The sequence below is a fragment of the Aquarana catesbeiana genome, linkage group LG12, assembly GCF_042186555.1.
Source record: "Aquarana catesbeiana isolate 2022-GZ linkage group LG12, ASM4218655v1, whole genome shotgun sequence".
NCBI lineage: Eukaryota > Metazoa > Chordata > Amphibia > Anura > Ranidae > Aquarana > Aquarana catesbeiana.
The window spans coordinates 138,423,522-138,495,610 of record NC_133335.1 but is presented as its reverse complement, the minus strand read 5'-3'; the positions used below and the strand labels follow the sequence as shown (position 1 = coordinate 138,495,610).

Below are 72,089 nucleotides of genomic sequence, written 5' to 3'. Positions count from 1 at the left end.
TTGATGAACAATCTTTTTAATACCTGCACAATCACATGTGCATTTACCAAAGGTTTTTCTGACAAACCAACATGTTTGTTGTATACCAATTTTTGTGGTGTCATTATCCAAAATCAAAATGTGCATTTTATAGAAAACAGGCCTGTGTAAAACCAACAAGAAAGACACAAATCTTGATCTTACAAAGTTCACATTTGGTAGAACTTGAAGGCAATATCAGACATGAGTATTTAGGAACTGTGTTTGATATTGCGTTCAGATGGGGGGAAATCACCCCTGGAAAAGCCAAATTTGGAAGATGCACACAAATTTCACAATGTCAACATGTGCTATCTGCCATCACGGGGGATCAAGGGACGTGTTTTGGGGGAGAAAGCCCTTCCTCACCGCTACTTTATAATTGAGGAAGGGGTTGCACCCCCAAAACGCGTCCATTGATCTCCCGTGATGGCAGATAGCACATGTTGACACATTGTGTGCATCCTCCAAATTTGGCTTTGGGAAAAATCACAAAAACATTTCGCACATTGTAGCAGACAAAAGAAGAAAGTGATTTGGAGGGGTTTTAAACTCGCCCCAAAACATCAATGATGTTTTTATATTTTGGAATAACATCATTGATGTTTTGCTTGATGTTTTCCAATTGTAAATTACACCCCATGATCTCCCCGATCACGATCTGGGCACTTTCTGATGTAAAAGGATCTTCATCCACAACCTCACGATCACCTAAAAAGAGAGGAAACCCAAAATAAATTAGGTCTAAAAAAAATGCCGCCATCCATCTCTTATCTGAGCCTGTGGTCGCAGACACTCACCTGTTGTGGTGACTAGTTCCACCACGTCTTCTTCCTCCTGCTCATCTTGTGTTGGGTGGATTTCCCCTTCTTCCAGAGGGGGGGGGCTCTGGTCTCCTCGGATGAGGGGTGTCCTCCGAGTCTTTTCTCCCCTATGTAAAACAAAAATGGTATAATTAGCACACACATATTTAATGTCAGAACTATAAAGATGAAACATTGCTTGGAAGTGGGGTACAATTGTCTATTTTAGCCGAGTTCCAAGATGTAGCTTTTTTAGTGTCCTTTGTCAACCTGCAATACTTTACCTGTTTGGTACAAGCTTCACAGATGTAGCCCCCCCCTATAGTATACACTGGAGCACCTGTGTGGCCCCCCTAATAAAAATGGTGTTCTTGTGTCCCACACTAGTGCTCCAGTGTCCAGATATGAAAACAGCTGCTCAGTGTCCTCTCCTTACACAGAATCTAGTTTGCATTTCATTCTAGTAACAAAGCCATCTACACAACCAAATTCTTTGAAGACAAGTATAGGGCCTCAAAATGGTGGCCAAATGCATATGGCCTAAACAATGGTATTTTATAGTCCGAAATAAAAATGTGTGATCCGAACGAATAATGTGCCCATGAACATGAAAGTTGCCATTTTAAACTGTACAACAGTTCCTAAAAGCACATGGAGCAGCACGAACGTAATAAACACAAAAAGAATAGGAACACAGCACAACTACTTACTTTTTTGCAGCACTCTCCGGATCTTTCTGTACTGCTCATGTTCTCGTAATTTCAGGTCCGACCACCGCTTCCTGAGCTGATCTTTCGATCGTCGTACCCTGAATTTCCGGTGCAGACTCCTGACCACTTTCGCCATGATCTTGGCCTTTCGGACATTGGGGTTGGGGTAAGGCCCATACTTTCCATCATAGTCGGCCTTCTTCAGGATGTCCACCATCTCCAACATCTCCCCAAAGGACATATTTGAGTCCTTTAATCTCCTTCTGGATTGGGACGTTTCAGGCTCCGGCCTTTCCTCCCCCTCCTCCTCGTTGCTGTACTTAGCACGATCCTGCTGTCTATCCGCCATGTGCTCTTCCTCCACTGCGACGAACGAAAAGGGGCGGGGAATAGAATAGAAAGAACGTCAGGAGCGGGCGGAGTTATACGCATGTGCAGTGTGTATAAATCGTAACGCGTGCGTCTTACGTACGATCTGTGAGCGGAGGAAGGAGCATCGGAGACGCCGATCGTGCTAACGAAGGTAGGATCTAAACTTGGGCCTATACTGCTTCGAAATGGAAGCCTATATTGTAACAAGATTAGGGGAGTTTGGACTGACATTAGGGTTTGTCTTGTGTTGTGTCTTGCAGAGAAAATGGATGGGTTCAACGACCACAATTTCCTGCCCCTGTTTATTGACAAGTACAGGGAGCTGCCCTGTCTGTGGCAAGTGAGACACCCCCACTATAACCATAAACAAAAGAGGCAGGCAGCGCTGGAGAAACTGCTGGAGTTGGTGAAGCCGGTGGTCCCCACAGCAACCATCCCTTATTTAAAAGCTAAAATTGGTGGCCTGAGGAGCATATATCTTAGGGAGCGCAAGAAGGTCACAGATTCCCAGAGATCCGGAGCTGCAGCAGATGATGTTTATGTCCCCAGGCTGTGGTACTATGAGAGACTGAGATTTCTGTCAGACCACACTGAAGTCAGGGAATCCCTCTCTACTCTTCCTTCCACGCTTCCTTCCATCCCAGCTGAGGCTTCCGATATCCAACCTGGGCCTTCCAGCCAGGAAGAAGTGGAGGAGCCCAGCTGGAGTCAGGTATAGCATTCTTCTACAGATTTCTGGTCAATAAATAAATGATGTTTACTAGATGTTATTATTGATCATTAATTGCTGATTAAAAAAAGTGTTTTACATATCAATAGACAGTAGTGGGCACCCAAAATTGGGACAAGAATGCAAAATGCTGGGCTCAGAAGGATAGTCTGTTATATTTGTTAACATTGAATTTGCAGCAGTCAGGAGTTGAAAATTGTGTGTGATTGATGTAAAAAAAACTAAAACTATGTCCCTTTTTCATACACAGGAAGACCTCAGCCAGGAGGAGGTTGTGGAATGTGGCAGTCAGGAGGAGGCAGGGATTATTAGTGTCAGCCAGGAGGAGGCGGGGATTAGTGGCAGCCAGGAGGAGGCGGGGCTAAGTGTCAGCCAAGAGAAGCCTGGGACAAGTCGCAGCCTGACTGAGTCTCAGGTTCCTCCCCTCCGCCTTCCATACAAAAGGGCCAGGAAGGCCACTCCCAGTCCTGTGCAGGATTCAGCATGCAGGCTGATCCAGGAGGCTTCGGCGTCCCTCAGAGCCTTCCCCAGTCCTGAAGAGGCCTTTGCCTGCATGGCTGCCACCAAATTGCTGGGCATGCAGGAGGGCCAACGCAAGATCTCTGAGGACCTGATTTATAAAGTCCTACGTAAGGGGGAGAGTGGGGAACTGACACACAAGACGGATGTCATTGAGATCGACGATCCTCCTCCTCCTCCTCCTCCTGCTGCCACAACTCCACCACCACAGCCAAAGCCTGTAAGGAAGCGTGGAAGGAAGACCAAAGAGTGATGACCCTGGGTTCAGTCTGGTCTGACAGAAGATGCAGTCTCTCGTATGACCACAGCCTGGGGACACAGATGTCATCTGCTGCTTTCCGGATCTCTGGGACTTCTGGACCAGACTGCCCTCCCTTAGATATGGACTCCTCAGGCCACCAATTTTGCTTTTAAATAATTGATGTCTGCCCTGGGGGTCCAAGGCTTCACCCACTTCTGCAGTTTCTCCAGCGTTGCCTCCCTCTTTGTTTAGTTGTGACCCCTTAATAAAATTTTTTAGGTAAACTCTACTCTCCTGTGTGTGTTTTCATCCAAAAAGGACAGTTTGTTGGTGACGATTCAGGTACATTTCTAAAGTACAATGTTAAATTAACAAGGGACAACAACACCAAACAATCTCCTACAGATTAAATAGAACAACATATCAATGGTGTTGTGGGAACTGTAGTGATTTAGTATATAATTAATATTATATTGGGTTATTATAGATGATTAATAAGTAAGTATTATTATATAATGATGATGATGTAAGTACTCTTCCGCAGCAACCCAATTCTTCCAGAGAGATGCACTTTATTGACTTCCAACACAGAACAAAGTCCAAAGTCCACAGATGACAAAGAAATCCGACAGAGGAGATATAATTCAGAAACCCATCTCCTAGGCCTGTGCGTTCCCAGCCATGCACAGACAAGCCCCACTCATACACATACAAGCCTCACTCACTTACAAAACCTATAGACTGAATGCCGTGTTATATTCACCAGGCATTGAATGGCTGAGCAATTTGATTGGCCTTTCAATTTAGCTTTAGTCTTTCAAACAGACAACAACCCCCAGCCGTGAACAGTTGCAGTTATAAACCGCCCCAATTTGCACTCCCGCATATCAACATCAACAAGTCCTCTTTAGATATATGTAATTAGATTAGATTAACATACCACCTGAATACCCTTTGAAATGTTCAAATAGACTTGCATATGATTAACACATCAAAGAGTCTTCAGCTTGTTCCCTTGCTATGTTAAAATTCAGTTGGACAAATCAACCATTCGGTCAACATTGACTGCATGTGTACATACATACAACAATGTCCCACATAAATCGGTGAACATATTACAACAGGAACTTGTCACAAAAAACACACAAACATTTTCGGGAGTACAAATCAAAATCACCAAAAAAAAAAATTAAAAAAGAGAAACACAAAAAAAGATTCTACATTAAAGTAAAAAAAAAAAAAATTATGTTGTCAGATGTGAGAAATCAAAATATATTGAGGGAATCCCAATAAATAGTAACGAAAGAAGTTTGTGAGAAGTGTGTGTGAATATGAGCATCAAAACTACTTCATTCTTGTCACATTATAAAGAAGAAGAGAGTGCGCTGTATTAAACCATTTTGAACATTGCAGCGTGACGAAAGTGCTGTATCCATTGCGAACGCTAAGTTTACCAAAACGAGCTGTCCCGTGTCGGAATTTCTTCTGAGCATGCGTGGCACTCTGTGCGTCGGAACAGGCCACACACAGTCGGAATTGACGCGATCGGATTTTGTTGTCGGAAAATTTTATTTCCTGCTGTCCAACTTTGTATGTCGGAAAATCCGATGGAAAATGTCCGATGGAGCCCACACACGGTCGGAATTTCCGACAACACGCTCCGATCGGACAATGTCCATCGGAAAATCCGACCGTGTGTACGGGGCATTAGGATAAAAAATTTATTTTATTGATATACTTAAAAAAGACGTGAAAGCGTCTATAACATACAGGATAAAAAATCATTCCACAATAAATACTGAATCGAAACAGAGAATATGTATAGGGTGACAAAAAGTAGATGTACTCTCACAGGGGTAATGTACCCCGATACCCGGCGCGTTTCCGGTATTCTGGTACCTTTATCAGGGGTTTGAGAGTTGTGGATATTTTGTGCATATATGGATTCCAAAAGGAATGACTCAGTGTTCAGATAGCACCCATAGCCCCTGGGGTTAAATAACGTATTTTCGTAAGTGCCAGACCAGGGCTATATAAGAATAGTGCGTTATTGAGTTACCGATATCAGAAGGTGTAATGGGTGAGCCAACTAGGGAACAAAGCCTTCAAATGAACCAATTGCATGCCGGCTATATGTCGGAAGGCTCAAGTCCAAGGGCAATCCCATAGTGGTAGGCTCCTATTTAAGACCCTTCGAATATGCGGGTCCAGTGAGGGGTGCCTTCCCCTGTCAGTGCTAACCACTGACAGGGGAAGGCATATCAATAAAATTTATTTTTTTATCCTAAGAGTTGGTGGCCTGTTAAAGTCCCAAATAAAGGGGGATTTCTTTTTCTATGGTTCATTCTGTTAGGGATGAGACCACCACACTCTACATTTGTTATGATGGAAGCCCCTAGTCTTGTCTATTAGATGTGGACAAGAAGGCAGCTTTATCCACTCTGGCAACTGCAGGGGACTGCACACTTGTCTCTGCTTGTGTGGCAGAGGATGAGGAGGATGAGGAAGTTTTAGTAAGCCAGTCCACCACCTCCTCTGCATGCTGTGGCTGGATAGAATGGGCAAACTCACTAAACAGAGGAAATGATGCCCTGCCTGAGGACTGACCACCACGTCCACCTTTGCCTGTGGACACATTTGTTGCTGGTCCCCTTACAGTGCCAAGGGAACGTCTGCCTCTCCTTGTTGTTCTCCTAGACCTTATTGGGAGGGAGGGGGCGGTGCTTATAAGCAAATGTAAAGGAGAGGCTGAAATCTGTACGTAGATGCACCTTAATAAATGTAAAGAGGTGTTTGGTGCCCTTTAATTTGATTACTCACACTACACAGACACACTCCACGGATACAATATAATATACTGCAATATAATGCGCCAAACGTACAGTGATGCACAGAAGTAAATATCGTTAAACTGGCAGTAACGCACAAAACTATATGGTGTTAAACTTGTAGTAACGCACACAGAACTATATGGCGTTAAACTGGCATTAACACACACAAAACAATATGGCGTTAAACTGGCAGTAACACACACAAAACGATATGGCGTTAAACTGGCAGTAATGCACGCAAAACTATATAGCGTAAATAGGCAGTAACACACGCAAAACTATATGGCTTTAAGATGGCAGTAACGCACGCAAAACTATATGGCATTAAACTGGTAGTAACACACACAATACGATATGGCGTTAAACTGGCAGTAACACACGCAAAACTATATGGCGTTAAACTGGCAGTAACGCACGCAAAACGATATGGCGTTAAACTGGCAGTAACGCACAAAACTATATGGCGTTAAACTTGTAGTAATGCACACAGAACTATATGGAGTTAAACTGGCAGTAACGCATGCAAAACTATATGGCGTTAAACAGGCAATAACGCACGGAAAACAATATGGCCGTAAACTGGCAGTAACGTGCGCAAAACGATAAGGCATTAAACTGGCAATAACGCACGCAAAACTATATGGCGTTAAACAGGCAGTAACGTACGCAAAACTATATGGCGTTAAACTGGCAGTAACGCACACAAAACTATATGGCGTTAAACTGGCAGTAACGCAAGCAATACAATATGGCGTTAAACTGGCAGTAAAGAGAAAATAGATAGGGGTGAGTGGCGCTACCTAAGCCAGGGTACCTATTTGGGTTTCTAAATCCGTGCACGTGTCTACAGGCCGGTACAGGCCATTAGGCCAAAAAGTTATAAGTAATAAGTAAGTATATCAACCTGTGCAAATTAATAAACCGTGCTAGTATATGCAGGCCATTACAAATCTCTTGTATATAGCTGTATTGTGACTGAACCATCCAAATCAATGTACATAAATAAATAAAATAAATGAAATATACCCCCACCTGTTGCATAGAGAGGAATCTGAATAATATAAATGCCCTCTGCATGTGGTATGGTGACCAATCTATATGGGCCACTAACTATGACAATACGTGCAGATAGTGCCCACCACGTAAAAAATAACAGGTGTAACACATAAATCCAAAGTCCATGTTAGACCACACTCCCATCCATTATAAATTGAACGGATAGGAAATAAAACTTGAAATCAGTTCATTAGGTGTTGAAAAAATAAAATTAAAAATGTGAAATTCTGGGGTACTAGATAAAGTTCCAACATAAGCAAAGTTCTTGAGAATAGTGACTTTCGTGAAAAAACAGCTGATATCCAGTGACTTGCGGTGCTCCCCCTCAAGGGTCCCCACTCACCAGCTCCTTACACCCCTGCAGTGGTAGTAAGCATGTAGTGCCAGGCAGTAGAATGGCGCCTTGGATTCCAGTAAAGCTGTCCCCGGGTGCTTTCGCTCCAGATATGATGTCAGTGATCTAAGCCATCCTCATGGGAAAGAAACAGGGCTCCCATAGTGTGATACGTTTTAAAATTACTTTATTAAAAAAACTGCAAACAAAACAGCAGGCTAAAAATCCAGACTCCTTATTGTAAAGGGGCCAGATAATCACACTAGATATGAGAGATTGTTCACGGAGGGAGCTAGTGGATCCAGAAACCATCAGCTGGGCAGCGTGCGCCTCAGCTGCGTTCCACACACTCTCCGACTTCCGCGTGTGACGTAAGTTCGTAGCTCCGCCTTACGCGTTTCGTCATCAACGTTGTCAAAGGCCAACAGTTAAACTGGCAGTAATGCATGCAAAACTATATGGCGTTAAACTGGCAGTAACGCACGCAATATGATATGGCGTTAAACTGGTAGTAACGCAATCAAATAGACCATCACTACACTGAAGATATCTGAACTGTCCCTACTCTATGTATATATAAAATGTAGCGCATAAACGTGGTAAATATTCTTCACAAACACCTCAATTGTGTAGACCAAATGTAGTGGAATACCAAAAAATGGAAGTGAGGGTAAGGGTGAAGTCCATATGAGTGAACTTAAAACACAAAAAAGTCTCTAAACAAATGTGCACATGAAAAATCGCTGGTTGTGAGAATGTTCGTAATGTGGACTGAAGACTGGGTTGGTCAACACATGGATGTGGCTTCCCCCTATGACTGCATCAAATCACAACAGTGGTAGGCGTAAACTCTTACCAGATCCTGTGGACTCCCCTGTCATATGACATGGAGTCATGTAGGCATTTCGCCACTCTGGGCATGTAAATCGATATCCAGATCGTCAAAGGTCACAGATGTCAATTCCCCAAGTCCTCAAGGGGTCATCAGACAAATCTTTGTAATGGGTATGGACGAAGTCCTGGCGACTGGAGTGTGTAATAGGTGGCAACGATGGGGTATTTTATTTCTCTCCCGATGATATGTAAAAAGAAAAGAAGAGCTTCCCCATAGTGCAGATAAAAACGGTGGTATCTTTTTATTGTAATAAAACAAGATACATAAAAACAAAGTGATCACTATATAAAAAATTTTGGGGCAACTTGAGAGAAGGTAAAGAAGCCCGACATGTTTCGACCCATAGGTCTTCTACTGGGGCAGTGCCTCAATTCCCTTTTTTGGTATTCCACTACATTTGGTCTACACAATTGAGGTGTTTGTGAAGAATATTTACCATGTTTATGCGCTACATTTTATATATACATTCTGTATTTTTGTTTGTCACATTGTATGTAGCTGCTCCATGCATTAGATTAGCGCAGTGTTTCTCTGTTTTTTCACTGTCCCTACTCTAGCTATATACTAATGTCAAGATTACTGACAGGGCCTCACTATACTACACTGAAACTATCTGAGCTGTACCTACTCTAGCTGCACACTATGAAAAGCTGAATGATGGTCCTCCTCACTACACTCACACTATCCCTAGACTGACACTAAACTAATATTCTACACTGACAATTGAAGCAAAGTAGCACAGTATAGCACACTAACTAATAGTACTGAACAGAGCCCTGTTCTATCACCGAACGTCCGAACAATGAAAGTTAGGCCCGAACGTATGCTCGGGCCGAACCATTCGCCCATCCCTATTAAGCATCTTCTGTTTGCTTTTGGACCACAATTGCAACCTGTCCCACTCCTCTCTCCATAGGACACACTGGTTAGTCTGCTCCCCCCACTATTATGTCACACTATGGGGTTGATTTACTAAAGGCCAATAGACTGTGCACCTTGGAAAGTGCAATTGCACTCTGCAAGTGCAGCTGCTCCAGAGCTTAGTAAATGAGGTAAAGCTTCACTTTGCAAAGAATACCCAATCACATGCAAGGAAAATAAAAAAAAACAGCATTTTTGCTTGCACATGATTGGTTGATGAAAGTCAGTAGAGCTTCTGCTCATTTACTAAGCTCTGGAGCAACTGCTCTTGCAGTGTGCAACTGCACTTTCCAAAGTGCACAGTCTTTTTGCCTTTAGTAAATCAACCCCCATGTCACACTGTGCTTAACTAGTTCCCACATGGCCTATAACAAAATGAAGGCCTGGCAGGCCTTTGTCGATCCAAGTGGACATCATAGGACGTCCTCCCGGATTGCGCGTGGCCATGCTGTGGCACGATCTGTCACCGTCTGTGTCCATCTGACACAGTAGTAGGTATGATTGTGTCTATCGAACACAGACAATGACTTATCAGTGTACCGGCTCGCTGCCAATACCATGTGACCTCTGTGAACAATCACAGCAGGTCACATGACATTTGTAAACAATAGATGGCTTCCTTTCATGCCATCCATTGTGTAAAATTGTGTTGTTTAAATGGAAGCAAAAAGCAATAAAATACTTGGGAATCTTTTTAACAAAAGATCTGAAATTACTACAGGGGATGAACTACGAGAAAGCAATTCAAAATGCTATTAAACTTCTACAGAAATACGATAAAATGATATACTCATGGACGGAAAGAGTCAATATCGTAAAAATAGATATTTTGCCAAAGCTCTTATATACTTTCCAAACGATACCACTTGAACCCCCAAAGAAACAGATGAAGGAGCTAAGAAAAGCAATAGTTGAATTCATATGGGCGCATAAAACTCCCCGGATAAAAAGAGAAAATCGAATTAGGAACAAAAGAAACGGAGGGCTGGCGTTACCAGACTGTGCAAAATATCTGCAGGCAGCATCACTGACCAGCATAATAGACTGGTATCATAACAAAGAAAATAAGCAATGGGTCGATATGGAGGAGGAAATAATAGGGCCCCAGTTAAAAGTCCTTCCATGGATAGAACCCCATTTAAGACCAAAAAGAAGCGAGTTGACACTATTTGTAAGTGCCACGTTAAAGGTATGGGACGGTATGATGAAAAAGGGGAAACTCTCTACAATAGGCCCCATGACTCCTGTTTTATAACCCCGAATTCCCTCTAGCAATGATGAGTAAACATTTTTTAAAATGGAATAGGTCGGAAAATACAAGATTGGTTCAAATCTTGGAGAATGGGAAAATGCCCACATTGAGGGAAATGGGAGAGGGAAACGAAAAAAAATGGTTGCAATACCAACAATTACAGGCATTTATTGAACCTAAAATAATTAGGTTAAATAGACCACTGACCAAGTTTGAAAAACTATTGCTGGGAGAACAGGTTCCAATAAAGAAATTGTCGAAAATATATGGCAAACTTATTCCGAGTAGTCCCCTCAAAGCGTTAACAAGCGTAAAGAAATGGGAAGAAATAATGGGAAGATCTTTATTGGAGGAAGAATGGGAAAGAGTTTTTGAAACGATACACAGAGGGTCCATCGCAAATAAATATCAAGAGAGAAATTATAAAATCATGATGAGGTGGTATAGGTGCCCAGATACCTTAAATTTAATCAACAAAGGAAACACAGATTTATGTTGGAGATGCAAAGTTGAAAAGGGAACAATGGAACATATATGGTACGGATGTCATCTGGTGAAAGGATTCTGGAATAAGATATATGAGATCTATCATAAGGTATCAGGAGTGGAACTGACCCCGAGTATGGAAATTTAATTATTGTCTCTGATGCCTAAATCAATAAAATCAATTAAAAAAGATATTATTCACCATATGACATCAGCAGCGAGAACAATAATAGCAAAAAACTGGAAGAAAACAAAGAGTCCAGCTTTAGCAGATTGGATAAGTGAGATGAACGAAATACAATACATGGAGGCATAGGTGTGCGCAGCCTACTGGATTAGGGTGTGCACCCCAAAACTCAAACACACGTGTGTGGATGGATATATATATATATATATATATATATATATATATATATACACACACTTACTTTTTTGCTGATAAGTCAACCAGGGAGGGTTCATATCGAGTTGCCTTTTTATTTTTGCTCCATCGTGTGTCTGGCTGCCAGTGCCTGCCCTGCTCAGTGCTGTCTCTCACTGCTCACGTCACCTCACTGAGCAGTGTTGCCAACCTACCAGATTGAAATTTACTGGCACAACACCCAAAATTTACTGGCATTTTACAAAATTACAGTTAAGTGCACATTTCAGTATTTAGGCTACAAACAAGTACACTATGCAAATAGCAATGCGATTTAAGGTACATATTTACCTTACCTTACACATTCTGTTATTTTCGATATAATAGTCCATCGGTTTCTGTTCCCCATCACCTCCTGCCCCCACCACCATCACCTCCTGCCAGCTCTTGTCACCACTACCTCTTGCCCCCCATCATCCCCTGCCCCCATTACCTCCTGCCAGCTCTTGCCACCATCACCTCCTGCACCCACCGCCACCACCACCTCCTGCCACCACCATCACCTCCTGTCAGCTCTTGCCACCATCACCTCCTGCACCCAACGCCATCACCAGCTCCTGCCACCACCACCATCACCTCCTGTCAGCTCTTGCCACCATTACCTCCTGCCCCACCACCACCTCCTGCCCCAAACACCATTGCTACCTCCTGCCACAAACACCTCCTGCCACAATAAGCTCCTGTCAGCTCTTGCCACCACCACCCCCTGCCCCAAACACCACCATCACCAGCCACCACCAGCTCCTACCCCAAACACCACCACCACCTTCTGCCACAATCACCTCCTGCCACCACCAGCTCCTGCCCCAATCAACTCCTGTCAGCTCTTGCCATCACTACCTCCTGCCCCACCATCTTCTGCCACAAACACCACCACCTTCTGCCACAATCACCTCCAGCTACCACCAGCTCCTGCCATCACCAGCTCCTGCCCCAAATACCACCTCCTGCCACAATCAGCTCCTGTCAGCTTTTGCCACCATCACCTCCTGCCCCACCACCACCTTCTTCTGCCACCACCAGCTCCTTCTGCGACCACCTCCACCACCATCACCCCCTGTCACCACCACCTCCTTCCCCAAACACCTCCTGGCCCAAAACACCACCACCTGCCACCACCAGCTTCTGCCCCAAACACCATCACCTCCTGCCCCACCACCTCCTGCCCCAAACACCACCACCACCTCCTGCCACCACCAGCTCCTGCCCCAAACACCACCACCACCTCCTGCACCCACCACCTTCTGCCACAATCACCTCCTGCCCCAAACAGCTCCTGTCAGCTTTTGCCACCATCACCTCCTGCCCCACCACCACCTCCTTCTGCCACCACCAGCTCCTTCTGCGACCACCTCCACCACCATCACCCCCTGTCACCACCACCTCCTTCCCCAAACACCACCACCTGCCACCACCAGCTTCTGCCCCAAACACCATCACCTCCTGCCCCAAATACCTCCTGCCCCAAACACCACCACCACCTCCTGCACCCACCACCACCAGCCACCATCACCTCCTGCCCCAAACACCACCACCACCTCCTGCACCCACCAGCTCTTGCCATCACCAGCTCCTGCCCCAAATACCACCTCCTGCCACAATCAACTCCTGTCAGCTTTTGCCACCATCACCTCCTGCCCCACCACCACCTCCTTCTGCCACCACCAGCTCCTTCTGCCACCACCTCCACCACCATCACCCCCTGTCACCACCACCTCCTTCCCCAAACACCTCCTGGCCCAAACACCACCACCACCAGCTTCTGCCCCAAACACCATCACCTCCTGCACCTGCCACCACCAACTCCTGCCCCAAACACCACCACCACCTCCTGCACCCACCACCACCACCTTCTGCCACAATCACCTCCTGCCCCAAACACCTCCTGCCACAATCAGCTCCTGTCAGCTCTTGCCACCACTACCTCCTGCCCCACCACCTCCTGCCACCACCACCCCCTGCCCCAAACACCACCACCACCTCCTGCACCCACCACCTTCTGCCACCACCAGCTCCTGCCATCACCAGCTCCTGCCCCAAATACCACCTCCTGCACCCACCACCTCCTGCCACAATCAGCTCCTGTCAGCTCTTGCCACCATCACCTCCTGCCCCATCAACCACCTCCATCTGCCACCACCAGCTCCTTCTGCCACCACCTCCACCACCATCACCTCTTGTCACCACCACCTCCTTCCCCAAACACCTCCTGGCCAAAACACCACCACCACCTGCCACCACTAGCTCCTGCCCCAAACACCATCACCTCCTGCCACCACCAGCTCCTGCCACAATAACCTCCTGCCTTTATTACCTTACCAAGGAAGTCTGAGAATGCAGGCTTGCCCTGAGCTGGTCCACCTGTGCTGCGGATGTTGCCTGGGCAGCTGCTGTGCTGCAGATGTTGCCTGGGCAGCTGCTGTGCTGGGCTGTGCTATCACTGAGTTGTCTGACAGGCATGGCTCCTCCATTCCGCCTGCTCAGCTCCTGCCTCATGGTGACTATTTTTAAAGGCTGGCGCGCCGAGCGGGATGCGCCGTGACATCACTCGCATCGTAGCACGCTGCACAGCCTCTGTCAAATCCGCCCCCCCAGAAGGTCCCGCCCGCCGGCGCTGGCCGAATACAGGATCGGATTAGGATCAGTTTGGGAGTTGGGCAGCTCGCCGGAACTGTGCATGCGCAGTTCATAGCCGACCAGGTCACGGCTATTTTTACGGGCACCTTTGCCTGGACCAATGAGAGCTCAGCACAGGGATTAGGGTGTGCCTGGGCACACCCGGCACACCCCGTGGGCACGCCTATGCATGGAGGAACGAATTAGAGAGGAAGGGAATATAATAAACCAACTACCTGAGAATTGGAAAGAATGGGAGAAGTTTCGGTCATCGCGAGAGGTACTAGAATTTATATAAGGAAGGAGGAAAGAGGTTATAGGGACCACTTAAGGGAGGGGGGGGGGGTAGGAGGGGGGGAGGGGAGGGGAAAGGGGAAGGGAAATAAGAATAATTTTTTTTTTTTTTTTTTTTTTTTCGGTATGAATGAGGTAAGCATGGGAAGAAAGGTAAAAGGGGGGCTGGTAAGGTTAAATGGTATTCTTTTAGGGGTATAGTAAGAATAGGATAAGATGGATTGAAGAATGAAGGCGCTTACAGCCTGTTAAAGAATAAAATCTTTTATGTAAAAGAAATAAGAAGAACATGCTGTAAATCGCTTGGTTTAAATGTAAAGATATTTATGATTGTTTTAAATGAAATGGAAAACTTAATAAAGAGAGATTGAAAACAAATTGTGTTGTTAGCTGTGATTGCTCAAGGTGATCACATGGTACAGACAGGGCTAATCACAGCCCATCTGTACCATGTGATTAGCTCTGGCTAATCACAACAAAATAAACTGACTGAATCAGTTTCATTAATTAAAATGCTTGCTTATAGCAATAAAATTCCTTGCTGTAAGAAATCATAATGTTTTAAAAAAAAGTACTATGATAACATTATATTGCACTGGTCACAGTGTGTTAAAAAAAGAAATTGTAAAAATAAGAAATAGATTTTATAAAAAATAATAAAAAAAAAAAAAAAAAAATTAAAATTTTTTTTTTTCGTACTGTCACCAGTCAGTGTCCCTGATCACTGCCACACCAGTTATATGATGACGCTGTACTACATTGGTGACAGTATGTAAAAAAATATTGTGACATTTCTTAATTTTCCAAAATATTATGACAAAAAAATTACAACTTCAAGAAACTTGCCATGCCTCTTAATAAATACCTTGGGCTGTCTAGTTTCCAAAAAGGGGTCATTTGGGGGATATTTGTACTGTCCTGACATTTTTGGGCCTCAAGAAATGAAAGCTGTCAGTACAGGATTGATCAATTTTCATATATATATAATAGTTTGTGGACTCTATGACTTTCCTTTAGACTAAATAATATACTGTATACTGACTTGGGTTATTTTCACCAAAGAAATGTAGCAGATTACATTTTGGCCTAAATTTATGAAGAAATATTATTTATTTGAAAAAGTTTATAACAGAAACAAAGAAAAACACGTTTTTGTTTTTTTTAATATTTCAGTCTTTTTTTGTTTATCTAGTATAAAAAATACCACCAAAAGAAAGCTCTAGTTGTGTGAACAAAATGATAAAAAATGTGTTTGGGTACAGTGTTGCATGGCCACGCAATTGTCATTCTTATGCCGCGTACACACGATCGGATTTTCCAACAACAAATGTTGGATGTGAGCTTGTTGGCGGAAAGTCCGACCGCGTGTCTGCTCCATCGGACATTTGTTGGCGGACTTTCCGCCAACAAATGTTGGCTAGCAGGTTCTCAAATTTTCTGCCAACAAATGTTTGTTGTCGGACTTTCCAATCGTGTGTACACAAGTCCGTCGCACAAAAGTCCATGCATGTTCGGAATCAAGTACGAGCCGGAATTGTTCGGTCTTGTAAAACTAGCATTCGTAATGGAGACAGCACGTACGTCTTGTACGTCACTACGTTCGTAATTGTTGGCCAACATTTGTGTGACCGTGTGTATGCAACACAATTTAGAGCCAACATCCTTTGAACAAAAATCCATGGTTTTGTTGTCGGAAAGTCTGATCCTGTGTACGGGGCAAAAGTGCGACAGTGCTGATAGCTGAAAATTGGCCTGGGCAGGAAAGGGGTAAAAGCGCCCTGTATTGATGTGGTTAAAGGCACAGTGTGATCCTGGAATAACACAGACTGTGCAGAGGAAAAACAAATTAGGAAGAGAGAAAAGAAAAGCAGGAGAGGTGACAGGACAAACTGCGACAGAGACACAAAATAGTTAAACTTACAAGGATAGTGTCTTATCTCCCTGAAATTCTCTCCTTTCTCCCTCTTCAGCAGCTTGTGAACTTCAGCACTGTAAAACTATGTCAGCCTTCCTCTCTAATGCCGCGTATACACGAGCGGACTTTCCGGCAGACTTGATCCGGCGGACCGGACTCCGTCGGACAATTCGATCATGTGTGGGCTCCAGCTGACTTTTTTTTCCCAAAAGTCAGACGGACCTAGAAATAAAACATGTTTCAAATCTTTCTGACGGACTCGGATCCGGTCAAAAAATCTGCTCGTCTGTATGATAGTCCGACGGACTAAAACCGACGCTAGGGCAGCTATTGGCTACTGGCTATCAACTTCCTTATTTTAGTCTGGTCGTACGTCATCACGCACGAATCCGTCGGACTTTATTGTGATCGTGTGTAGGCAAGTCCGTTCGTTAGGAAAGTCCATCGGAAGTCCGCCGAAAGTCCGTCGAATGGACCGTCGGACCAGTCCGGTCGAAAAGTCCGCTCGTGTTTACGCGGCATGACAGAGCCAAGACAAACAGTACAATCAAGGCTGGAAATGTACATATTTTATTTGAAGAAAGTGACATACTGTATATACCTTTGTTTTTGAGACCAAGGAGAGAGAAAGAAGTTCCAATAGGTGACTTCTCTATGCTTCAACAAAACAGGGGCTACATACATGTGGAACGTATGTTCTTTTGTTTAAGAACATGAATTGTTACCAAACTGTTATGAGTACATTTTTGCTTTAAGTGATGTTATCGATTGTGATATCACTCGATTTTTAAAAGGAAAAACAGTTTTAGGCATTACACCAGGGAACTTTCAAGGGTAATGTTGCAGGGTTGCAGGCCTTATTAAAAAAAATGTTCCTTAAAAAAACATGGAACCTGACATTTCTGATTTTTTATTCTGCAAATGTTAGCTTGCATTTGTACCATGCTGGTCCTCAAATTTCAGTTCTTTTGGGTCACTAACCAAGATCAAGTATGCAGATACTTTACTCTGACTTTCATAATTTTAATATTTGTTCCAGGTCAGTGACTCAGAAAATACAGAAGCCAGTTGATCAGCAATAAAGCCAGGCAAAGAGAATTTTCAGGTCAGAAATTACAGCCCTTTCCTGTATTTCTTTTAGGAAAGACTTACTTTAAAGCCCAAATTCAGCCTAGTCTCATACATGAAAGAAACAGTATACAGCACAGCCTAAATGTAAAAAAGCAGCACTTGCTGTACTTATCTGATCTCCTTCTCAGTCCCCTGTAGACTCACCGATTCAGCAATGCTGAATCATTGTCATTCATCCCACTTCCTGTGAGCCCAGGGTGCCAAGGCTCCACTCTCATCCTAGACTCATGTGAAGATGCTGCCAAGAGTGTAAAGAAAGGCCTGGAGCATTACCTGAAAGGTAATTTAGCGCAAGGCCAGCATGACAGGGGTAAATGGGGCTTGTATGTGATAGGAAGGGGGTGGCAACTGTTAGTTAGAATGCAGACCTGAGAGGGAGGAGTGGTGAGAAAGTTTCTAGAAAAGGAAGGGGAGGCGTCAATTGGCACGAGGATAGAGGGTAAGGAACTTCTCCTTCCCTGCTGCTTCATCCTGTATAGCATAGACTGAAATGGGGGACGTGGAACAGCTGATGGAGCAGCTGCGGGCCACCGCGGCGGTGCACGGCACCAACTGGCTGAACACTCAGGTTAGGAATCTGTTAATGGGAGCCGGGGCGGGGGGTAATACATCCGCACCCCCCACAGTGACTCGGCCTCGGAGGTCTAGGTCTCCGGAGCGCCTCAGCCTGTAAGTATCTCCCAGGGTCCGGCGCTGCATTAGGAGCCCTACAGAGACGCCCTCCAGGGACCCTCCTGCACCCGCACGAAAGCGCCAGGCACACGGGGCGTCGGTGAAGGCCGGGAGTAATTCTCAGCTCAGGCGGGACTCACGGGATGGGGGAAGGACGCAGGATACGACCCATCCTTCATCGAGTGAACAGACTCACTCTGCGGCACCTGGTACTGGCCCTGGGGCCACCCGGGTGGCTCAGCAGGGGAGAGAAGGGTCCTCGGGAACCGGCCTGATGCCTGGAGCAGCTGGTGTCCCCTCCGCGGGGGAGATGTCAGGAGAGAGGGGGCTGGATGGCGGCGCTGCGATTAGAGGTGTTCGTGGTCGGACGGCGAGAAGTGCAGGGAGAGCGGCTTCATCCCGCCCAGGCGGGGTGACTGCCCAGTGGTAAATGCAGAGGAACAGCCCGGCCCGTCCTGGAAGATGGCGAGCAGTGATGTCACGGCGGCCGTACTGGCGCCCATCGGCATTCAGGTGTCACAAGCCGGGGCTGCACGGATTATCGCGGTGACGCTACCTTATCCGAGGGTGAGCTGGAAGATGAGAGCGGTGACAAGTCGGTGTTGCCAGCAACGGTGGAGAGCATGATGACAGCTCGTGGAGGTCCTAATCCGCGGCAGCCTGGTAACCGGCCCTTAGGCCAACCTTCTTTTTCTTCTGTGTGTGTGCCTGTGGTTGAGGGAACGGGATCTGGGGGTGTGTCGCATGGTGTGTCTGCGTTAGGGACGGGTGCTGGGGGTAGCACGCAGGAACTGACACAGCTGCTGGCGGGTTTGAAAGAGGTGTTAGGGAGGTTGGCCCCATTGCCGGGGGCTGGGTCGCCCACGGCGGCTTGGGTTCCTAATCATGACACGGGTGTGTCGGGGCCTGTGACAGTTGCCAACGGCACATTAACAGGGTCAGCGGCTGGTGGGTTGCAAACACCCCTGGGGGCGCCGGCTGCCTCAGGGGCAGGGGGAGTGCAAGTGGCAGTGGCAGGGGAGGTCAGTGTGGCGGACAGCAGACAAGGTAACACAGGGGAGAAGGAGGTAGATCGGGTACGCTTGGCGGACTTGGACAAATGTGAGGTATATGTCTGTTTTGAAGGGCCACTCGGAGCGCACCTCAAGCAGGAGGTGCATGAGAAAATCTGGCGTGGTGAGTATGTGGAGATTTTTTTCCCTCCTTCTGCTGGAAAAATTGAACCTGGACAGAGGTAAGTTGGATGATAGCAAGAAAGAGGAGGAAGAGAAGCGGAGGTATAGAGTCATTCCTAGGTCGTTTGCCAATTGGCTGCAAGCGTTTGTTATTCTAGCTAGCGTTATAGAGGAAAAGGCGCCGGAGAATTGCTCCACTCTCTTTTGCTATTTAGATGCGATCGGAGAGGAGTATCGTGTTTATGGAGGCTTGGCCTGGCTCAGGTATGACGAGCAGTTCCGGCAGCGCAAAGCAATACGTCCATCTTTGCGTTGGGATCACAAAGACATAAAGCTGGGACTTCGTTTTTTCAGTCGGGGGCCAGCGGATCTTCTTCCTCTGGACAGTCGGCCGGAAAACGTAAGGGGTGTTGTTGGGCATTCAATGAAGGGAGTTGCAAGTTCAGAGCGAATTGCAAGTTCAAACACGAGTGCTCCGGCTGCGGGGGCTCCCATTCAAACAATAGATGTACACAAAGAGGCAAGGGGAACTTGCGGGTAAAAGGGAGGACTCCGGCGAGTATAACAAGGATGTGTCCATTTCTAGGTAGGTATCCAAAGCGGGAGGCAGTGGCACTGCTGGCTGCGGGATTCTCAGAGGGTTTTCGGATTCCGTGTAGGCTCACCCACCCCCCTCCGCCTACGGACAATTTGAAGTCAGCGCTGGCTTGCCCGAAAGTGGTGTCCCAAAAGTTGGCAAAAGTGGTCGAGCTGGGCCGCATGGCGGGTCCGTTAGCTTCTTTGCCCCTGGAAATCTAGTGGTTTCTCCATTGGGGGTGGTCCCCAAGAAGGAACCCAACAAGTTTAGATTGATCCATCATTTGTCCTATCCCAGGGGGGGGGGGTTCTGTGAACGAGTCAATAGACCCGGACCTATGCTCAGTGTCATATACGCCATTTGACGCTGCGGTACGGTGGGTCCGGGTCTATGGGCGGGGGGCTTTATTGGCAAAAACAGATATTGAATCTGCTTTTCGTTTGTTACCAGTGCATCCTGATAGTTTTCACTTGCTGGGTTGTAAGTGGAAGGGGTACTACTTCATTGATCAATGTTTGCCCATGGGATGCTCTATTTCGTGTTCTTTGTTTGAAACTTTTAGTTCGTTTTTTGAGTGGGTGGTCAGAGAGGTGTCTGGGCTTCCCTCGGTCATCCACTACTTGGACGATTTTTTGTGCATTGGGCCGGCCGAGTCTAATCAGTGTAGGATTTTGTTGGCTACGATGCAGCACATGGCGGAACGTTTTGGCGTTCCGCTGGCGGCGGACAAGACGGAGGGACCAGCTACAGTCCTCTGTTTTCTCGGTATTCTGATTGATACTGAGGCTATGGAGTGCCGCCTCCCGGAAGACAAGTTGACGGACTTGCGGGCGGCAGTGGTGTCAGCATGGAGAGCGGGAAAGTTGACATTGCGTTGGCTTCAGTCGCTTCTGGGAAAGCTGAACTTTGCCTGTTGGATTATGCCGATGGGTAGAGTTTTTAACCGCCAGCTGGCGGCGGCTACAGCGGGGGTTCGAGCTCCGGGGTATCACATTTGCTTGACCTGGGAACATAAGGCGGACCTGGGTGTTTGGGAATCCTTTTTGGATTCTTATAATGGCAGGTCAGTGTGGATGTCAGAAGCTATGTCCAGTTTTGATTTAAAGCTGTTTACCGATGCCGCGGGATCGGCGGGCTATGGAGCATATTTCAGGGGGCAGTGGAGAGTGGGCCCGCTGCCGTTAGAATGGCAGGAGGCTGGGTTTACTAGGAATTTGGCTCTTTTGGAAATGTTCCCGCTCGTTCTTGCAGTAGAGCTCTGGGGTTCTCAGTTTGGCAATAAGAAGATTCATTTTAACTGTGATAATATGGCTGTTGTGCAGGCTATCAATAGCGTGTCAGCTTCGTAGCCACTGTTAGTGCATCTGTTGAGGCATTTGGTGTTGGCATGTTTGCGTTGCAATGCGTTTATATATGCGGTACATGTCCCAGGGTGCACTAATTCATTGGCTGATGCTCTTTCTCGGTTTCAGTGGGGCAAGTTCCAATTGTTGGCTCTGGGAGCGGCGCAATTGGGAGTTCCTTGTCCAGCTCAGCTGTGGTGGATTGCCTTAGAGTGCCGGCAACGCTGATTCGGCGGACGGTGAGTGAGGCTACTTGGGCGATGTATTCGAAAACATGAGAGGAATGGTACGGTCTGGTAAGGAGATTTGCTGGTTGCTGATGTGGAGATTGGGTTTCTGGTGTTGTACTTTATAGGTCTGAATGTAGAGTTGGGAGTTTCAGTGTCAGTGTTGAATAGCAAACTGGCGGGGTTGGCGTTTTTGTTTAAGTTGATGGGTCAGAGGGATTTCACCAAAGATTTTTTGGTGCGGCAGGCGGTAAAGGGATACCGCAGGGGGCGGCGGCCGGTGGATGGGCTCCGTCTGGCGTCTTTTGAGTTGTTAGGCTCTTTGTTCAGGGTGCTGCCGGAAGTGTGTTTGTTGGGATATGAGGCCCTTTTGTTTCAGACCGCTTTTTCTTTGGCATTTTTTGGCGCATTGCGGATTGGGTAATTAGTTTCCTCGTCCAGAAAGGGGTCGGATGGCTTGCAGTTGGCTGGTGTCCATTGCAGCAGTAATTCAGTGGTTTTTTGGATTCGTAGCTCCAAGACCCACCAAGTGGGGAGGGGAGCGAGGGTTGAGTTGTATGGCATAACCGGGTCACCGGCCTGTCCGGTGCAGGTGGTATCACGTTTTTTGGAATCACACCCAGCCAAGGTTTGACCCCTGCTTTTGCATGCGGATGGTTCGGCCTTGTCTAAGTACCAATTTACAGCTGTGTTTCGGAGGTGTTTGGGGGTGTTGGGATTTTGTCCATCACATTTTTGCTTCACCTTCATTTCATATTGGGGCCGCAACAGAGGGGTTTGAGTGAGGGGGCTTTGCAAATTGAGAGGTGGGAATCGCAGCGGTACCGCTTATATGTGCGTCCTCAATTGCTTTGAGTGCTGGTTATGTGATGTGGGGGAATTTTCTGTAAATGTAAGTTGTACTGTTTGTCCCCTCTGTTATCTTAAGGGGGGAGGGCGGTATGGTTTGTCCTGCTGCTATGTGTATGGTGTTGTTTTTCTTTCGGAATAGGCCCCCTGCTTAATATAATGAATGGGCCACTCTTATGTCCACTGTGGAGCGAGAAGAGCGGATGTACGGCCTGACAGTCGGCAATTGGGCATTCCCAGGGAAGAAGCAGTGGTCCGTTGGATCGGGATGCCAGGTTTATTGTGGAGCAGAATAGTTCCTGAGTTTGATCGTTATGCCAGGCTGGATAGGCCACCCGATGTGTTAGTGGTACATGCAGGGGGGAACGATTTAGGGTTGCGGTCCATGAGGGAGTTAATAAGAGACATAAAGTTTGACTTCCTGCAACTTCGGGTTGATTACCCTGACCTGACAATCGTATGGTCTGATATGGTAGCACGTACTCAATGGAGGTGGGCCAGGTCAGTAGTTGGCATTAATAGGGACAGGCTAAGGTAAACAGGGCGGTGTCCAGATTTTTGATGCGCAATGAGGGTTTGGCGGTACGACACCATGAGTTGGAGGCTGAAACTTGGAGATACCTATGTGGGGATGGTGTTCATTTGAACACCGTCGGGATCGATATGTCGTGTCTGGGTTTGGAGGAGGGGATACAGAGGGCCCTGCGGGTGTGGAGGTCCACTCAAACCTAAGGTGTCAGGTTTGAGTGGTGTGGCGGGGTGCAAGGTCCTGTTTCAGCAAAAAAGGCATGGTGTAGGGACCCGTAAGAGTTACGGCTCCCAGTTGGTATATGGGTACCTGCCAGTCGTCTCCGAGTTGGGCTTCCACGACTGGAGGCCTAAAAAATGACTAGCAGGTACAGTTATGGGTTATGCCTATGGGGGACCTTGTGCTACATTTTGTGATAAAACTGGAGATATATTAAAAAAAGTTTATTTTGTTATTATGTTAATTATGTTAATTATTTATATTTTGGTTAATAAAATGGCTTCTATGGCCAATTTCCCCATTCCAGTGTTGAGTGGTTATTAGGGAGGAGTGGGGGTCAATGGGATAGCAGGCCACAAGCCATAGTTAATGCCATAGTCAAGAAAGGCCTGGAGCATTACCTGAAAGGTAATTTAGCGCAAGGCCCGCATGACAGGGGTTAAAGGGGCTTGTATGGGATAGGAAGGGGGTGGCAACTGTTAGTTGGAGTGCAGACAAGAGGGGGAGGAGCGGAGAGAAATTTTCTAGGAAAGGAATGGGAGGCGTTGATTGGCACGAGGATAGAGGGTAAGGAACTTCCCACCCGCCCGCCCTTCAATTTAGCTGGTACGGTGGAGATTTGCAGCAACCTAGGTGGTGGTTTGCGGCAATTGGCGGGGTGCAAGGTCCTGTTTCAGCTAAAAAGGCATGGTGTAGGGACCCTTATAGTTACGGCTCCCAGTTGGTATATGGGTACCTGCTAGTCGTCTCCGAGTTGGGGTTTCCACAACTGGAGGCCTAAAAAATGACTAGCAGGTACAGTTATGGGTTATGCCTATGGGGGACCTTGTGCTACATTTTGTGATAAAACTGGAGATATATTAAAAAAGGTTTATTTTGTTATTATGTTAATTATGTTAATTATTTATATTTTGGTTAATAAAATGACTGCTGTGGCCAATTTACCCCATTCCAGTGTTGAATGGTTATTAGGAGGAGCGGGGGTCAATGGGATAGCAGGCCACAAGCCATAGTTAATACCATAGTCATGACGTACCACCCCTCAGCATTTTAGGATCTGTCCACCACCAGAGGAAGAAAAAAAAGGACCTGTGACTTCACTGCACTGGGCTGAAAGTGGTTCTAAAGGTCAAAGGTTTTTTTTTTTTTTTTTTTTTACCTTTATGCATTGTCAGAGAAATGGCTGTGGGAGAAATAGCAATAATGCCAATAACAGAGATGGGCGCCACCAGTGCAAAGCTGCACGCATGCGGAGGATAGGCAAATCGGCACCCGCAGGTGCGCGACGGCGGAAATCAGCGCGTGTATAACGTGACAGATGGGATCCCTTGCTGGCCTATAAAAGGCTGCTGCTGTTTCCTCCAAATTGCCGGATTGTCGTCAGCTTCCCTGTGCCCCTGAACCTCTGTATCGATTCCTTGGACTTCCCGTTGTGACCCGGCTTGATCTCTTCTTCTGGCTTGTTCTACTGGCCTTCCTCCTGCTTGATTACTAGTGTATGACCCCGGCTTGCCTCATGGACTCTCTCCTATCTGTTACCAGACTGATCATCTGTGTGTGACACCCGGCCTGGCTTTTACTGCTGTTCCTGTATGCATGGACTGCCTTAGCACAGCTGGAGTTCCTAGAGACTTCTACCTCTCCATCCAGTCTGCAACCTTAGGCAGTCTCCGAGTGATCATCTGCTCAAGCCATCCATACCCATGCTTCTTTGGGCACTATATCTCCTGTACCACCCTCAGTGGTATACTGTACTTAGCCGCAAGGAGAGCCTCTCTTAGCACCTTGGCCTCTGGTCAGGAATGCGACATGCATTCTATGCATGAAGGTAAAAAACCTTCAGTGTGTAGCTTCCCTCTCAGCACCCCCCCCCCCCATTTTCCCCTGAGCCCAATCCGGATCCAGTTAAGTGCACAAGTGCAGAAGCTCTCCTGGGTCTCTCCCTTCTCGTTGGATCCCACTGCTGTCAATCACAGACAGTGAGGAGGGAGCGCAGGGCAGGGCTAAGCCATGCTGTTTGTGTCTCATAGACAGACAGAGGTGCCTGGGAAGCGAGCATGAGTGCCCCCCAGAGCAAAGCAGCTTGCTATGGGGGCACTTAGCAGGGGGGAGGGGCCAGGAACACCAACAAGGGACCTGGGAACAGGAGGATCAGGGCTGCTCTGACAAAACCATTGCACATCACAAAAACCTGACAGAGATTCTAATCGTTTTAAAATTTGTGGCCTGTTGGATTTTATATTTTATATTTTGGAGAATGAAACAGGAGGCACTAGAACTCACAAAAGTGGGTGGGAGCATCCAAATTTCTCAGTTGGGTGCATAGAGTCAGAAATGATGCAGAGTGATCTCACTATTGTCCAAGTGTCCAAGGTTTATAAGAAAATAGGAGCTGAATTAGTATATTAGGTGCCACCTCTGTCTACATAAAATACCACTTTGGGGGGTTAATTTTTTTGTGTCAGATCCTAGTTGCTTTTTAGTTGCTTTTTATCCCAGTTGTACAGCAAAATAATTTTTTCATTACTTGCACTCCAGATACAGAAATTTGTCATGTTAAAATGTTAGCCAGCTTTGGTATGTGTCTGTTTACCTTACAATAACCCTCTAACTGCTTTGCATACCAAAATTATGTTTAACTTCTTTTCTCCAAGACTTTAGAGGTTTTTAATTTTTAGATTGTAACAATTTCTTTTACATAAGCAGATAACTAGGCAAAAACATTTTAGAAAGCTCCTATGAAATGCACACTATTTTTTAAAGCAAATATTTATCCTAAATTGCATTCACCAATTTATGTATTTGTTGGGTCTAATAAATAATAAGGAAAACGTCTGCCCAGAATGGCAAGGTTGGGGATATGACAAACAATAATGATGAGTTGTATACAGAAGGGAAAATATTACAATACTTTGGCACAAGGGTAGGGCTTCTAATTTTTGGCAGCTGTTCTTGGTGTAAGTGCTCTTTCAGATAAATGTTTGGGTCCTAAATATATCAAAAAGATACCAAATGGACTTGCCTATCTCTTCTTCTTCTAAACATTCAAATGCCAGTCCTTAGATTAAACTTCATTCTGAATTAGTAAATATTATTAAAGGATAAGTTCACCTTTTTTAAAATGATTAAATGCACATCTTTTTGCAGGTAAAAAAATGTGCATTTATTATTTTTTTTACTTGGAGCCTGTAAAGCATTGCACCTGCGATCAGCAGATCGTGGGTACCATGCAGGACTCTTACAGAATTGTCTTTGTATCTGTCTGCTCATAGCAAGGGCAGGCAGATACACACTGACAGGAGGAGATGATGAACTACCAGAGCGCTCAACAGTGCCATGGTAGTTCATTGAAAACTACAAGCCAACAGCCACAAAAGCCTGTAGGTACTTGTAGTTTGCCATTCACAGAGCACTGTGAATGAATGACATGGCCAGGCAGGTGAAGCCCCACAGGACCACGTTATTTTCAAACAGTGACAGCAGGCGCCCGGAGAAGATGCCCTCTCAATGTCACTGGGGAGGGGGGGGAGAGGCTGAAGCTGCTGAAACATGTTACATGCTCCACCCTAAATATGGGTGGAACATGTAGCATGTTTCAAAAGGTGAACTTATCCTTTAAAAGGTACTGTATACAATGCTTTAGATTACTTTTGAAGATTTTATAATTATAGATATATAATAATACTAAAAAGTTTTCTTCATAAAATTTCCAACAATTCATCCTTCACATTTGAAACCAAGTAGGCTTGTGACCCAATGTCATAATCAGCAGTATACAATTGTACCTGTTATATCAGCCCTCAAATTTTCCACTCACCTACTCACATTTTGTGAGTGGAACATGAGGTCTGGCGAGGAGCTGGACTGCCAGGGAGCAGGGGGGCGAGCACCGCCATTGGGGGGGATGAATGGGAGTCGTTCTCCCAGACAAAGAGTGTGGAGGAACAGAGAGGGCGGCCGGATCATTGTGGAGGAAGAGAGCTGGCTTGTTCACAGAGCGGGGTTTGCCCGCTGTATCAGCTTACATTACATTTGCAGTCCGCATGCCGTCACACACAGCCCTGCCCTCCTGACCCCGCACCTGAGACAGACAGAACGCCGGTCCAATTCCAGGCCGCGTTCTGTCTGTCACAGGTGCGGGGTCAGGAGGGCAGGGCTGTGTGTGATGGGGCGCGGACTGCAAATATAACATAAGCTGATATAGCGAGAACAAGCTGGCTCTCCTCTTCCTTCACGCTATAATGATCCGGCCGCCCTCTCTGCACGGGTGAGGCTGCAAGATGGACACCTCTGAGGCTGCACGATGGACATAGGTGAGGCTGTACGAGTGAGGCTGCAATGATGGACACGGGTGAGGCTGCACGGGTGAGGCTGCACGGGTGAGGCTGCAATGATGGACACAGGTGAGGCTGCACGGGTAAAGCTGCATGGGTAAGGCTGCATTGGTGAGGCTGCAATGATGGACACAGGTGAGGCTGCACGGGTGAGGCTGCAATGATGGACACGGGTGAGGCTGCAATGATGGACACGGGTGAGGCTGCAATGAAGGACATGGGTGAGGCTGCAATGATGGACACGGGTGAGGCTGCAATGATGGACACGGGTGAGGCCGCAATGATGGACACAGGTGAGGCTGCATGGGTGAGGCTGCAATGATGGACACAGGTGAGGCTGCACGGGTGAGGCTGCAATGATGGACACAGGTGAGGCTGCACGGATGAGGCTGCAATGATGGACACAGGTGAGGCTGCAATGATGGACATGGGTGAGGCTGTGTTAGTGGGCATGGGTCACGCTGCGTTGATGGACATGGGTGGGGCTGCATTGATGGGCACGGGTAAGGCTGTATTGATGGGCATGGGTGATAAAGTTGTTGTTCATATTTATTTGTGTAACTTAATTCTGAATAAAACATTTAAGTGTCATTTCATGAGAATTTTTTGAGGTCGTGTATAGGGGCGGGATTAGGGGCGGGGCATGGTAGGGGTGTAGTAGGGGTTGGGTGGGGCAACTGGTGACGAGTAACCCTTAAGGCCTGGCTAGTAGCTCAGGACTTGAAATTTTGAGCCCTGTGTTTATTGTCTTGTTGAAAAAAGACACCAAAAAAGTCCATCTAGTTTAAAGTAAAGCCAGTATTGAAAAAGAATACACAGGATAGAGTTGAAAAATCAAGTTCACTCACAGATGCACCTGTGTTTCTCAAGGAAAGCCTTGTTATGCTGCACAAGCTTCTATATACCATAGATTCCTGTGCAGGATAAAAAGTTAACCCTTGAAAGTTTAAATTGAATTTATATTCTCAGTTTTCATCTGACTTTAGAAGCATTGTCATCTACAATCCTTAAACTCTTGAATGAAAAACATATCCTATTGATGATATTATAATACTAAAAAGTGAAACATCCACCTCATAAGATATCCATGGAATTTATGAACAAGTAGTATAATAAAATTATGTAATGCAGGTGTCACAACAACAACATTTAACTACATCCCTGTTTTAAAGGGGCTGTAAAGGCAGAAGGTTTTTTATCTTAATGCATTCTATATATTAATATAAAAAATGTTCTATGTTTAGCAGACCCCCTCAGCCCCCCTAATATTTACCTGAGCCCCCTCTCTATCCAGCAATGTCCACGAGTGCCTCGGCTGACCGAGACTCTCCCTCCTTATTGGCTAAAACACAGCAGTGGTGCCATTGGCTCCCACTGCTGTCAATCAAACTCATTTAGCCAATCAGGAGAGAGAGGGGGCAGGGCTGAACCACAGCCCCTTGTCTGAATGGATACACAGAGATGCAACTTGGCTCAGGTGCCCCCATAGCAGTCTGCTGGCTGTGGGGGCACTCAACAGGAGGGAGGGGCCAGGAGCTCCAGCAAGGGACCTGAGAAGAGGAGGATCCGGGCTGCCCTGTGCAAAACCACTGCACAGAGCAGGTAAGTATAACATGTTTGTTAATTTAATAGAAAAAAAACTAGACTTTACAATCACTTTAAGTGAAAGCAAGCAATTATCTGTCCTGATTTAATCTTGGCAGAGCAATTGTATATAGTTCATTAATCCATTTTGATTTTGTTCTGCACATCTTGTGAATATAAAAATAATAAACATTGTTCAGAAGGTCTGTAAGCTTCAAAGGGACATCTTTTAAAGAAGAATTATCTTATTATTATTTTACATTATTCGGTTCCTAATGGGTCAGAGTAAATGTAGTACTTTGTCCCATGTTCTTAAGTGCCCCGTAACATTAACTGTGATACCGGACAGGGCGTTCTCCCCTTGGCACACAACCAACCTTTCTCCGGCTCTCAGTGATTGCCTGAGGCAAGTAGCAAAAAAGAAGAATGCAGAGAGAGGGGATGCTAGGATGCCTCACCTCCCTCTGCATTCTTCTTGCTGGTGCTTGCCACAGGAAAGTGCTGGGAGCCAGAGACAGACTCTCACTATCAAAGCAGCCATCTCCTTGCTGTGCACCAATGGGGTGCCTTCTCTGAAATTGCAATTCATTTTCCAGGACATCTAGGAAAATAGGACAAAGGACATGTAGGACTTTGTCCCATAAGGAATTGAAAAATAATAAGAAAGCCTGGCACCGGCTATCAGAGTTTAGCTGCAGTAGATTTGTCCATCCAACTGTTTGAAGTGGTGCATTTGGGAAAATATGCTGCTTGTGCATATGTGGATAAACACAGATGAATAAGTAAAGAAAGGATTTGTAAGGGACTTTGCGGAGCCATGTCCTGGTAAGGTCATGTGATCCCATCCCTCAGGACTTTGAGTGAAACCATGGCCTGGTAAGGCCTTGTGTTTCCATCCCATTTGATTCAAAAGAAAGAGAACAAGAGGGGGCAGGACTTTATATGAAGCACTTGGTAGCAACAAGGTAACTTGGTGAATAGGTAGGAATTTAATTGGTTATAAAAAATATACGTACATGGAATGTTAATACACAGATATCAGAACTGACATTAAACATATTAATAACAGTAGTAACTATTAATGTCAGTAGTAGCTCAAAATAAGACAACAATAATATTCCAGAGTTCACCAAGGAAGAATTTGGGTACAATATTAGCACGGTAGAGCCTGCAGGACCTATTTGCCTCCCTAGGTCTATAGATAAAAATAGTATAGTAGTAACTTGAAATTCAAGAAAAAATGGGTAGCAGCACGGCAAATGGTAGCTCTACGCGTTTCGAGGTCTTTAAACCACTCATCAGGCGCAAGGCACGTGATGATTCTGAAATGAAGAGATAATGTACGAGTAAACAGATTGAAGTGAGGAATATGGACAGGGGCAGGGTGGGTAAACCCTACACAGAGTACATGGTAACTTACTCAGATGCATTGATTGGAGATAGGGTGGCCAGGCGCCACAACCACCCAGGGGCACCCCCAACCGAGAGCTGAGGTAGGCAGCTATCGAAGGAAACCCCAAGCAGGCTCAAGCCATGGCAGGCATGGAAATAATGAGGCACTCCTGTGAGGCAGTGGAAAAAATGAGTGAGCCAAAGAATTAGTGGGAAAAGTGAATGAAGTGGACAGTGGGCAAAAGGCCCATGCTGGTAAGGGAAAAGGCAAGTGGAGCAGTGAGAACAAGCCAATTGATAGAGTGACCAAGTGACTGAGCATCTGTGTATTAACATTCCATGTATGTATATATTTTTTATAACCAATTACATTCCTACCTATTCACCAAGTTACCTTGTTGCTACCAAGTGCTTCATATAAAGTCCCGGCCCCTCTCGTTCTCTTTCTTTTAAAACAGATGAATAAGTAACCAGCTTTTACATGAGTATGGTGCGTACAGCCATTCACTTGTATTAGCAACTGTATCTTGCACCTGGGCATGGGCGATTTTACACTAGAAAACTTTCCAGCATATAAAAGTTGAGGGCGGCGTAGTTTCCTCTGACATGGTTGGATGTGGTTAGCGTGAGCTCTGTGTGCAGCCTCGAGTTTCGGGCAATATCTTGAAGTACTGTATACCCTCAGCTCTGTAGATCCAAGTGGTATTGACTTACTGTGTCAGCAGGTGGCCATATGAACAAAGACCAGCAACATTCGTGGTGGAGCGGCTTTGGGAAATCGCGGGAACGAAGAAGCAGGATAGCAGGCGCAGCTCTTCACAGACAAAGATGCACAAAAGCTGAGTACTCCTCAAGCTGACAAGCCAGAGAAGCAGCCCAAGCTGACTGTTGGCTGCTATACAGTCAAGTAATGCTGCTCTAACAGGTAAGATGGAGGAATTTAATATAGATATCGGGCTTCTCAGACAAGAACCCAGAGTCACTCCTTATTGGTGGAGGGGGCCTTGGTTGATAGTTTTTATTGTTGAGAGAGTTTTAGCACATGCACTTTATAAGGGGGGGTTGGGTTTTTATTGGGGGGGGGGGTTATGATATAAAAAAAAGAGGGGGAAACAGCAAGGCATACAAAGGGAAAAGAGAAAGGGAGGGAAAAGGAAGAAAGAAGAAAGAAAGGACTTTTTTTTTTTTTAATGAATTTAGTTTGACACATTGTATATGGGATGAACTTAGATATATTACACTGGGGAGTTTTGATATTCTATGATATATGAACTTATTCTGACACACATTTGTGATTGAACTTGTATTGTATTTTATGGCATATGTTTTTATTTAAACATACTGTATATTGTATTGGGGATAAATTAAGATATGGTACACTGTTTTTTTTAAAATATATTTAATGATATATGAATTTATTTTGATGCATAGCTGTGATTTGCACTTTCATGAAGAGGGGCTGGTGGTTGATATTATTTATTGTTGGGAGGGTTATTAGCACATTGTCAGGGACATGGCCGTCCCAGTACTGGCAATGTTGCCCACACCCTCCATGGACGCCCACGGAGGATTCTGAGACGTGCACAAGTGTGCGCCGCACATCAGCGCGCATTGGCACATGCCAGCGTGCATCAGCGCACAGGCACACGCAATATGGCACATGCGCGGCGGCGCACAAGTGGCGTGACAGACGCTGGTGCCAGTGGCCCTATTTAAGCCAGCCTGTGACCACAGGACATTGCTGGATTGCCTCCTTAGCTCCCTTGTGTACTTTGACCTTGCTTCCTGATCTGTGAATACCCGTTGTGACCCGGCTTGCCTTGACCTTGCTTCCTGATCTCCTGGTTTGACCCTTGGCCTGCTTCTGGACTCTGCTTCTGCATCCTGATCTCCCGGCTTGACCTTCGGCTTGTACCTGGACCCTGCCTGTGTATGACCTTGGCTCGCCCCTGTATTTACTCTGGACTGACTTATCTGTGTATGACCCCTGGCCTGTCTCTTGGTTTCTCCATTTACCTGAACACTGCAAGTTCTGCTTTGCCAGCATTGGCCATCCCTCAGTGGCCGAGCTCATCGGACTGCAAACAAGCACCTGGCCAACCATGCTTCTTTGGGCACCGCTCTTCCTGTTCCCAAATCCAGGAATGCGCTACACTTAGCCGCAAGGGGAGCCCTCTTAGCATCTCGATCTCCATACCCGCATCTGACACACATGCACTTTATAAGGGAAGGGTGAGATGTGTGAGGCCCCCATCCCTTTTGTTTTCCTCCCTGGGGTTGTAAAAGAAATGGATATCTAATGACAAAAATTTGGGGTTTGTAGACCCGGAAAGGCTATGAACACTACGTAATGCCTCCATATAGGTAGATGCTATATGTAGGAAATGCCCCATTTTTTTTTTTTTTTTTTGTTCTATGGATGAGGTATACCGTTAAAAAATGATAAAGCATTGTGTATAACAGTTGCCGCTGGGTTTCATCATGAGAAGTTAATCTTTATGTGCGGGTTGATGGAGTACTCCTCGAAAGGTTTATACCTCTGTTTGTATATAAGACAGGCTAGGGATGGCTGATCAGTGTACGTTTCTTTCATGGAATGTTATATCCCTGGGATAACAGTGAAACAAATGCAAGTATTTTCTATTATATGTAAATCCCAGGCTAAAATAATATGTTTGCAAGAGACACATATGATGAAAGCCTTAATTATCTTAAGAAATCTTGGGTTCGGTGGTCATGCCATGCGTGCCATACAATCTATTTGAGGGGTGTTACATTGATGGTACATCAAACGGTGTATTGGTAATGTATGCAGTTTAAAAGGTATCCGGATGGTAAATTCATATTTGTGTATGCCAGGTTATATGCATTACCATTTGTAATTATGGGACTATGTAACCCTCTCCCGACCAATCTTAGGGTGTTGAAGGAAGCAGTGTTATTTATGGCACAGTACCCGGACGCCCATGTTATATGTATGGAAGATTTTATTATGATAATGGACTTAGCTTTGGACAGATATGAGAAGTCAATTGGGGGCCGAGCGGGGGGAATGGGTATTCTTGGCAAGATCATCAAAGAGGCTGGTTGGGTGGATATATGGAGGATTAAGAACCCTCATACTAGAGTATATTTATGTTCGGTACCAAGTAAGGAATGTATGCCTTGGATAGATCCAATGCTAGAAAATGAGAAAATTAGTTAGTACACTTGGTTGCTTATCTTCCCAAGGGAGTATCGGATCATTCACCATTGGTATGTAAGTTGGCAATATGCCCTACGGGAAGATGCCCAGGGTGGAAAGTACATCCTTAATGGCTGACCCAGATTGGAACTAATGATCGAATATTGGATCAATTGAAGTTAAAGAGCGTAGCTAATTTATTTATGTCTAAGTGGGAAGAGGAATCCATTTTTAACAACATACCAAAGGATTTAATATTATATAAAAGATAAATTGATGATTTAATGAAGGTTTGAAGAGGAGATAAAGAAAACTTGAAAGATTTTTTTGTACAACTCAATACAAACCAGAATGATATATATTTGTCCTTTGAATACCATGAAAAAAACATTCATTATCTGGACCTCCATATATATATATATATATATATATATATATATATATAAAAAAAATCAAGAAGACATATTTTAAACCTGTTGAAAGAAACAGCTATATTCCAGTTGATAGCTGTCATCGCGACCCATGGCTGATCAATATACCAAAAGAAAAAAAACGACTACGAAGGAATTGTAGTAATAAAGAGAGTTTTAAAGAACAAGCTAAAATGATTGGAGATTTATACATAGGGACTACAATGAAGGGAAAATGCAAGAAGTTGCTGAGTTGGAAAGAGAGGATTTGATTAAGGATAAACCAAGAAACACAAGAATCACATATGACCTACCAATCATTATGAATCATACTGTCCAATTCAAACAAGTTGAGACACTTTTTTAAAAAACACTGGTCAATTTTTGTTGGGGGATAGACAGTCATGGACGACTCTACTGGAACAACCTAAGTTTACTTATAGAAGGGTGGCTACTTTACGTAACATTGTTGCTAAAAATGTACCTGATCCACCTATTAGATCTGAAAATCCCACCTTCTTCCTAGGGAAAGGTTTTTTCCCTGCAAGAGGTGCTTTGCATGTAGAAATACAAAATGTAATGGTCCAAAATGTGTGACATTCATACAGTGCCTTGCAAAAGTATTCACCCCCTTGGCTTTTTACCTATTTTGTTACATTACAGCCTTTAGTTCATTTTTTTTAAATCTGAATTATATGGGATTTATCAGAACACAATAGTCTAAGTTGGTGAAGTAAAATTAGAAAAATATATACATAAAACTATTTTTCAGACATAAAAAACTGATAATGGGCATGTGCGTATGTATTCACCCCCTTTGTTATGAAGCCCATAAAAAGCTCTGGTGCAAACAATTACCTTCAGAAGTCACATAATTAGTGAAATGATGTCCACCTGTGTGCAATCTAAGTGTCACGTGATCTGTCATTACATACACACACCTTTTTGAAAGGCCCCAGAGGCTGTAACACCTAAGCAAGAGGCACCACTAACCAAACACTGCCATGAAGACCAAGGAACTCTCCAAACAAGTAAAGGACAATGTTGTTGAGAAGTACAAGTCAGGGTTAGGTTACAAAAAAATATCCAAATCTTTGAGGATCCCTAGGAGCACCATCAAATCTATCATAACCAAATGGAAAGAATATGGCACCACAGCAAACCTGCCAAGAGACGGCCACAAACCAAAACTCATGGACCAGGCAAGGAGGGCATTAATCAGAGAGGCAGCACAGAGAGCTAAGGTAACCCTGGAGGAGGGGCGGAGCTAGCGCGCAGCATGTAAGGAGCGTCTGACCGGAGCTCCGTCTGCAGACAAACTATCCTGATAAAATCCTGGGACAGCAGCGCTTGTTTTTTCGGCCAGCGGCTGGGGATGTGTGCTGGGATACATCAGGCACCCTCAGGGATGGTAAAATACGGCCCTCCGTGCCCCAAATCCGCCGGTGAGCGGCTGGCACAATTCGCCTGGGGCTCTCAAAATGGCGCTGGAACACAGGAGGAGGAGGAGGAATGGCCGCCGCTGCAGAGATCCACAGGGACACCGCCTCAGGCATCCTCATCCTCAGCAGTGGACAGGGTGAGTCCTAAGCCCCAAAGAGAGGTAGTGATACACAGGGGAAGATCGCTGGACAGGTTGAAGGATCGCTGGGCGAGAGCTGACAGGGAGGTGGTGGGAGAGGAGGAACCGTCCCTGTCACAGATAATGGCGGCCATTCAGGGAGGCCAAGCAAAGTTACTAGATCATTTTGAAGAGCTAAGAGTGGAGTTCTCATTCATCAAGCATGATATGCAAAAACTGAGGGAGAAGGCACAGATTACAGACCGCCGTGTTACTGCTTTGGAGGATAATATAAGACCCTTAGATACTGCAACACAGGTGACCAGAAAGACCCTATCTGAACATACTTTAAAGATGGCCGACATGGAAGACCGTATGCGAAGAAACAATATAAGGCTGGTGGGGTTCCCAGAAGGAGTGGAGGGAAAGCATCCAGAGGAATATCTAGAGAAATGGCTGATTGCTAATATGGCGCCTGACACCTTTACAAAGATGTTTGCTATTGAAAGGGCCCATCGAGTTCCAGGCCGGGCCCCTCCAAAGGGAGCCCCTCCCAGGTCTATGATAGCAAAAGTGCTTCACTTCCGGGACCGGGAGAATATTCTAAGGGGAGCCAGAGTGGGCCCTGAGATGACTTCTGATGGAAATCGCATATCAATATATCCTGATTTCTCTGCCGTTACTCAGAAACAGAGAGCTTCATTTCAACCCATAAAGAAAAGATTAAGGGATCTCAACTTGATCTACAGCATGCTATATCCTGCTAAGCTGCGCATTGTGGAGAATGGAAAAACGCTTTTTTTCACAAATCCTACTGAAGCGTCTGAATGGCTAGACTCTCGTGGTCATCGGAGAAATAGAGCCTCTCCTAGATCGCTTTAAGGAAGATGAAAATGTGTGAGGCAACTGTCTTTTTGGGTGAGAGAATACTAATTGGAAAGAATACTGTCTGCCTATCTGACTGTATCTTGTGATATATCTCTCCCTGCCTTACTAGTTGACCCCTTCCCCCCTTTTTTTTTTTTTTTTTTTTCTCCTTGCTATAACATTAATTTTTTTTTCTTCATGCTGAAAATATTGCTGGAACAGGAGATCTGTGTATTGTGGATGCAATCTCTTCCTGATGGTTATCCTTGGGGGGGGAGGGGGAAAGTTGATCCTTTGGGTCTGTCTCTGGGACAGGTCTTTTTCCCATTTGGAAATTTTTTTTTTCTTTTTCTGGAGGACTTCTCTATAGATACTAGCGGCCCAAATACAAAAAAGAAAAAAGGAGGGTGAGAAGAAAAAAAAGGAAGGAGGAAATTTTTTTGTTTTATATTGCCGCTGTCCTATGTTAAAAAAAGATATACAGTGTCTGCAGATGGAACTTGAAACTGCAATTTACTGGAACAGTTTTTTTTTGCTGGGAGTAAAGTTCTTTTTCCTATTTTTCTAGGGAAAACAGAGTTTTTATTGACTTATTATTTTTATTGTTTTCTAATGCTAAGTAGTACTGTTACTTCCAAGTAACCTGCCTTATGTGACTAGTTTTGAGTTGCATCTCTGCTGCTAATTCATTGTGGTTATGGGAAAAAAGTGCCTGGTATGTTGGGACTGGGTGCAGGGAGGGGGGAGGGGAAGGGTTGGAAACTGTAATTTTTGGGTTTGTCTAAGTCTGTCTTTGGTGGGGGTGGTTCACATTTGCTGTTATTACAGGAAATTCTCTCAAATGTTCTGCATGCATCGCCCGCTGCAAATACTGGGAGAGGCCTGGAGCCCATTGGGATGGCTGGATTCGACAGGTGTACTGGGGAGGGCCGCCTACTACTACAATTATAGATATGGCGGTTAGTCTCAAAATTTTGGCCTGGAACGTACGAGGCCTCAATTCTAAATTCAAGCGCTCCTTGATTTTTGATTATGTTAAGAAACACAAGCCCATATAATTCTATTCCAGGAAACGCATCTACAGGGCTCCAGGGTTCTCTCCTTAAAACGAGCACATATTGCCGGGGCTTATCATGCTACTTACTCTTCGTACGCACGGGGAGTTTCCACTTTGGTTACCAAGGCTATGCCTATTTCGATACATGCGGTTCGGACTGATATTAAAGGGAGGTTTGTGGTATTAGTAATCCAGGTGATGAATAAATTTCTAACGATAGTGAATTTATATGTACCTCCTCCTTTCTCGCTAGCTCATTTAGATGATATGCTACGGATAGTTTATGAGGTAGCGGTGGGGAGGATATATATACTAGGAGATTTCAATACTGTGGCAGACCCTGCTCTGGAGAGACTTGGGGCGGTATCCGGCACGTCGGCTCCTTTAGCGGGATGGTTGTCTGCACATGGTTTCAGAGATGTCTGGCGTTTCCATCATCCTGGAGTGCGGGAATACTCCTGCTACTCTGAAACGCACAAGACGCTGTCCAGGATAGACACCGTCCTGACTGAGGGAGACGGGATTCAGTTGGTTCAGGGGGTTTCATATTTGCCCAGAGCCATATCAGATCATTCCCCCATGCTACTGGAACTTAACCTAGGACCAAAGCCGGGTTTAAGGCTATGGCGAATGGAGGCGAGTTGGCTTCAAGAGGAGTATATTAAAATCAAATGTACAGAGGCGATCAAACATTTTTGGGCAGAAAATACTGGCTCCGCATCCACACTTCTCCAATGGGAGGCTTTTAAGGCCACGCTGCGGGGGGTGTTCATGACGGAGGTCCGAAGTTTTAAAAAACAACTGGCCTCAGAGGTACAATTTAAAGAGACTGAGGTGACGCTGGCGGAAGCTGAATATGTTAGAGACCCTACTACAGAAAGACTACTGACTTTACAAACCAGTACAAGGGAGTACAAGACGATCCTCACAGATCGTACTACAAAATTAAATTTGGCACAACGCAGACGTATATTCGAATTTGGAGACAAGAATGGCAGGCTTCTGGCATACCTGGCGAGACCTGACTATATCCCGGTATATATTAAGGCGGTGTATGATGATTCTAGGATTGAAATATGTGACTCGGCCGCTATCCTGGATATTTTCGCTCGTTTCTATAAAAAACTATATAGCTCTTGTGCCCCCTTGGAACTGGAGAAACTGGGGAAATACATTGCTGACGTAGAACTACCTAGATTGACAGAAGAAGACAGTACTGCTCTAGAAGCGGGTATTACGGTGGAAGAGGTAGAGAAGGCGATTGCCTCCTTTCCGCCCAGGAAGGCACCTGGACTGGATGGCCTTCCCTCGGAATGGTACAATACTTTTCGTTACGGTATGGCCCCACGCCTATTGAAAGTTTTTAATACAGCTAGATCGGATGGTAGACTCCCTCCCTCTATGAGGGAAGCCCTGATTGTATTAATACCTAAGGGAGGTAAAGACCCTCGAGAATGTGATTCGTACCGTCCAATCTCGCTGATGAATATGGACACAAAAATCCTTGCAAAAATATTAGCTGGTAGACTGCAATCTGTTATACTAAATTTAGTGGACGCTGACCAAACTGGTTTTATACAAGGTCGTTGTGCACAGATGAATATTAGGAGACTATTTATAAACCTTCAGATAGCCCATGACAATTTGGGGACTAGAGTAGTGGCTTCTTTGGATACAAAAAAAGCCTTTGACTCCGTAGAGTGGACATATCTGTTCCACCTCCTTGAGTCATATGGTTTTGGCCCTTGTTTTATTGCTTGGGTGAGGTTACTCTATACGGACCCGCTGGTAAGATTAAGGGTAAATGGTATAGTTTCGGATTCCTTCCCTATTTTTAGAGGTACCAGGCAGGGGTGTCCGCTTTCGCCCCTCCTGTTTGCCTTGGCAATTGAGCCTTTAGCGGTCAAACTAAGAACCACATCGCAATTGGTGGGACTGAAACTGGGCAATTTTGAGGAGCGAGTTTCGCTTTATGCCGACGACATGTTGTTATACTTGCAGGATCCAGGGCCCTCATTATTAGAGGCTTTCCGATTGGTTCAGGAATTTGGAGATTATTCTGGATTCCGGATTAATTGGAAAAAATCTTCCATTTTCCCTATTGATGAGGGGGTGGTGATCCCGAGGGAATGTCCCATTCCACTCTCCACATCTTTTAAGTATCTAGGGGTCGAGATCCAGCTTCCTATCTCTACGTTCTTGGAGAAAAACTTGACGCCGGTCATACAAAATTTTCGGGAGAAGGTGCGGAAATGGCAGAATTTACCGATTACCCTATTGGGACGGATAAATTTATTTAAAATGATCTTCTTGCCGAAATTTCTTTACATTCTCTCGAACTCTCCGGTTTTTGTGACTCTGAAGGTTTTTAAAAATATAGATTCCATTATTGTGGGGTTTCTTTGGGGCTCTAAAGCACCCAGAGTCTCCTTGGCGATTTTAAAACTGCCAGTTACAATGGGTGGAATGGCGTTACCAGATTTGAGGTCTTACTTTCTGGCGTCGCAATTATCCTTTCTGCACTGGCGATTTTTCCCTTTAACACCCAATGCTACTGCCCTGTTGGAGGCTGCTGTTGCCTCCTCGCAGGAAACACTTCAAAATATGCTGTATAGGAAGGGGATACCAGGGAGAGAGGTGGGATCCGTAATGACACTACCGGGGAAAGTGTTCTATATATGCTCCAGACGTAGGAAGGATGATCCATTGTGGTTGTCACCGAACAATCCACTATGGTATAATAAGACACTTGCAGAGTTTTTGAAACTAACTGACGGACATAACTCTTGGGCTAGACATGGCATAAAATACTTACATCATATATATCAGGACAATCGCTTCTGTACATTTGCACAGCTGAGAGAGAATTTTGAAATACCGAGGAACTGGTACTTTCGGTATGTCCAACTACACCATGCTGCGCTTGCGCAGTTTGGCGCTGATGAAATTATAGTTCAGAATACTGACTTAGAGAGGATTCTGATGGATCCGGACCCGAAAAAAAGAATTTCTAGATATTATGGGGCGGTGGGCCCAGGGGTGGGGACTACAACCTCTAGATCTATGGAACGTTGGGTCACGATTGTCCCTGAGCTGTCGGAAGAAATGTGGCAGGAGGTGTTGGATACATATCTAATATCCGTGGTCTCTTCCACGGATAAAATGATTCAATTCTGGTACCTACATCAACAGTACTATACACCTACTAGATTGTATCGAATGCATAGACGGGAATCGGCTATTTGTCATAAGTGTGGGAGGGCGGAGGGTACTTTCTTACACATGACTTGGGAATGTGTAAAGGTAAGACCATTATGGTCGCAGGTGACAGAATTCATTTCGGAACAGTTTGATTTGCCAAATATTTGCTCTCCCTTAAGGTGTCTCCTAGGGGTGTTTGGACAAGAACAAATGAGTACACACACAAAATTATTTCTGAGAATTTTATTTTTTGGTGTACGAAAGCTTATTGCCAGAAGATGGATACATGATGAACCGCTGACACTGGGGATGTGGAAAAAAGTAATTAACTCTGATGTCTTGATGTATAAAATGACGTATGAAGCTAGGGGGGCCTCAAAAAAATTTCAAAAAGTATGGTTTAGATGGGTTGACTCTGCTGATACCCTGGAAGGCGAGGGATAAATATTTTGCGGGGAGGCTGTTTTTTGGATTTTTTTGCCTATTTCAGGAAAGTGAATAGGCAAAGGACGGATGATAGTGAGCTCAATTTTTCTGTTTGGGCTGATGAGAGGGTGGTTGTTCCTTTTTTTCTGGTTCGCTTTACTTTGTGGGCCATTCTACCAAAGACAGACTTATGGGTGGGTGAGGGAGGGAGGGGAGAAGTTGCTGGTTGTAATATGCTGGTTGTTTTTATTTTTTGTTCTGGTTTAAAAATGCACATATACTGATTGAGTGATAAGGACGGCGAACTCAGGAATCTACATGTATGAACACGGAAATATATTTTTTACTAATGAAGGTTAAATTGTTCAATGTACGCCTCTATTATGATTTGTATGTCACGTCATTATCAGATGTAATGTATAAATTTTGACTCTGTGCGCAATAAAAACTTTTGATAAAAAAAAAAAAAAGGTAACCCTGGAGGAGCTGCAGAGTTCCACAGCAGAGACTGGAGTATCTGTACATAGGATGACAATAAGCCGTACGCTCCATAGAGTTGGGCTTTATGGCAGAGTGGCCAGAAGAAAGCCATTACTTTCAGCAAAAAACTAAATGCCACATTTGGAGTTTGCGAAAAGGCATTTGGGAGACTCCCAAAATGTATGGAGGAAGGTACTCTGGTCTGATGAGACTAATGTTGAACTTTTTGGTCATCAAAGAAAACGCTATGTCTGGCGCAGACCCAACACATCACATCATCCAAAGAACATCATCCCCACAGTGAAACATGGTGGTGGCAGCATCATGCTGTGGGGAAGTTTTTTAGCAGTCGGGACTGGGAAACTGGTCAGAGTTGAGGGAAAGAAGGATGGTGCTAAATACAAGGATATTCTTGAGCAAAACCTGTACTACTCTGTGTATGATTTGAGGCTAGGACAGAGGTTCACCTTCCAGCAGAACAATGACCCCAAACACACTGCTAAAGCAACACTTGAGTGGTTTAAGGGGAAATATGTAAATGTGTTAGAATGGCCTAGTCAAAGTCCAAACCTCAATCCAATAGAAAATCTGTGGTCAGACTTAAAGATTGCTGTTCACAAGCGCAAACCATCCAACTTGAAGGAGCTGGAGCAGTTTTGCAAGAATGGGCAAAAATCCCAGTGGTAAGATGTGACAAGCTCATAGAGACTTATCCAAAGCGACTTGGAGCTGTGATAGCTGCAAAAGGTGGCTCTACAAAGTATTGACTTTAGCAAGGTGAATAGTTATGCACATTTACTTTTTCTGTTATTTTGTCCTATTTGTTGTTTGCTTCACAATAAAAAAAATACATCTTCAAAGTTGTGGGCATGTTTTGTAAATTAAATGATGCAAATCCTCAAACAATCCATATTAATTCCAGGTTGTGAGGCAACAAAACACAAAAAATGCCAAGGGGGGTGAATACTTTTGCAAGGTACTGTATCTAACATCACAAAGAAAGAATATCCAATCAGGGATTTTATGCCATGCAGAACGGAAGGGGTAGTTTATATTTTACAATGTCCATGTATGAAGCAATATGTAGGAAGAAGCAAACGCCCTTTGTGGAAAAGAATACGGAACATGTCCAGAATATATGTAATGGTTTTCCCAAACACAGTGTATCTAGACACTTCACACAATGTCATTCGAATGATCCATTTGGTTTAACATTTTGGGCAATTGTAAATAGTAACCCCATTGGAAAGGAAGCAATAAAGTCAGAGATTAAGTGAAAGTCCATATGGATTTTTGAACTCCAAAGTTTACACCCATATCGTATGAACATTGGTTTTGACTTGAACTGTTTCATCTCCTTATTGACGTATCATTTTATGGAGATGCTATTTATATGCTATGCTATACATATATATTTATGTATGTGGTTTTGTGGTCCCTTAATAACCCTTAATAATGTGGTTATGTGGTCCCTTAATAACCCCCTTTTTTGAATATTTTATATTTTCTATTTCAATTCTCATATTCACCATGTTGCCTAGTAGATGTGGTTATATTGTACCATACATTAATTCTGGTATATTTATTTAATTTTAATGTAGTATGGCTATATTAACATCTCTGAGCATATAATATTCATTTTTAGACTGTCAATTCATTGATAATGTTGTGATAAATTATAAGGTTTTAACTATATTTTTATTGGGAATTTTTTGTACAATCAGGACTACATAGTGAACATTCGTCATAAGCACTTAACTGGCAGGATATTATGTTAATTCTATGTAATTAATAGCATAGCCGCTATATGTGGTTAATTTTGTATTAGCAACATGACCCGATGATTCACCCATCACCTAGGTTACAAGAACACACAACTGGGCTCTTTGAAGAAGTCACGTGACAAGTGACGCAATGCATCGGTTGGAGCTGGTGACGTCATTTCCAGTGTCTCATACATCAGAATTAGCAGTGAGGAGGTGAGGAGCTTGCAGCTTGGAAATATTACTTGCATTCAATACAAGATGTGGAAATTGTGAGTGCACAATTCTTATGTTTTAATAAATCTATTTTTAAATGGCATTGCACAATTAACTTCTTTTATATGTTTTGAGTAACATCTGAAAATCGATTTCCAAAGAAAGTGTGTGTCCTTAATTACCGGAGCTGGTGTTCCTGATGATTGAAGGTCTCCTTTTTTTTTTAACAGAAAAGTTTTTATTTAACAAATCAGTATTACAATACAGTCAGCTTCCGACAATCAAATATTTCTTAGTTACAGTATGAGTTGAAATATCCATATTCAGATGTTAGCATCCTACAAATCCATGAAAACATAGTTTCTGCCATTTCTCAACCGATGATAATTCCCAAGTATATTCCTGTCTAGGCCCGGTCCACAATACCGTTAGGGTACTCAATCTCTCCCCCGGGGGGAGGAAGTCATCAGTTACATAGCCAGTGCATTTAAAATCGTTTTTATTTGTTATAGTCAGGTGTCACCCCGTGAGAGGGGGGGTGGGTTACCCCCAACTGGATAAAGGGGGGAATCCATCACTTGGTCCCCCTCCTCTCTGGTCAATCACCCACTTGCATCCTCCCATGCAGACCACACCTTATCAAATTTAGCCAGGCACTGCCTGTTCTCGTAGGTGAGTTTGTACAAGGGTAGTATTGAATCAACCGCTTTTTGCTAGGATTTCAGTGTGGGGGGTTCGGCTGACTTCCAGTGTATCATTATCTCTCTCCTGGCGTAGAATAGTGAGAAAGTAATGCAGAGTTTAGCATACCTGTCACCCTCAACCTCCCCCAAGTAGCTCAGCAGGAGCACCATTGGTTCCCTTGGTACCAGAGTCCCCAGCAGTTCACTCAGTTTCCCTGCTACATGTTCCCAGTATGCCTGGACTTTAGGGCAGGTCCACACCATATGCCAGAATGTGCCTACTTCTGTGTTGTATCTGGGGCATGAAGGATCTAAGTTCGGGTATATGTTGGCCATTCTGTGTGGGGTGTAGTACGTCCTGTGGCTGAACTTCAACTAGATAAATCTATCCTTGGCTGCTATTATGGATGGGATAAAGGTTAATATACAGTCCTCCCATTCATCTTCTCCCAGGGCCAGAATGTCCTCCCCCCATTTGTCGAATGTACGTGTAGGTTTGGTGCCATAGGCTACCATCAGGTATAGGTAGAGGGTGGAGAGGGGTTTTCCCATTACGCTGGATATGAGCAGGCATTCGATAGAGTCAGACTCGAGTGTCAATGCCTCTGGGAACTGGGCCTTCAAGGCATGTCTTAGTTGCTAGAATCTGAATTCTGAGGTGTTGGGAAGAGAATATGTGTTTCAGTTCCATGAAGGGCATAAGTTTCCAGTCTCTTATAACATGTTTCAGGGTGGTTATCCCCCGTCCAGTCCAGTATGATGGGTCTGGAATGTCATTCAGATGGGGTAGTGTGGGGTTACCCCATAGTGGAGTGTGTGGGGATGCACAACTTGGCTTGTGATAAACTGCTCTGGCCTCTTTCCATGCCCTAAGCGTCGTCTTCATAGGTATTGTCAGATTGTGTGGAGCTTTGAGTCCCCTAAATGCGAGGTTGCTCAATGCCACGTACAACCCTAGTATAGCCGCCTCTAGTCTCACCGCCGGGTTCTGTCTGGGCTAGGAAAACCACCATCTGACCGTGACCAGGACTGCCGCCCAGTAGTATATGGGGAAGTTTAAAAGAATATATAAAACACAAAGCGCCGTGATGCTAAATAGCTGATAATTGCACATAAAACCAAGTGAGGCTGCTATCAAAAGAAAGTGTTTTCAGAGTCACTTTAAAAGAATAAATAATGATATTTGAAGCGCTTCACAATGTGCAAAAAAATGAATATATATGAATAAAAATAAATAAATAAATATAAATACTCAAATAAATCCAGCGGTGAGTAAAATTTCCTAAAAAATCCAGCAATCAAAATAGTGTAAAATTATAAAAAATTATTAAAAAATTAGTGCCACCAAATGTGTAAAAAAATCCACATAAAAAATCTACATAAAAATAAATATATAGGGATGTATTCAGAAGGATCAATTATACAAGTGTAGAATCCGATTGGTATAAAGCTTTGATCCGGTCCCACTAGCAAAGCTGTTTAAAAACACTTGCTTAATTAAGGTGCTCATTGACATTTATAGTAACAATGTTTCTTTTGCTTCTGTTCACAACCAATGTGAGAATCATAAACAGATCTCATTTAATAGGCAGATAAGAGAAAAAAACAATCATTGTGCAATAGCTAGGATACCAAGGTACACAGGCAAACTTCAATCCACTCACGTGTGCCTTATAATGATAAGGCATATGCAGGTTTTGCTATAGCAGTCAGCCGCCTTAGACAGGAGCAGATTCACTGCAGTCCACTGTGTGATACTGCTGATCTGCACAGAGCGTCCTTGGCTCCTCCCACGCGTTGCATCACAGTCACGTGACTTTTTCAAGGATCGGATTCTACACTTGTATAATTGATCCTTCTGAATACATCCCTATATATTTATTTTTATGTTGATTTTTTATGTGGATTTTTTTACACATTTGGTGGCACTAATTTTTTAATATTTTTTTATAATTTTACACTATTTTGATTGCTGGATTTTTTAGGAAATTTTACTCACCGCTGGATTTATTTGAGTATTTATATTTATTTATTTATTTTTATTCATATATATTCATTTTTTTGCACATTGTGAAGCGCTTCAAATATCATTATTTATATGAGGAAGTTTGACATCGCTAAGCCTCCTGCAGAGAGAGGAAGGTACAGTATATGTTTTGCCACTCTGGGTGGTCTCCCAGCCCATACAAACATTATACCCTCAAGACGCCTAAAAAAAGGCCCTGGGAATATGCAAGGGGGTATTTTGGAAAAAATATCAGAATTTCAGGAGATATATCATCTTCAGGAGATTGACTCTACCGACTGGGGTCAGTGAGAGGGTATGCCACGCTGCGCATTTAGCCGTCAGTTGGGACAAGAGAGGCTGGACATTGTGTTCTATGAATGTTTCCGTCGTGCTAGTGATTTTAACACCCAAGTATGTGAATTCATCCACCCATTTGAGAGGGGTACCCGTGCCTAATCTAGGGACGGAAGGGTGCAGCGGAACAGAACTGACTTGGCCCAATTTATGCAGATTCCCGAGAACCTTCCAAACTGGTCAAATAGCTCCAGAGCCCTTGCCAGTGACCTGGAGGCATCTGCAAGGTAGAGCAGGGTGTCATCCTCATAAAAGGACACCTTCTCCTATATCACGCCCACAGTTATGCCTCTTACCCTCTCCTCTGCACGTAAGGCTATGGCTAAGGGCTCTACTGCCAGCACAAATAGTCCCGGTGATAGGGGGGCACCCTTGGCGCGTAAACCATTCTAAGGGAAAACTGTCCGAGAGGCAGCCATTTGTGCGGACTCTGGCCCTCGGATTAGCCTACAGCATCTGCAGCCTTGTCATGAATCTACGGACAAATCCAAACCTGGATAGGACCCCCCGAGGTAGCCTCACTCGACTGAGTCAAAAGCTTTCGCCGCGTCGAGTGAGGCCACCACTCCCGCCGATTCTGGATGGCCTCTGGGCATATGTGTAAAGAGTCTCCTCATATTAATGTCCGTGCCCCTCCCTGGCATGAACCCCCGTTTAGTCTGGTTGCACCAATGCTAGTATAACCGTGTTCAATCTGTTGGCCAGAACTTTGGCCAGCAGTTTTGCGTCAACATTTATCAATGAGATTGGGCGGTACGAGGAGCACAGAGAGGGGTCCTTCCCAGGCTTAGGAATTACTACCACCACCGCCTCGCTCAAGGAGCTCGGGATTACCTCTGTCTTATGCGCCTCCCATAGCATGGCGTGCAGTCTGTCCACTATTTCCTCAGTGTATTGTTTATAGAATTCAACTGGTATACCATCAGGGCCTGGGGTCTTGCCAGATTGGAATAATTTTAGGGCCTTCAACAGTTCTACCGAAATAGGGGTATCAAGCGCGTCACAGTACTTTGCTGTCAGGACCGGGATGTCGATAGGGTCTAAATTAGAGGTCACTTTGTCCTGTCTGTATGTCGCCTTAGAGCTGGAGGCGGTAGAAGGAGACAAAGCCCCCATTAATTTCATCAGTGGTGTAATGAGGTGCACCATTGTGGTCCTGTATGTAAGACACACATATCCCTCCCGCCTGCTCCCGTGACAGCCAGGCCAGCAGCTTACCCGATCTTTCACCTTGCTCAAAAATACGTTGGGACTGGGCTAGCATTCGTTTCTGAGTAAGAGAGGTGCGCACGCGTAATACCTCACCAGTCAAAGTCTGGTATAGTCCTGAGAGTCCCCAGTCCTGACAAATCTTGCCTTCTGTAGGCCTGCCTCCCGTTCTGCGCTAGTCAGTTCAGTCCATCTCTCTCTACTAACCTTGGCTATAATAAGTTGATATTGACCCTGGTGTAAGCTTTGAAGGCGCCCCACACCACCAGCAGGGATGCCGAGCCGGGGTTGGTTGCCCAGTATACCCGGAGAGATCCCTGAAACTGTCCATCCACCGCCTCATCCGACACCTAGAACCTGGAAAAACAACATGGACTCTGGGGCTGAAGATAAGTCCATGGTCAGGAGCAGCGGTGCATGGTCAGATATGCCCCTAGGAAGTATCTTAATGTCCTTTGCCCTAGGGAGGGCAGCCCTCCCCACATAGGCCAAGTCTATCTTTGAGAAGGAGTGGTGGGGCGCGGAGTGGCAGGTGTAGGCCCGGGTCTGAGGGTGCCTCCATCACCACACATCTGTTAGGTAGTATGTCTCCGCCCACTCCACCAGTCCAGAGTGTAAATTGCCACTTGTGGACAATCTGTCCATGGTGGGGTCCGGAACCAGGTTAAAATCCCCCAAGATAAGAATATTGTCATTAGCAAATTCAGCAATTTTTGAGGTAAGTTGAGTTAGAAGAGTCAATGATGTGGGTGGAGGCAAGTAGAGGCCTGCTATGACTCACTTCATTGAACCCACCTTAGCGTGAATTAATACATAACTGCCCTCCGAGTCCAGCACCAGGTTCAGAAGCCGGAATGGGATAGACTTGTGTACTAGTATGCTGACACCCCTTGCGAAGTTGGAGTACGTGGAGTGGTAGTGATGACTGATCCAGGCCTTTTTAAGCAACATAGTTCTACTGCTCACTAGGTGAGTCTCTTGTAAAATACATATGTGTGGGTTGTGGGCCTTAATAAACTGGAATACCAGGGATCTCTTAACTGGTGAATTTAACCCCCTGGTGTTCCAGGACAGAACGTTAAGGGACGTCATCTTCAAATTGTTGTGTGTGGATATATGGAGTAAACATGAGTTTACCTCCCTCGCCCTCTTCCCTCTGGGAAGCTTTAGCTGGACTCGGAAGAAACTAAGAAGGCAGAAATTCAACGCTGACAATTGTAATACAGTAGCAGGAATTAGCAATGTAACTGATAAACATGACCAAACAGTAAGCCCTTATAACTTCCCCATATAAAGTACCCACCCCTCTCCCCACCGAACCCCCCATAACTGAGGTGGGTATCCAACCCTAACATTTTTAGCTTGCCGGCTGCAAAAGGGGGGTCCTGTACAAGTGGCGATCCCCACCCCTCGGATTGTAACCGGGGGTTCAGGGATAAGTCTGAGCGGCTCATGAACTGCCAAGGCTTCCGCCATTGTATAAATTGACTGCTGTGACCCTGGGGTCTGAAGAGATGAAAAAGGAAAAAAGAAAAACAAAGTTCTTCTAAGAACAAACAGTAGTCTCAGCATAAGGAGAAATGTAAAGATCCGTCGGTGCATAAGTCTGATCAATATGTTCCCCGCAGACCACAGTGAGAAGTATCAGATAGAGGATGTAGGGGATAAGCAGGTCTTAGAGGGGTCTCCTGGCTTAAAAACATGCCAGGGGCATTAGCTTGTTTCCTGCTAGATAGGGGGGAGTGTGCCCCCTAATCCTCCAGTGTGTGGTCCCATTATTGTGAACTTTCTCCAGATAAGGATCACTCACACTGGGGCCATACTGGGAAAAGGGTACCTGGTTAGGACCCAGACAGGCAACGTTTCCTGGATTGTGTCAAATAGGTAAATGCAATGCCCTGTTCATCCATCTCTGGGTAGGGAATCGAGCCAAGCAGAAGCCTCCCTAGGAGAGGTGAAAAAGTGAGTTGTCTCACCATCTTGGACTCTCAATCTGGCAGGGAGGAGGACACTGTAGCGGATATTGCGGGCCCTCATGGCTGCTTTAACGTGATCAAACGACTTCCTGGGTCTTTGAGTCTCTACCAAATAATCAGAGAAGATCATCAGCTTGTTATTTTGGTAACTCAGGTCTCCTAGCCCTCTGGACGCCCTGAGGATCTCATCTCTGTCCCCCAAGTTTAGGAGGTGTAGGATGAATGTTCGCGGAGGGCTCCCAGGGGTCTTGGTTTGGGGGGCATTCTGTGCGCCCTTTGCACAGCATAGTGAGGGGACAACCGCGCATCCGGAAGCAAATTGCACAACATGACTTCCACAAAGCACGTAGGATTTGCACCTTCAGAGCCCTCCGCCAGATCCACTATACAGAGATTATTACGTCTGTTCCTTTTCTCTGCGTATTCTGCTCTATATTCCAGGGCCTTTACTTTTGTCTGTATTATGTGCAGAGCCGCACAATGTTCAGCTACTTTGTCCTCAGTATTGCTAACTCTCTGCTCAGTTTCTGCCACTCTGGTTCTAAGTTTGTCCATGTCCTGCTTCAGGAGCTCCACATCCATCTGTACTGCTTCAATCAAAGCTGTGAGGGTTGACTGGCATGTGGCTATAGCTGCCATTACCTCTGCTAACCAAGGGGGTCTGGCCTCAGCCGACTCCATGGGGCTAGTCTGTGAGGCCCTGTGGAGGCTGTGGGTGTCTCTGTAACCCTCCTCTGGGTCTGTGTGTGGTTGGGGACTCCCCTGTGTTGGTGGGAATCTTAGGTTTTTTCCCCCCCTTACCAGCTGCCATTCCAGTCGTCCTCATTTAGGTGTCCCTCTCCCCCATGCAGGGCCTCGTGCAGGCAGGGAGCCTCACGGGGCTCCACATGGGGATGGTGGATGGCGGAGCGGATCAAATGGCTCCGGTCATGGTGGAATCCTGGTGGGTCCGGTATCGGCGTGTGCTGCCGCGGGTCACCCGTAGTTTGGGCCTGGTCTGCGGGTGCTTGGGTGTCCGGAAAAGCCCCTGGGATCTGGATTAACGGCGGTGGATGGCGAAGCTCTGTGAAAAAGCAGCCACTCACGTCGCCATCTTGGACACGCCCCCGAAGGTCTCCTTTTAGTTATACAGTATACAAGGCTTGATTAGACCCTTACTGGTCTTCTTTTAAGGGGAGCGACCAATTTACTCAAAGGTGGATGGTGTTGGTGATCCAAGGGACTCTGCTTATACTGTGGCAACCACAGCCACTTTGTTGCCAGCTGTCCTAATAAGCCGAGAAACAGAAAGAGTCCAGTGTGAGTTGGGTCTTCTATAGCAGTGGTCATCAACCCTGTCCCCAGGGCCCACTAACAGGCCAGGTGGGCCCTGAGGACAGGGTTGATGACCACTGTTCTATAGACTATAGACTATACTGTGCCAGTTTCCCTCAGAGATAAACTACTTGTTCCTGCACAACTTTGTTCTGCCAAATTTTCTCATCACAACTCAGCTTTCGAAGATTCTGGTTCTGCTTGCAATTTCATTGATAGGGACCTAGAAAACTGTCTACAGATTCAGATTCTACAGATTTAAGGTGCACAGAACCTTTTCAGTCTTAGCTGTTGATAACTCTCCCTTGTTCATGGGCCTGGTCACCTTGTGCACTGTACCTGGGGAACTTCATAGGGAGACAATCAGCTTGTACTTGATAACACCTCCTGCCCATCCCCTTATCTTAGGGTATCCCTGGCTTAAACCTCATAACCCACACATAGATTGGGCTACAGGGGAGATTAGGTTCTGGTCCCAGGCCTGCATCCAGAACCGCATTAAAACTGCTGACCAGTTGCCCATTTTAACTGTTGTGTGGCCAGTACCAGTCATGTGCCTTTATTATAGTCCTGTTCGGATCCTGATCATGACAATTTTTCCAAGTGTGACTTCAGTTTGCATAACCATTTGCCTTTATATGACTCTGTTAAAGCAAAAGACGCTGACAAGTTTTTTTTTTTTTAAAGGTGTTTATTTTTGGATTTTTATAATAAAAGGAATACAAAAACAATAAAATAATATAAGAACCAATAATACAGACTGCTCTACATACATGTATGTCATAGACATTTAGGTTAATGATGATATAACAGAACTCATGACGTAGTACAGCTGTATAAAACAGTAATACCCCAAACATAACAAAGTCACACCATTCATACACGCACCCATTCACACATCTGTCACCCACGACCCCCATTAATACAGCATAATTACTGCACGCCTTATGGGGAAAACTCTTATTAGAGCGTATGCAAATTTCCATCCACATTGATATATACATCAAGTAATGTTTACTAAAACACATCCTTCCATCTCCTCACTGAGATAATTGTGAAGAGAGGACATCCCCCCAGAAGTCCCCTGAAACATCCAGCCATGGCTGCCAGATCCTGGTGAACTTCCTAGGGCATGCCCTACTCTTATATATCAACTTAAATTTTGGGAGGGTCCCATGGACAATACGGAAGAAGGCTTGGGCTGAAGGGGGGTCAGTATCTTTCCAATGCAATAAAATTGTCTTACGTGCATAAAATAATAGGATACGTATCAACATTCTGACATAAGTACGAGAAACAATATAATTTAGTACCCCCAGAAGTCTGACCTCCGGAGTTTGCGGCAGCGGTATATGTAGCTTACGGTTGAAAAAAGAAAATACATCTTTCCAGAATATTGTAAGTCCAGGACATGTCCAAAACATATGAAAGAAATCGGCAGCAATCCTTTTACATCTAGCACATGCAATATCTCGACCCAGTCCCATTGTAACCAACCTAGCGGGTGTATAATGTAAGTGATGTATAAACTTAAATTGTATCAGGACATCAGCCGTACTGATGATATCCTGAAAGCATGTTTCCACTGCCTCCTCCCAGTCCTCTTCAGAAAGCTCAGGCATAATCCTTTGCCATTTACAGTGAGAGTTCTGAAAAGGATCCGCGCCCATCACCTGAAGGCGCCCATAAAAGGTCGTCACAAGTTTGTTTATTTCTGGAAATGACAGAAGGTCCTCCATGGAGGATTCCTTGAGCTCTATGGTCAATGAGCCAAATTGTGTCTTAAGGGCATGGCGCAATAAAAGGTATTTGAAGAAGAATTTGTTTTCAATGCCATATTTAAGTCTAATGGATTCAAAGGGCAATAGTGTATTCTCCTCAAACGAGAGAGAAATGTGTGATCCCAAAACGGGCCCACCACGCCGAATCTGGATGACCATAGAGCTCAGGAATATTCGGATTCCGCCACAGGGGAGTCTGTGGCGAAATATCGACTTGGGATTGTGTCAGTATCTTTCCCCCTTCCCTCCAGGCCATAAAGCAAACCTCAACGGGAGAAAATCTGGAACCGCCCGTTTTTTTTGACCTATGTAGTTCGTCCTTCAAGGAGGTAGGGGATGCAAACAAAGATAATAGAAAAGCCGTGGAAGGAGTTTGGGGATCAGAGTGCAACCAATCATGGATATAGGTGAGCTGGGAAGCGAGAAAATAGTTCCTTAAGTTTGGGCACGCCAATCCACCCACAGGCTTGGCCGCCTGCAATGAGGATTTGGCTATACGAGGTTGGCTACCATTCCAAATAAAAGTAAACAGGGCAGAGTCAAGTTTTGCTAATAATTTTTTGGTGAGGAAAACCGGGGAGGCCCTAAAGCTATAGAGAAATTTTGGTAGAAAGATCATTTTGAATATATTTATGCGACCAATTAAATTAAGGGGCAATGACGACCAGGTACGGAATTTCTCCATCATCTGTTGGACTATAGGGGTGACATTAAGTTCCTCATACCTAGGAAGGTCGGTATGTACCTGGATACCAAGGTACTTAAGGGAGGGCGTCAGTTGAATACATGACCTCTGCAGATAGTTGTAGGGAGAAGGGGGACCGATAGCCAAGGCCTGCGATTTTTCCCAGCCCACCCGGAGGCCCGAGACTGCACCAAACTCCTCCACCACCTGCATTAATTTAGTAAAAGAGCTTTCCCTTCCATCTAGATATATCAGGGCATCGTCTATGTATAAAGAGATTTTTTCCTCTAACGGGCCCGAGCAGATGCCCCCAATCTCAGCCGTCTGCCGCACAGCCAGAGCCAATGGCCCAATGGCTATTGCGAACAGCAGGGGAGAGAGAGGGCACCCCTGCCGAGTACCCCGCCCTAAGGAAAATGATGCAGAGATATCCATGTTTGTGCGAACCCTAGCCCTCGGGTCTGCATATAGTAGGCGGACCCAGTGGATAAAAGTTGGGCCAATACCCATCCGTACCATAGCTTCCCATAGGAAAGGCCAACTCACAGTATCAAAGGCTTTTAGTATATCTAGGGACAGAACTAGCCCAGGTCGCCTCGCACGTGCTGCCTCATGAACATGTAGGTATAACCTTCGGATGTTATCAAATGTACTCCTGCCAGGCATGAAACCGGATTGATCTGGCGGTATAAGGGCCAGGATGACAGACTGGAGTCTAAGGGCGAGAATTTTTGCTAAGATCTTTACATCACCATTCAGAAGTGAAATAGGCCTGTAGGATCTGCAATATTTACTATCCTTACCGGGTTTGGGTATAACCACAATAAGTGCTTCGTTTAAAGATTCAGGAAGCTTCCCTAACTTAAAGGAGTCCTGAAACAGTTTGAGGAGCCTAGGAGCCAGTACCTCTGCATGCGCTTGGTACCACTCTGAAGGAAGCCCATCCAGGCCCGGAGTTTTATTAGAGGGAAGGAGGCTTATGGCCTTGGTGACCTCCTCCAGCGTGATGGGTTTGTCTAGGAGGGATTGCTGAGAGGTGTTGAGTACCGGGAGGTCAAGGGATTCAAAGAAGCCCATAAAGTCTGTTTCTGGAGGGATTTCCGTGCCCCTATATAACGTGGCATAGAAGTCCGCGAAGGTTTTATTAATAGTCAATGCGTCGGATGTAATTGATCCATCAGGTAAGTGAATTGCAGCAATCGTGGCTCCCTGACAGTCCGCGTGCGCAAGATATGGCAGGAGTCTGCCATTTTTCCAACCATGCTCGAGTATACGAGCCGAGAGGTACAACTGTTGCTTTCTGGTCAAGTCTATTAAGTGCAACTGCAGCGCCCGGTGGGCCTCCGTCAGCATGCCTCTGAAATGGGCGCGGGCCTCCTCCAAAACCTTCCGAAGCTCATCCTGTGTCCTCCTTCCGGCAGATCTGTGGCTCTTAATTCTAGAAATATAGGAACCCCTTACCACAGCCTTAAAGGCATCCCAAACAGGACCCACAGGAGCAGAGTCAGCGTTAAGGGACCAATAAATAGTCATGTCAGTCGGGATGCCCTCAGCTATCTCTGGAGTAGAGATCCAAAGAGGGCTGAGTCGCCAAGTTCGAAACAACGGTCTATGGCCCATAGTCAGACCCACCTGTATCATAGAATGGTCAGATTCCGTCTGGGGAGATACGCTATGGATTGAACAACCGGTAAAAAATCCTTCGTGGCGAGGGCAAAATCAATTCTTGAAAGGGCTGCATAGGACCTGGACTGGCAGGAGTACACTTTGGCCTCTGGAAATTTCCAGCACCACAAATCCACATATCCATAGGTATTACACCACGCACGGAGTAACCCAGACTCTGACTTCAAAGGTTTTAATCTATCTAGGTCAGGTTGCAGGACCGAGTTGAAATCCCCAAGGATAAGCATAGGACAGCTAGGCAGGTTTGCAAACTGAATATTAAGATCAGAAAACATTGCAGCTGTGACCGGAGGAGGGAGATACACCACCACCATAATAAGGGGTGTGCCATGTATCGATACATGTAAAATAACATACTGCCCCTTGGGATCTAGGACAACTTAGTGACACACGAAGGGCAATCCCTTACGGATTAATATAGCTACGCCCCGGGCATAATTTGAGTAGGTGGAGTGATATTGGTTGGCCACCCAGTGTTTTCTGAGCGCCATCACCTTGGCCACCATTAAATGAGTCTCCTGAAGACACAGGATATGTGGTTTACTATGTTTCAGGGTCGCAAAGATGGATGCTCTTTTGAATTTAGAATTCAGCCCACGGACATTCAACGAGCAAACAGTTACGTTAGACATGGAGTTAATAATATGGGTGCATACGGGTCAGGGGGGGTCTGAAAGAAAATCCCTCCCCCGGTCACGGCCACGTATAGAATTAAGGGTCGCAGTGCCAGACATCCATTCAACCATGCATACATCACACATACAATCATACAACAACAGACATTATCACATTCAATACCCAACAGGGGTATTAATTCCCCTGCCCAGCTCCAAAAAAGGGGGGGAGTGGGCCTATACCCTAAACTTGTACCATGACTGGGGCACATGGCCGGGAACAGGAGGCAGGAAAAAAATATAAGCTCAAGAGCAACAAAAAATGTCATTTGTCAATTATAATGTTTCAAAATAAAATAAAATATGGGGAATAAGCCCTAAGGCAGCTCGGGCCCGGTTATAAACCGGGAATTGGTACTCTCCCTCCGGAGACAAGTAGGATCATCCAAGGTCAGCATATGTCAGTAATGAAACAAAAACTTCGCCATAACCAGAAAAGCAAAAAAAGGGGGGGAGAAGAAAAAAAATAATAATGCAGGCAAGGAGATCCCAGAGGAGAGAGGAAACTTCTGTTAAAGCTGTGGAGCCATCAAAATGTAGGGATCCGCATCAGGCAGGAGGCTTGGGAGGGCGGGGTATTGCTTCCCACCAGGACATGGCATCATGTGGGGATTGAAAGAAATGAGCTTTCCCTTGATATGTGACCCGAAGGGTGGCAGGAAATAGCATGGAATACTGAATATCTTGCTCCCGGAGCATCTGCTTGTTCTGTTGATAGCTGGCTCTACGGTTGCAGACTGTCGCTGAGTAGTCTGGAAAGAGTGACACCACGGCATTATTAATGCGGAGACTTCCTTTCTGCCTGGCAGCCCCCAAGATGGAATTGCGGTCTCTGTAATTAAGGAGACGAATCACCATCGTGCGTGGGGGGTGACCTTCTGGTAAGGGGCGCCCGGGGACTCGGTGGGCCCTCTTGATCACAAAACAGGGGAATAACTGTTCTCGGCCAAACTCTTGCTCAAGCCAGCTCTCTAGGAAGGCTACAGGGTCAGACCCCTCCACCCGCTCTGGAAGTCCAACCAGGCGCAGGTTGTTCCTGCGTAGGCGGTTTTCAAGGTCATCGACCTTGTCCTCCAAAGTTGTAATCTTTCCCCCATATGTATTGAGTCTAGGTAAAATGGGAGCAATAGTGTCCTCCAAATCACTGATACGTTGTTCAGTCTCGGTAACCCGGCCACTTAGCTTGTGCACATCTTGCCGCATAATGGTTAAGTCTATCTTAAGCCCATCCACCTTCCCCACCAGGTCTGCATGGTTTACCTTGATAATGGCCCGGGGTCGGTACCGAGGGGATGGCTGCAGGGTCCGGAATCTCGGGGGAGGGTGGTGGGGATCCGTCCAGGCCGTCACTGAAGAGATCCGGAGTAGAGGCTGGAGATGAGCTAGGCCCGTGGACAGTATGGCGGCGGCCATCTTGGCAGGAGCGTGTGGCGATGCTCATCTTTACCGGAGGTTGTTTCTTCGTACGCCGCTTTCCCATCAACCAAAATGCCCTCCAATGATGTAGAGGACACACCAGAAGGGATTAGGCAAAAAAGAAATCAGGTGCTGACGATGGATGATCAGGATGGAGCAGGATTGTACAGGGAGAGACCGGAGCTACACAGGAACACGTCCGATCACATCCTGAGCCAGGCCACGCCCGACGCTGACAAGTTTACTGAATTCTCTACAGGCCACCTCTCCAGCCAATTGCCACAGTCCGAATCTTTTCCTCCTAGAAGCCAAACGTAGCCACGGTCTCTCAGCCTTGATCTCTGTTTTGAAACTTCTAAGTTTCACAATATTTTACCTCCAGCACAAGTAAGGCTCCCTTCACACGATCGGGCAGCTCAGATCTGCTTGTCTGTTTTTCAGGCGGATCCAAGTGGGCCACCTATTGACTTCTATGGATAGGCAGATATCAACAGAGATGTGTCCGCTGACACCCGCCTGCCATCCGATCCGACAAGATCCGCTCAAAACAGACGGATGGCGATACGTTCACCATCCATCCAGCAGATCAGATTGGATGGGGCCAGATGAAAATGCACAGGCTGTCGTTTTCATCCGATCTCGCCATAGAGAACAGCAAGGCTCTGACAGGTCCCTCGCTGCACAGTGAGCGGAGACGGATCTGTCATCCGCCTGCTCAGCGGGGATCAAGGGAGCGATCCCCCGCTGAGCTGGCTCAGTCCATCCAGCAGATCAGCTCCATGTGAAAGGCGCCTAATAGGAGCATTTCCCCCAGACCTTTTGTGTTCCGCCCAATCTACCCCCTGGAAAGCTGCTTGTTCTCCTCCACCTTAGGCTTAAAGTGCTTTCAGAAGCACATGACATTAAGATGGCTAGGCACCCAGGGATAAAACTTTTTCTTTGATTTCTCCTGGGCTTTGGTGGCTCATAAGGACTCCTGTTCCTATGTAAAAGCTTGCAAAACCTGTGCTCACTCAAAGCCCTCAGAAGTCAAGTCCTCTGGATTAACCTTACTTTTGCCTGTCCCTAAACTCCCTTGGACGCACATCCAGGCTAACATTTCCTCAAGTTCCGCAATCGCTACACCTGCTGATGCGGTCCAGTCAATCGCTACACCTGCCAATGCGGTCCAGTCAGTCGCTGCCTCTGCACCAGCCCATGCCAATTGAGCCTCCTGCTTTTTCTTATTTGGGACTTTCTGTAACCTGGTCTCACCCTACTGCTATTACATCCACTCAAACCTGTCTAAGAAGTTCAATCCATCCTTTGGATAGACTGCCTTATTAGGCCAGGTGGGGCTTTCAACCTTTTTTTTCAAGCCTGTCTGCATCCTGCTTGTGTATCAGCTATCCAGCTTGACTCCTGTGACATGTCATCTGCTAACCAACCTGACCTTGCAAATCCCCTGACCTTTGCCCAGTCTGGTGGTCCTGTGCTGGATGTCCAGCTCATCTTTTAAGGGTCCGGGGGCCCCTCCTCAGAGGGGGGGGGGTAATGTCAGAAGTGTCTAGCACTACTGCTCCTCATTCCAGCATTCGGGTTTTTGCTATGGCATTTTCCCTGTCTTTGTCCACCTACAAGGTGATTGATGTGGTCAGTCTCTGGGTGGAAACCAAACCTGTTATAATCCAGCCAAATACTCACTTGCATGCTTGTGATAGAGAGTAATACGTGTGTAATTCCTGATCAAGCCCCCTGTCTGTCTGCCCTGCTCTGCTAGATTAGATTTCCCTGTGTATGACCTTGGAGCGGATTTTGGACTATTCCCTGAACTCAGCCTGCCTTTTACCTGGACTGTCATAGAACCCCGCTACCTGTCTGCCAACTGCAAGTACCTGTTTGCTTTGCTCAGTTCGTGTCTGCCCTGGCGTGGTGGCTAGGCACTATAGAGTTGTGTATAAGACCTGGGGGCAACCGAGTACCGGCAGGCCTGCTTGCCTTATGGGAAAGGGGGCTGCTATAGGTAAAGAACACAGTAGCCAGCTATAGTGTTTGACCACCTGCGTTGGGGTAGACATGATAGGCATTTTAACAAAGCAGCAGACACCCACCTCTGTGATCCTAAAAATAAGAAATGAGAAGGGAGAAGAGGTGTATAGATTAGAGGATACACTGCTTTCATGATTATTATGTTACATTTCATACCTGTACAGCAGAAGAGCTTCACCACACTGGCCTGCTCGGTCCCTGGCTTGACACACAATGCTGCTCTGCAAGCGTCACCTCTGCTGGCTGGGTCCCTGGCTTGCTACCCATTGAAGTTTCCCAATTCTTCACCATCCCCGGTTGGTGAGAATGCTGCTCCAGTACTTGCTTCAGTTACTCACTGTGGTCCCTGGTAATTAGGCGGATAGTCCCTTACTGGTGACAGCTTCCCTTCTACCTCCGACCATGACAGCTTGTCTGGCCGGCAGAACTCTGGCCTGCAAGCCGCAGTCCCAACTCTGCACTGCTCTCTTGCTTCTGGATAAGCCCTCAAACAGCCTAGCAGCCAGATGTGTCGGGGATAGGCCCCATCTCTGGCCTAGCAGCCCGGGCACTACAACACAAGTCCACCCAGACAGCTATCCAGATGGCAAAGAATACAAATCACCTGACTCTACCCAAATATATAGGCTCTCCCAGCAGGCCAAGGTATTCAAGAAAACCCCTGCCCATCGGCTGAGATACCCCATATACCCATAACCTGACCTTGTTGCCCTTCTCATATCTAGTACCACCAAGTACCCGGCCACCTAGTGGTAGAAAAGAAACGTGCAACGAGGCCAAACTTAGGGAGAAATCAATAGATCTCTAACAATCAACCAGGATAATTATTCCTGGCAAGTAAATTTGTGAGGAGAAACCCTGCCTAAACTCCAGGGTGCTACATAAATATAATAACATACAAGATAAATGAGGGCTGTACATTCAGTATAAAACACTCACCTGTGTTCTAGAGTCAGCATGTAGGTGGATAACCTGATGTGCATGGGCACGAAATGCGTATGGAGGAGCCTTGCATGCTGATGCCAGGCCTCCGTGTCCTCATTTGGGTTCGGCAGCTATTGATGTAAGTTCGGCCATTTATGTTTTTTTACTGGATCTACATCTCTCAGTTTTAATTGTATGTTATTAATTCTACAATAAATTACTACACCATAAACCTTTTCTCGGGCTCCATGTGGTGAGCACCTTTTTGATCAAATTTTAGTGCGTGAGACTGTTTCGCCTGTGGATGAGCTACTTGATGATTGCTGGGAACTCTCAAAGGATATTTTGACATTATGCCATTTACCAATGGCATTCTGGTGAGTGCATATTGGTGAAGGAAGCAGCAGCAGAGTCACTTGATGTAAAAAAGCACTTTTATCACTTTATGCAGAGAAGCACTTCTGTCACCTTTTATTTCTGATATCACCTGGGAATATACCATTACTGGACGATTTATACACTTTTTGGCACGTTTTGCACTTAATGTACTTTTAAGATTTTGATTATTTATTTCTTGTGTGATATAAGATGGTTACATGTTTGATTTATGTCTAATATTTCTTATACATGGCACTTTATGTTTGAAGTACTGTAGCGCTGCACTTTTTATTTATTACTGGTTTTAAAATAAATTGGCAGAAATATGTTTTAATGCCACTATGACAGGAATTATATATTTGAGATGGGTTATATTCCCCACTTAGGATACATTTAAGTATTTGGGAATTTGTATTACCCTACAGCCGGTGGATGCTTTGAAAGTGAATGCTTTGAAAGTGAGTGTATACCCTTTAATGGAATACGTTAAGCATAAATTGGGGATATGGTCTAAAATGCCATTATCAGTCGTGGGAAGAATAAATTTGATTAAAACAATATTACCTAAATTCTTGTATGTATTCTCACATTCACCAGTAATTATACCCAAACCGATATTCAATAAACTGAATTCCCACTTTACAGGGTTTATACGGGCTAACGTAAGATGTAAGCTAAAACTCACAACGCTGCAGCGAATGAAACCCGAGGCAGGAGTAACGCTTCCGAATATGTATTTGTATTATCTGGCAGGCCAATTAAAGCATTTGCAGAGGTGGGTGTCTCAGGAGCAGAGTAAAGGGGTGAAGGGGTACCTTTTGAAGATCTTTAAAGTGAATGACTTCCTAGTGGGATTGGAAGCACAATCCTTGATGTTATCTAAAGTAAAAATTCCTATAGTAACTCTTAGACGATTGGTGTAGAAGGACACAATGAAGGTAGTAGGTTTCACTGATGCTCCTTTAGAGGTTCCAATGTGGAACAATCCATCTTTGGATCACCTAAATACATTTATGGACTATGATTTCTGGAAAAAGAAAGGTATAGTCACATTTGCCCTGTTATGTGATCATAGAACTTTACACTCATTTGAACATTTATGTGAACAATATAATATTTCTCATAGGTATGTCTATAAATATTTACAGCTTTGCCATGTACTGTATTACAGGTGCAATTTGGAAATCAGAAGCCAAGAATATCGAAGCTCCCCCTTTTTGAGGTATCACAGAGCCCTAAAGGGTTAACTCATATTTAGTGCAGGTCAAGGTATGTGGAAGTCCATTGATGGTGAGGGAGAAATGCAGTGTTAAGTTGGAAGTTGGAAAACGTTTCCGTCAAAGATTTCGTCAGCGGCATTTTTACAGTGACAAAAACTAAACTAAAAGTACAGCACATTTTCATCCACTGACGAAAATCCGATCCGTTTTCATTATTGAATGACAACGAGACGAAAATGGCAAGCAGGGACGTTTACCAACTTCTGTTTTTTTACGGAGCTCCGCCTACTTCTGCAATCCGTGCCCAGCAAGCACCGTGCCACCGTGATGACTCCAAGAGTGCCAGAGAGTGTGAGTGAGAGTGGCACTGCGTGCATTACAGGCCTCCCGAGTCCCGACTCCTCCTGATGCCACGACAGGCACCCAGAGGCAGATCAGACCGTGTGAGTGCAGTGCAGTACTTTGCAATACAATAATTGTGGTACAGCAGGTCTGAGGCCTTCCCTCCCCTCAGACATCCACTGTCCGTCCAAGAGCACACTATGCAACAGTGCAAGTGCAACTGTGCAGGCATCCTCTGACAGGCAGTGGCATCCAGGCCTCTTTTGCACTGTCGATTATAGGCCATCCCTCAGACCACCATCCATGCTCCAGCACTGTGTGTGCTGCATGCCATTTATTTCCAAATTGTACAGGCCTACTGTACTCAGACCACCGTCAAGAGCACTGTGCGCACAGCTGCACACTGCACTGCAGCATATAGGCTTCCAGTTCCTGCCCACCGTCCGTCAACGACTCCAAACTATACCGGAAATGTTGGTTTCTGTGACTGTCACTGGTAGACAGAGAAGAGAAGATCTATGGATGTATTTTACATTTGATGTTAAGGACAACAAGACTCTTTGCAAACCATGTGGAGCGACACTCGCTGGTAAAAAATACAACAAACTTAAAGCATCATTTGCGGACAACTCATCCTGCTGTTGCTATTCGCACTGATTTGTGGACCAAAAAAAGGACCCCAGTTTCATTCCTTGCCATAAGTGCATGCTACATAAACCTGAACACATATTGTTGGCCCTTGAACAAGTAGCCCACCCACACACTGCACAGTCAATCAAATCATGTGTGGACAAATTCTTGCAAGAGTGGGACACACCAAAGAGGAAGATCCTTACAGTGATAACAGACAATGGGAGCAATATGGTGGCAGCATTTAAACAAACCACAGCAGCAGCAGAAGAACCACCCAGCTCTAGTTAGGAAGACTCCCCCATGACGGAATGTGACTCTGAGGCTGAGACCAAAATTGATAATCTGCGGTGAGTGAGCCATTTTTATTATTCTTTTACATGATGACATGGTTGACACCAGTCAATTATCACATAGATATGAGATGATTGATATGGGGGCGCTATCTGCTCTACTCTATGGGTGCACATTTGTTATTTTTCCACTTTATTAGTAGTCTTGTGTACTGTAAAAGTATTCCCATAAGATATTAAGTGTTAAAATAATATGTAGCGCTGATAACTTCTGTTTCTAGTCATATGTGTGTTATACAGTACATAAGTTGTGTTAGTGCCATCTTGTGGACATTTGAAAAAGTGCAATACGTTTACGTTTCATGATTAAGTGAAGTGACATGGACGTGATTTATTGTTTACTTTAGCTTTAGAACTTTAGCTCTGACCCACCCACAATGCTCCTGGACAAGGTGAGAACTGAACTGCATTGTGGGAGGATATAAAAGGGCTGGGAGCAGCCATCTTCTTGTTCCTGGGACAGCCTGCTAGCAGGACTCTGTGGGTGTGTGTGTCCCACAGGGTTGCGGCCTACCTTGTGAAGGAGCGGAGCAGCTGCAAGGATCCTGCCATCGCATCACAGCGTGCTGGAGCAGCAGAAGTGATCGTTCCAGAGACCCGTGGGGAGATAACCGAGGACTCCTGGTCGTTTGTGAACGGAACAGTGTGACGGCGTGGTGGTGCCTCCATAGGGACTGAGAACTGCTGAAACGGAGACATCCATCTGCCCGGATCCTGTGTGGTGAGAGGGTTAACACCCAGAAGTTTGTTTAACTACTACATACACGTTTAAAACTGTTACAGAGTGTTGCTGGGACTGATAGTCCCACGGAACAAGTGAAGTTGGAGAACTTTACGCCTGAATAGACTTCAATATTCAAGAACAGATGCTAGATGCTTGTTTTCTTCATATAAGAACACTTAGTCAATTTGTTGGATTACAATTGTTTTAGTGTGATACATTACACTGCGCAACACCCAGGAGGAACCCCTTGCGGATTACAATTATAAAAGCTAGCGAAGACTGAAGACGTCAGGACTACCTTTTCATTGCAGGGCCCTGCATTTAATTACGAAGTATAGTGACTTTAAGGTCTAGAGCAGGGGGGGCTCCCGGGTATAGATATATATATTTAAATATATTTATGTCTGTTACTGATTGTCATAACCATTTCTTATACTGTTACACTACGTTGGTGTGATAGTACAGTCATTGTAATAACTTTTTATAAAAATATATTATTTACTCAAAGAAAGAAGTTATTTTTGGTTATTATTGAAGTTTGTGTGGAGTGTTGTTGTTTCTCCTGCAGGTGGGGCCACCAGCACCCAGGTAGAGGTAAATATAATTATAAGTGTGTATTGTGGGTTAAAGTTAATACTCATATTATGACAACACTGCACTACATTTGTGTCAAGGTGATTGAACAGTTTAAGAAGGGTGAAGAGTATAGAGGACAGGCCCGCTTAAATCAGCAGCTCCACCGAGAGTTATTGCTACAATAGTATGGAACAGAAACCTTTTTTGGACCAGACACCATGTGTGGTGCAAGTGAAGGCAAGTGTGAAGAGAATACTGGATAAAGCAAGACCAATAGTGAACCTCTTTCGCAAGTCTTCAATTGTAACACAGAAGCTATTTGAGCATTGTGCCCTGATTCTTTTAAATGACTGCCTCACGTGCTGGTCAAGTACATTCGACATAATCGCAAGACTCCTCAAACTGAAAGAGTCAGTCTACCAAATCACAAACAACATGGGATGGGACAGCTTGCTCCCTAGTGAATGGCAAAAGCTCACATCATTGCATGACCTACTGCTGCCTTTTGCAAAACATACTATAACCCTACAGAGTGTCCCTGGCTCTCCCTGTCCTCTTTGATATGCTCAGCCATCTAGAGGACTTTAAATAGAATATGTAAAGGCTAAAGACTAGAAAAGTGGACTTTATAGGCACACAGGTAAACCATGTAAAAGTAATTAGGGTATTTTATTTATAGAAAAATTGGTTAAAAAAGATTATTAATACATAACATTTGTTAAAAAGAATTTTGTTATTCTATGACCCACACATGGATTTTGACAACGCTTCCAACATAAACAGATTCTATTAATACACCCAATGACACAGTAGTTGGAGTCTCAGTGATGATAACCGATTCAGGATGTACACGTGGAGTGGTCAGAGTCAGAGTGTGAATCCGGTTTGAGAAAATGTTCGCTCTACATGTTACGGGTAGGCTTCTTCAGGAGCACATAGGTCTATTAGATATATATATGAAAAAGAACATACAATAAATATACAATTGACATAACACAGAATCTCAAAAGTTCAAAAAAAAATAGGGCTGCGGAAATTAACGATTAATTCCTCGATTAATCGTTAATTTTTTTGATCGATCAAAATTTTTTGGATCGGTAGGCTGCCTGCCCTGGGGCCGCTTTGGGCCAAGCTGTGGCTGCAGCGCAGTGCTTCCTCCCCCTCCTCCACTATATGTCATACACAGTCTGCAGGCATCTCCCACTGTGTGTCTCCGAGCTGAGTGTGAAAACTTTGGCCGCGCTGTGAGAAAAGTCCCGCCTTCCTCCTAGACACAGTGTTCTGTCTATCACACGAGCTGATCTAGGAGGAGGGCGGGACTTTTCTCACAGTGCGGCCAAAGTTTTCACACTCAGCTCCGAGACACACAGCAGGAGATGCCTGCAGACTGTGTAATCCAGGCACAGGGACTGACTACAGTGAGGCTGCGATTATGGGCACGGTGAGACTGCATTATGGGCACGGTGAGACTGCAGTATAGGCACGGTGAGGCTGTCATTATAGGCACGGCGAGGCTGCGATTATGGGCACGGTGACACAGCATTATGGGCACGGTGAGGCTGCGATTATGGGCACGGTGAGGCTGCGATTATGGGTACAGTGAGACTGCATTATGGGCACGGTGAGGCTGCGATTTTGGGCACGGTGAGGCTGCGATTATGGGTACAGTGAGACTGCATTATGGGAACGGTGAGGCTGCGATTATGGGCATGGTAAGTCTGAGATTATGGACACGGTGAGACTGCATTATGGGCACAGTAAGGCTGCGATTATGGGCACAGTGATGCTGCGATTATAGGCATGGTAAGGCTGAGATTATGGGTACGGTGAGGCTAAGTTTATGACGTGTGACGTAATAGCCATGTCCCACTATGTCTGGCTCCAGGTTAACTGTATGTGCATTATAATTAATCAAAATTAGTCGATTAATCGATTTTAAAAAATCAATCAATCGAACATGAAAATTTTAATCAGAAACAGCCCTAAAAAAAAAAAAAAGGCAAATAGTTACAAAGAAAACTCCATTGAGTTCCGCAAGCAGCAACAACCCCTCCTCCTCACCCTTAAGTGTGGACCACCCAGAGGCAAAGAGCAAAGCCCATCAGTTGGGGCACATACATGTAGGTATAATACAAAGGTAATAAGTGATCAATAAAGATTGCTATATAATGGTTTGGTATCACTTTGTCAAGTCAGTATAACAGCGTAAGGGTTGGTATTTACAATAAGGATGTTATATACTGCAAAAATGTTGCCGCATTTGAGGAAGGTAAACAGCCAACCAACCAGTCCAGAATGTAAAGTCTGAAATTGTAAGGAGAGGGCTGCAGTACAATTATATGCAGTTAAGAATAGCTCAATAATATCCACTACATACACGTGCTGACTAAGCACATGCAGTATGAGCTCAAAAACATATCATAATTAAACGAGTAAATACTGACTTAACGAAGAAAGACCAACAAAGCTTACCACAAGATCAGTCGCAGAAATTTGACGTTTATAGTTTGCTAACGAGCAAAAAAAAAAATGTATCAATCTGTCCAGGAGAGGATTGTAGACACACCTCTAAACAGGCGTAGATACTGGTAATGTGAAAACACAGCCTGAGTGTATCAAAGTAGCAAGGCTGTCCACAGAGTAGATTTACGCTCCAAAAAACAGAGAGGGTGATGCCTATATAAAGATGACGCATTTCTGGTCGGGACATGTATATATATGGAGAGTCTGCTGTTTATTTCCAGCAGACCCTCACTCAATCCCAGGAGATACACCCATCACCCAGGCACGTCTCTGAACTTTGAGGTAATAACAGCATCTTTCTCTAAGTATAACTAGATTGCTACTATCTACTTGATATTATACTATTTATTTTTTATATAGGTATCACCCTCTCTGTTTTTTTTAGCGTAAATCTACTCTGTGGACAGCCTTGCTACTTTGATACACTCAGGCTGTGTTTTCACATTACCAGTATCTACGCCTGTTTAGTGGTGTATCTAAAATCCTCTCCTGGAAAGATTGATACATTTTTTTTTTCTCGTTAGCAAACTATAAACATCAAATTTCTGCGACTGATTTTGTGGTAAGCTTCGTTGGTCTTTCTTTGTTAAGTCAGTATTCACTTGTTTAATTATGATATGTTTTTGAGCTCATACTGCATGTGCTTAGTCAGCACATGCATGTAGTGCAGTGATATGCAATTAGCGGACCTCCAGCTGTTGCAGAACTACAAGTCCCATGAGGCATAGCAAGACTCTGGCAGCCACAAGCATGACACCCTGAGGCAAGAGGCATGATGGGACTTGAAGTTTGGCAACGGCTGGAGGTCCGCTAATTGCTTATCCCTGATGTAGTGGATATTATTGAGCTATTCTTAACTGCAAATAATTGTACTGCAGCCCTCTCCTTACAATTTCAGACATTACATTCTGGACTGGTTGGTTGGCTGTTTACCTTCCTCAAATCCGGCAACATTTTTGCCTGTATATAACATCCTTATTGTAAATACCAACCCTTACGCTGTTATACTGACTTGACAAAGTGATACCAAACCATTATATAGCAATTTTTATTGATCACTTCTTACCTTTGTATTATACCTACATGTATGTGCCCCAACTGATGGGCTTTGCTCTTTGCCTCTGGGTGGTCCACACTTAAGGGTGAGGAGGAGGGGTTGTTGCTGCTTTTGGAACTCAATGGAGTTTTCTTTGTAACTATTTTCTTTTTTTTTTTGTGGAACTTTTGAGATTCTGTGTTATGTCAATTGTATATTTATTGTGTGTTCTTTTTCATATGTCTAATAGACCTATGTGCTCCTGAAGAAACATACCCTTACGTGCAACATGTAGAGTGAACATTTTCTCAAATTGGATTCACACTCTGACTCTGACCACTCCACGTGTATATCCTGAATCGGTTATCATCACTGAGACTCCAACTACTGTGTCATTGGGTGTATTAGTAGAATCTGTTTACGTTGGAAGTGTTGTCAAAATCCATGTGTGGGTCATAGAATAACAAAATTCTTTTTAACAAATGTTATGTATTAATAATCTTTTTAAACCAATTTTTTTTATAAATAAAATACCCTAATTACTTTTACATGGTTTACCTGTGTACCTATAAAGTCCACTTTTCTAGTCTTTAGCCTTTACATATTCACTGCTGGGACGGTGGCACACTGCTATTTCTATATCCACAGTAAGTCACCCTGTGAGGATATACGTTAAATTCAAAAATCCCTTTCAGACTTTAAATAGAACACTAGCTATCAAGACCTTGCCACAATTGCACAGAGAATGAAAGGGAGTGTGAACCAGCGTTTTGCTTCATGCTTAGATCCAGCTGATGAAATGTTCTCTCCACTTGCAGCAGCTGCTTGTTTTGTCAACCATACCGTCTGTGAAACCCTTGTTGATGTGGCGGATGAGAAAATTCAGGAACTGCTTAAAAAGGCAGAGGAGTATGCTGCAAGAAAATCCACATTGCCACACACACAACTGAGGAATTGTCTGAAGAAGATGATGTGGTGGAAGAACTATCGCAGGAAGCGGAGAAAGCACCGCCACTGGCATCCACATCTAAGCAGCCAGTCTTTCAGTTTCTTTCTAAATGCCACAGAAGACCCAGGCAGAGGATCTCCCCAAACAGCATAGAGCAGCAGATCAGAAAATATAAGGAAGAGCTTTTGCACCAAATTGCCATCAGTAAGGACACCGCAACAGAATTTTGGCTGTCAAAGTGTGACACATTTTAATCACCAACTAAACCTTTTGCATTAGACTTGCTGGCTATGCCAGCTTCTCAAGCCTTTGCAGAGAGGGTATTCAGTATTACAGGTGACCTCTCAAGAGGTCAGCGGAATAGAGCAAGGGTCATGTTGGCACAAAGTGCTTTCCTTAAAATGAATCAAAACAAATAGAAGTGTTTTATTATTCTTTTCAGGTATTTCTATTTCTAACATAAGAAGTGAAGCACCCTCTACCTTTAGGGCTCCTTCACATGGACGTGTCTGTGTACGGAGCCTGCCCTGCTCAGCGGGGGATCGCTCCGTTGATCCCCGCTGAGCGGGCAGATGACAGGTCCGTCGCTGCACACTGTGCAGCGATGGACCTGTCAGAGTGCCGCTCTCCCCTATGGGGGAGCGGATGATGACGGACCTTAAAGTCCATCGTCACCCGATCAGATCTGCAGATGGATGGAAAAGTAGGTTTTTCCTCTGTCACACTTTTTCGGATCGGAGCGGGTCGGATGTCAGCGGACATGTCACCGCTGACATCCGACGCTCCATCGAGGTCTATGGAGCGTCCATTCAAGTCAGCCTGAAAAACTGACAGGCGGACCTGAACGGATAGGCCGTGTGAAAGAGGCCTTAGGTAGGTGCTAGAATAGGATTTTTTTGGGTCTAAGATATCAGTGTAGGCAAATTTAGACAGGCCAGTGCTTTGGGTTTAGGCCTGTTTGTTTTGATTTGAGGTTGGGTGTGTTTAGTGTAGTGGTGCTTCCTGCTTTCAGGAAGATTGTTCTGGAACAGAGGTTGGACCTGAGGTCTGAGTGGCAGGCAGCTATGAGGAGCCCTGACCAATTACCTTTCGGTATTGGCAGGGGGCAGGCCTCCCATATAAGCTGGGGTCACATGCTGCCCGGGAGTTCTGACGGTGCAGGAGAAAAGGAGAATGGAGTTATAGGTAGCTGCCGCAGGGTGTCCCCACTTGGGGGGTGCACCGAGCGTGGAGAAGGGATGGAGGAGCTGCCAGGATGTATTACTGGATAAAGATCTTCATCATGGAGTTGGTGTCAAGCTGCTGTGACCGGGGAATACAGGACTTGTACACAGGAGAAGATTGGTGTAGGAGAAGTGACAGTAGGACTGAGAGGAGCAGATTTCTGTCACAGAGCTTGCCCTTTGGAGAAGGTCAGTATGAAAGAAGCTAAAGGAGAAGTGTTGAGTGTAGTGCAGAATGCTGTGGCCGGGGAACGCAACATTTGCAGTAATGGACTGGCTGGGAACAGTAGTCCGCCTATTACCGTGTGCTAGGCCGTCGGGGAGAGGTACTGTGAAGCTCTGGCCTGGTAAAGCACTCCAGTAATACCTTCCAAGAGACTGTGTAGCTACCAATTCACTGAGCCGCCGGGAAGAGGTAATGCTTGCCTCTGGCTTATTGATTTGCTGAAGCAACACCATTCAAGTACAGCCAGCAAACTGGAATTATTAAGAGTGGTTCTTTTTTGTATTACTGGAAGTGAAGCAACAGGATGGGTACAGTGGCAGCTTTGATGGGCACAGTGGCTGCATTTGATAGGCACAGTGACTGGGTTTGATGGGCACAGTGGCAGTTTTGATGGGCACAGTGGCTGTGTTTGATGGGCACAGTGGCAGCTTTTGATGGGCGCAGTGGCTGTGTTTGATGGGCGCAGTGGCTGCGTTTGATGGGCACAGTGGCAGCTTTAATGGGCACAGTGGCAACTTTGATGGGTACAGTGGCTGCGTTTGATGGGCACAGTGGCTGCGTTTGATGATCACAGTGGCTGCTTTGGGCACAGTGGCTGTGTTTGATGGGCACAGTGGCTATTTGAGCACAGTGGCAGCTTTAATGGGCACAGTGGCAGCTTTTGAGGGGCACAGACAGTGGCTGTGTTTGATGCACAACTTGAACTTACTTAAGTAGACAGTGTTAGACTTACTTGAGGCCGCCGGCCTGGTGCAGTACAGTGTGTCACTCACAGCAGCAAGGCAGCACCAGCTATCAAGGGCCGTCTTTCCGCTCCACTCCCTCTCCACGCTGCATGAAGAACATGGTAGAGGTGGGCGGAGCTTGTTCACTAGCATCTTGGGTGGCCGCGGCGCGCTATGAATGCTGGGGCGGCCGCGTCTCGCTAGGTTGCTAGCTAGACGCCGAACGGCCGGCGATCCTAGCAAGTGAGCAACCAGTGCAGTTAGTGAACTTAAGCAGCAGATTGCAGCACTGAGGATCGGCCCTGCATGGGGCCCTCCAGACAAGTGGGGCCCCCGGGCAACTGCCCAGCATGCCCAGTGGAAAAAACGGCCCTGTATTTACCTCTATTATTGTCATTGCGAATGCTGAGAGAGAGGAGTTGATAAAAAGTAGTGACTGTTATAATCCAGTAAATCAACACACTAATGGCATTATTGCAGACTTTTCACTTTTTCTGTGAATGTATCTGAGAATTAGAACTGTTGAAATAATAAACTGACAGTAAACTTATTCTTATTGTAGAAATAAGCATTACCCTCAAGTATTGATTTATTATGCTGTGCCAGTGCCAGACTGGCAGTAACAGTGCCTGCGCAGTGTGCTGCTGTCTGTGTGTGCTGTACTTGGCCATGTACATGTACAGCTATGGCCAAAATGGCACCAATATTAATTTTGACAATGTCTGCCAGTGCTGCTTCAGTGTTTTTAGATCTTTTTGTGTCAGATGTATCTGGTATACATGATCAGACATTTGTGTCAGATCATTGTATCTGGTAAAGCATTCCATAAGTCAAT

The 72,089-nt window shown here is 45.2% G+C and overlaps 1 long non-coding RNA gene across 1 annotated transcript; it reads left to right on the top strand.

Annotated features, from left to right (window-relative positions):
• Positions 1 to 30,856: 30,856 nt before the first annotated feature.
• LOC141114069 (uncharacterized) lies at positions 30,857 to 64,352 on the top strand. Its single transcript, XR_012236862.1, has 3 exons — positions 30,857 to 31,371; positions 43,493 to 43,611; positions 61,899 to 64,352. It is a non-coding gene; the product is annotated as an uncharacterized lncRNA (long non-coding RNA).
• The last annotated feature ends 7,737 nt before the right edge of the window (positions 64,353 to 72,089 follow it).